Source organism: Arachis hypogaea, chromosome 4, assembly GCF_003086295.3.
Source record: "Arachis hypogaea cultivar Tifrunner chromosome 4, arahy.Tifrunner.gnm2.J5K5, whole genome shotgun sequence".
Taxonomy (NCBI): domain Eukaryota; kingdom Viridiplantae; phylum Streptophyta; class Magnoliopsida; order Fabales; family Fabaceae; genus Arachis; species Arachis hypogaea.
The window spans coordinates 114,570,930-114,643,018 of record NC_092039.1 but is presented as its reverse complement, the minus strand read 5'-3'; the positions used below and the strand labels follow the sequence as shown (position 1 = coordinate 114,643,018).

The 72,089-nt window shown below is 30.4% G+C and overlaps 4 protein-coding genes and 1 long non-coding RNA gene across 15 annotated transcripts; 1 reads left to right on the top strand and 4 right to left on the bottom strand.

Annotated features, from left to right (window-relative positions):
* Window positions 1-1,034: 1,034 nt before the first annotated feature.
* Window positions 1,035-7,604, bottom strand: LOC112797392 (uncharacterized). Of its 8 annotated transcripts, none has more exons than XR_011881408.1 (12): window positions 6,489-6,973; window positions 6,003-6,068; window positions 5,737-5,869; window positions 5,555-5,655; window positions 5,299-5,468; window positions 4,649-4,742; window positions 3,793-3,842; window positions 3,607-3,655; window positions 3,071-3,203; window positions 2,690-2,861; window positions 1,672-1,800; window positions 1,035-1,251 (listed from the first exon to the last, which is right to left on the bottom strand). It is a non-coding gene; the product is annotated as an uncharacterized lncRNA (long non-coding RNA). The 8 variants fall into 8 exon arrangements; XR_011881407.1 differs by having other exon boundaries at window positions 3,931-4,742; window positions 5,329-5,468; XR_011881406.1 differs by having other exon boundaries at window positions 5,329-5,468.
* A 13,654-nt stretch (window positions 7,605-21,258) lies between these two features.
* On the bottom strand, window positions 21,259-27,122 carry LOC112797391 (uncharacterized). 2 transcript variants are annotated; one of them, XM_025840302.3, is made up of 14 exons: window positions 26,802-27,104; window positions 25,663-26,321; window positions 25,459-25,564; window positions 25,327-25,365; window positions 25,128-25,220; window positions 24,913-25,029; window positions 24,252-24,347; window positions 23,831-23,944; window positions 23,524-23,577; window positions 23,212-23,259; window positions 22,834-22,984; window positions 22,517-22,682; window positions 22,267-22,336; window positions 21,259-22,103 (listed from the first exon to the last, which is right to left on the bottom strand). In XM_025840302.3, exons 3-14 carry the CDS (start codon window positions 25,522-25,524, stop codon window positions 21,849-21,851), a joined length of 1,269 nt encoding a protein of 422 aa, XP_025696087.1. In that variant the 5' UTR covers window positions 25,525-25,564; window positions 25,663-26,321; window positions 26,802-27,104; the 3' UTR covers window positions 21,259-21,848. The 2 variants fall into 2 exon arrangements, with proteins under 2 accessions (XP_025696087.1, XP_025696086.1); XM_025840301.3 differs by lacking the exon at window positions 25,663-26,321 and having other exon boundaries at window positions 26,802-27,122.
* A 24,086-nt stretch (window positions 27,123-51,208) lies between these two features.
* LOC112797389 (protein-lysine N-methyltransferase EFM1) lies at window positions 51,209-56,739 on the top strand. Its single transcript, XM_025840297.3, has 16 exons — window positions 51,209-51,362; window positions 51,470-51,560; window positions 52,153-52,327; window positions 52,416-52,521; window positions 53,001-53,083; window positions 53,283-53,309; window positions 53,383-53,495; window positions 53,664-53,777; window positions 54,007-54,087; window positions 54,230-54,294; window positions 54,520-54,576; window positions 54,690-54,761; window positions 55,070-55,318; window positions 55,490-55,605; window positions 55,718-55,819; window positions 56,365-56,739. The coding sequence occupies exons 1-16, from the start codon at window positions 51,312-51,314 to the stop codon at window positions 56,531-56,533; spliced, it is 1,671 nt and encodes a 556-aa protein (XP_025696082.1). The 5' UTR covers window positions 51,209-51,311; the 3' UTR covers window positions 56,534-56,739.
* A 207-nt stretch (window positions 56,740-56,946) lies between these two features.
* LOC112797390 (uncharacterized) lies at window positions 56,947-61,038 on the bottom strand. Of its 2 annotated transcripts, none has more exons than XM_025840298.3 (3): window positions 60,776-61,038; window positions 58,154-58,365; window positions 56,947-57,543 (listed from the first exon to the last, which is right to left on the bottom strand). In XM_025840298.3, exons 1-3 carry the CDS (start codon window positions 60,966-60,968, stop codon window positions 57,157-57,159), a joined length of 792 nt encoding a protein of 263 aa, XP_025696083.1. In that variant the 5' UTR covers window positions 60,969-61,038; the 3' UTR covers window positions 56,947-57,156. The 2 variants fall into 2 exon arrangements, with proteins under 2 accessions (XP_025696083.1, XP_025696085.1); XM_025840300.3 differs by having other exon boundaries at window positions 56,947-57,540.
* A 1,179-nt stretch (window positions 61,039-62,217) lies between these two features.
* On the bottom strand, window positions 62,218-66,138 carry LOC112797388 (UDP-galactose/UDP-glucose transporter 2). 2 transcript variants are annotated; one of them, XM_072236006.1, is made up of 8 exons: window positions 66,100-66,138; window positions 65,609-65,828; window positions 65,158-65,186; window positions 64,864-65,065; window positions 64,299-64,541; window positions 63,818-63,919; window positions 63,591-63,698; window positions 62,218-62,680 (listed from the first exon to the last, which is right to left on the bottom strand). In XM_072236006.1, the coding sequence occupies exons 2-8, from the start codon at window positions 65,732-65,734 to the stop codon at window positions 62,390-62,392; spliced, it is 1,101 nt and encodes a 366-aa protein (XP_072092107.1). In that variant the 5' UTR covers window positions 65,735-65,828; window positions 66,100-66,138; the 3' UTR covers window positions 62,218-62,389. The 2 variants fall into 2 exon arrangements, with proteins under 2 accessions (XP_072092107.1, XP_025696081.1); XM_025840296.3 differs by having other exon boundaries at window positions 65,609-66,135.
* Window positions 66,139-72,089: the final 5,951 nt, after the last annotated feature.

Genomic DNA, 72,089 nt, shown 5'->3' with positions numbered 1-72,089 from the left:
ATTGTTTTTATTTTTTCGAACATAAAATTTTATCAATTTTTTCTTCATTAGATGGTTCTTACTTTATGCCATTGATATGATGAAAGTAAAAAAAATCATGAGATAATGTTGGTTAATTTTTGTTTAGGCATTACAATAGGCTTTAAAAATGGCTGAATCTGTAACTCTAAGTAATCTATTGGCCAATTCTATTTCTTTAAATAGAGAAGAAATTAATCGGTCAATACCAACAATACCAACAACAGATACTGGCCAATTCTATTATTTTATATTTTATAATTTTAAAAATTAAATTATATCTTAAATTTAATTATTATTAAAAAAATAGGTCTATTGACAGACTTCAGGCCAAGCCATATTTAACAATAGGCCAGGTTCAATACTCATTAAAAAGCCTATACACTACAAAAAATTTGGGTAGAAATGGCGGTTTTTTTGGGTAATTACGGCGGTTTGAACCGCCATTATTACCAAGTACGGCGGTTTTGAAAAACGCCATAATTCAGACCGCCATTTTGGTTATTACAGTGGTTTTCTAAAAACCGCCACAATTTCCTGAGGTTAAAATGGCAGTTTTCTGCTAGGTTAAAATGGCGGTTCAAACCGCCATTATTTTCAGGTTAAAACGGCGGTTTTTTACTGGGTTAAAACGGCGGTTCAAACCGCCGTTATTTCTAGGTTAAAACGGCAGTTTAAGAGTTGGTTAAAATGACAGTTTAAACCGCCATTATTACCCTCACAGAATGACATTTTAGTCAGTTAAAATGGCATTTTTAAACTGCTGTTTTTACCCTAATAGTAACATTTCAATTGGTTAAAACGGCATTTTTAAACCGCCGTTTTTACCCTTACAGAGTGGCTTTTGATTGGTTAAAATGTCATTTTTGAACCGCCGTTTTAACCCTGACAATTACACTTTTTTATTGTTTAAAAATGCAATTTTTACCCTCGTTTTTTTCGTGTTAAACAAATAATATTTATTATTAGAAATCATAATCCATAAACAAAATATTATATAACTCAGAAACAAAGTATTAAACATAATATATGATTTTTTTGTATTAGAAATAAAAAATAATAACTCCTATACAAAGTATCAAACATAACATAATTTTTCAACTATAAATGTCATAACATGTAACTCTTAATACATAAAATCTCCATCATATTTTATGCTGCTCTATTGCTTGCTCCAGAAAACCTACTTTCTAACTATTTTGGCGATGAAATCTCACTCTCTTGATTCAATTCCTACAACAAAAATATAATTTGAAAACATAATAAACAAAATATTAAAGAGAAATAGTAAAGCCAATGGAAAAAGAAACACATAAACCAAGATAATAATATTATTATTTGTCAGGATTGTGCAGTAAAAAAGCATTACACAGCAGTTGATCTTTCCCTTCCACTTATGCATGCAATTTCAATTTTCATTCGTTTCTTAGCATTTTTAAAGTCACTTTTATGTAGCAATCATTTTTTTGGTACTTCTGCATTAACAGCTGTAAATGCTATGTACCCAAATAAGTTCATTGAATTATTTAGAACAAATGCCTATGATATAGCCGCTCCCACTTAATAGGACAATCTTAACTTTTTGTTTTTTATACTTTAAACTATGTGTTCCCTAAAGAAAACCAGCACTGAACCAGATATCTAAAACTGTACCTTTAGAGCAAGTTCCTCAAAGCACTGCTCCACATTTTCTCGAGTTTTAGCACTACTTTCGAGAAGCAAACACCCCAACTCTTTGGCGAGAGCTAAACCCTCTTCTCTGCTCACAGCCCTTTCAGACTCCTATAATAGAGAAAAAAAATCGAAGAAGTCAATGAATGAAATATGTCAATAGAAGATTCCTCAAAAAGAAATCTAGACTTCAAATTTCAAATGCAAATTTAATGTATGTGTCTAGAAATGAGGTTTAGGGTTAATGGCTTAGTTAGAAAGAATACGAGACATTCAATATCAGAAACTGCTTTCTGTCCCAATTTTCATCCCCTTATCTCACACTTCTTTCTCAGATGCAGCCAAAAAGTCATGCATTTATGGTCAAGATAATCACTCAACCATAGCCAAAAAGATAGAGATTGCTATTGCTATTGCTCTAGAGTGCTTCTAATTGGAAGAGAGACAAAAAATAATTAAAATAAACAAACAAACCAATAATTATTATAATAAAAGCTGAAACGCTAAGCATGAACTACTACTGCTTTAGGGTATTGAATCCAATGAGATAGTGACTGTTCCTCACACATTTTATTTTAATTATAAATAAATAAATTAATTAAATTAACCTGAATCAGAGAGTGGTGGATCTAAGTCTCAGTCTCACGGGAAAAAAATTGAGATTATTATTTATTTTTAATTAAAAAAAAATAGATGATGAAAACTACAATTCAAAGGAAACTAAGTAATTGGAATTTGAAACAAAGAGAAAGAGACACAAGTTCAGAGAAAACACTGCTCAAAGAAATTAGGAAAATGCGGTTCTTCTCATTACTAGAAATTACAATGACATCACAAAGAACATGTGCTCTTGCTATTTGATAGTTAAGAGGTCTCATAAACCCCCAATATAACTTGCAGATCTTCAACACTAGCAGTATGCCCAACAAATGGAGTATTGTCAATATTCCATGTTTATAAAATGTAGCTAAACAGAGAAAAAGAAATAACCAAATGTTACCAGATACAAGCCTTCTGGCTCCGGGAACAAGAAGACTCCAGTCTATAGCATAGCCTTCATATTTGTGTTTATGTTTATAAAGCGGGGCCTGATTAAAAACCGCAGCAGCTCCTTGGACACCCTCTGTTTCTGACTCTGCTAGAGTATTCAGATGAGAGCTTAAGTCCCTAACCTACAAATCAACAAGTATATTATTGTCACAACAAAATGGTCAATGACTTCAGAAAATAACAACAAAATGGAAAGTTTATGAGGACTGGACGTGTCCTTGGAATTGCTATGATAAATGTTTTTTAGTGAAGGGAATATATCAGAAATGTTTCTCATTTTATGAACTGCTATATTCTTTAAAACTTATGGGGATTACTATTGAAGTAATACCTTATCATGTCACATCTCAATACTTCAACACAGATCATGTAAGGCGCCTTCTCCCTAGAATTCAAGAGAACAGCTTCATCTTCAGGAATATAAAGCACACGGTACATGCCCTTTCCCAAAGAAAAACAAACTCCTAGGAATAAGGAAATCAAGATTCATAGATAAATAAGAACCAAGTGAACCCATAAATAAAAGAATGCATACACACAAATTACACACAAAAAATGTGAGTTTAAAAGCAAAGAACTAACAATAGCCAACAATTCCTTGAGTGCACAAATGAAAAGTTGATTAACAGTACCACTAAAAAAATGGCCCCCAAAATAAACATCAGAATGGAAGTTTCTAAACATGCAAAGCAAGGCAACTAAAGAAGTATGGAAATTGGTGCCATTGCCACAAGGAGAATTTCTCAGACTAGATTTTGGGAACAAAATGCCATCTGATTCTGTTCGGACGAAACACATGACAAATAGTAAATCCTTTCAGCATCAAAGAACAATATTAACATCATATCATTCACAGTTAAGAAGTACCTCCAGTATTCTGTGCCTCTGTCAAATGTAAATTGATCTCTGCTAGAGACTTAAAAGTTAAAACACAGAAACAGCAACAAATAGATGTCAGAAGCCAATGATGGAACAGGTTCAAATAAGTAAATATATACATACATATTATCATTAAAAATATAATAAATAAGTACAATCAAATTAGCAATGAACCTCTTAGGAAGATAATGATCTAGAATCACAATAACCAATAAACCTGGAATCTGCATTAAAAATAAATAAATAAATAAATAAATAACCAAAGTTGAAGAAATGTATATATAGAAGTTAAAGAAAGAGATTAATTATTACCTAATAAGAGAGAAAGAAGAAGAGATTGACATGTGTTGAAGAACTGAAAACATTTTAAGTCTTCTTGTGATGTAATCAATGAAAGAGAGGCATTTTGGTGGATTCATCTTCCACTCAAGAGTTGAAAGTACCAAATTTAAAAATTATTTAGAAGATTCATTCATCTAATTTATAGTATAAGCATACTTCAATATCTATAGTACTTAATACAACTTTTTCTGAAACCTGCTAAATTGATATAATTAAACTAACATATTATAAACAAAAGATCACATTATAAAATGGAGTGTAAACTCTCATTTGTTATATAATCCACGTTTTATCTTATCCCTTATGATCATTTTATCACGAGTAGCATTAAGAAAAAGTAAAATTAATTAAAATGCATTATATAGATTTCTATATATAACTTCTCCTAATACAATAACTCATTTTTCCTTGGGAATAATAATAAGAACGATGAGAGGCACAAATTAAAGCCATATATACGACCATAGCAAGAAGCTAAGAAAGTTTTCATTGGACTAATATAGGGTGGCTAAGAAGATTACATGGTAGAAGTAAATTGGCGAAATTAAAAGAACTCATATTCATATAACCCTAATGCTAATACTTAAACACAAAGTAGACAAGTAATAAGTAGATAATTAATTAAAGATATATCTTTTATAATATAATAGTAGGAAAGTGATAGAAGAAACTCTAAACTCAAACATACAACGCCATAGATAGATCTAAATCCCCTCCATCGATCCTATATATAGTAGATGCTTAAAAGTCCTTTCCTTCAACACTTGTCTACCTTGCTAAATCTGCAAAAGAGACAAACACAAAAAAAAAAAATGAAAAGTGTGAGTAATAAGTAATCAAGGTAAGTGATGAGAAATGGGAATGAAGGAAAATGAGGCGTGATTTGTTACTAATAAGGTGAGTGAGGGAGGGTATGTAGAAGCAGATAATAAGAAGCGCCATGGTGGAGAGAGTGGAGGGTAAGACCTCATTAGTTAGTTAGAAGAGGTTGACCAGTGATGGCGTTAATGAGGACTGCATCCTCCCCAAATGCCAACAACTCTTCAATGCTCTATCTCTCATAATTTTCTTTTTCTTTTTTCTTTCTCTCTCTCTTTCTCTATGAGCATCACACTAGTACAAGGTTGTATTCTTCAAACACATTAACAGAATGAGAACTAAGCAAAAGGATAATGACTGGTCAAAGTTTGATAAGTGTTTAGGTTAATTGTGTGATATGTCCAGTATTCAGAATCAGAACAAAATGTGTTGGTGTCTTGTACTTAAGATATATCTAACATGGAAACAGAGAAAGCATTATCATGTGTAAGAAATACATATAAATTAAATGTTTAGCACCATAATATTTGAAAGTGCAACGCGCTTAACTAAGGTCTTATAGCTGTCTGAGGAAACATGATACTTTGCATCCCTCTGATGCACCAGATCTGGCCTCACCAGCCTAGGCTTCACCCCTTGTGGTTGTGGTGATATCATTAGTGCTGGTGCACCCAGTGGAACCCTATCTCCTGCACCAATAATAACACACAAAACTAAGCTTAATTAAACTCCTACAATATAATAACACAAAGATTGTTAACCTCTGTCGGCCTACCAAGTACACCAGAATTTTCCATAGGATTTAGCAAGGTTTTCAAGCTCAGGCATGGCAATCATCTCTGGAACTCTTGGGCTTATTAATAGACCCAACTTGACCTGCACCATCCAAATCAGTCTAAGATAAAATATTTATGACACAGGGAAATAAAATAAAAACAGAGAATGAAAGTGAAAAACCTCATAAGCATAAGAGTGCCAAAGCTTCTTCTCCTCGTCAGGCAGATCTTCAAAGATCCTATCAGAAATGATGTACTCCACACCTGGCACACCTTTGTTGCTCTGTCATGGTTTTAATCCTAGGGACCAGAATCTGCAATCAAAACGGTTTTTTTTTTAATTATTAATAATTCATCATATCACCAGTTACATGCAAATCTGGTGCTCTCATTCACAATGAGGAAGCTTTCTCAACATCTTTTATTTAACTAGATAGTAAACATCACCTTTAGAATTTCTGAGGGGCAAAAGTCTCCAATCCAGAAGAAAAATTGTTCAAACACCTTTATGATCTTTTATATACCTCTCCATCAGCAAGAAAATTAAAAATTGAAAGCCAAAATACACACTTACATCATTCAAACATTAACACAACATTCATGGAACAGATTAGCGGTGCTTTGTGTCTCTTCATTATTGCATTTAACCATCATTCAAACACTTACATCAGAAAATACACACATGCCATGTTTTGTACTAATTTCGGACAAATGATGCAGAGTAATCAGTTCAATACAACATATTCGGTCTCAAACTAAATAAAATCAGAAGCAAAAAACAACAACGCAACAGAAAATGCAGCAATAACAAGCTAACAACAACAACATCACAAAAGATCAATGAAAGTTAAAAACACAATAATAAAAACAGAACCAGCATTCTTTGTTTCTTCCTACTAGAGCATGAAGTAGATCTAAAGAACGAAGAGTTACCTATTAGAAGTGATAGAGATCGCGAAACCAAACTGTAGAAGCTTGCTGAAGGCAGCAACAACGGCGTTGCTTGCCACGTCGAGGAGATGAGCCAGATTGAAAACGGTGTTGCTTGCGATGGCGCAGAGATGAATGACGGCGATGAGATGAGCGGCAATCTTCATATCAAATCCAAATCATAGAAGCTCGCTGAAGGAGGAGAACGCGCCGCCAGAGGAGATCGTCACTGGAGACAGCATTTCAGTTCACAACACACAATCTCGTCGGAGGAGAACGCCGAGAAAATCGTCGCCGGAGCATTCGCTGGAGCAGATCGTTGCCGGAGCAGTCGCTGGTGCAGAACGTTGCCGGAGCAGAGCACAGATCGTCGTTTTTGGATTTGACGGTGGTGGCAACGCGTGTTAGGGTTTTCGTTGTTGGGGAACACATTCAATTTAACATATTTGGGTTTTCCTTGCTTTTCGACGTTTGGGCCTTTTTTTTAACAATGTGTTTGTCTGTTTGATAATGGCGGTTTTTTAACTGCCAAAATTACTAAAAATTACTATTTTGTTCAAATTAATTATGGCAACATCATAAAATGCCATTTTAAACTTCATTTTTTGTAGTGATATCAGGCTACAAGTCAGGTTAAGGCCAGTATACTCTATTACAGGCCTGGCCTGTTAAGAGTAAAGCCTGGTCTGACCTGACCTGTTTTCACCCCTAGGTATAGTACAAGGAACCTGGGATGGATTTGAAGTCAGGTCTTAGAGAGATGAAGTCTGATGGGGAGACGATGAGGAAGGGGTCGAGGGCGGGCTGCACCTATGACTGCACCACCATCTCAGCCTCCAAGTACCCCTGCACCACCATCACAGCCTCCAAACATCCCTGCACCACCGTCACAACCTTCAAACACCCATGCACCACCATCACAGCCGGCCACCTTGCCTACACCAGCATCACTGTCCACCGCCTTGCCTACACCAGTATCACTACTCACTGCACCAGCATCTCAACCTTTGTCAAAGACCAAAGTCTTTGGTGTGAGAAGAAGTGGAAGACTTAAGATAGGAGTAAGGAAGGCAACAAGTCAGCCACCTGAACATGTTGACCTCACACTTGATTGAGGCCGAAGACTCTTTAGGGTTTTCTTTTGATATGTATTGTGTTATGTAGGATTTTTAGTGTTCACCTGTGACTCTACTTTCTTTATGGTTTGGACCACTTTTATTTTGTAGTGTGGACCACTTTTGTTGTGTGGGTAAAAAATTGTTATAAGTGGGTGAAACATTTATTTTGTGGATATCTAGGTGTCCTGCAATATATAATGCAAAAAATAATTGTGACTAGTATAATTCAATGCATCTTTTGTTTTAGCTATTTTTTTCTCTGTATCATATTTCTATGCATATTAAATAGCAAAGGAACAACTTTCATTTAGAGAACTTATACAACATTTCATATATATTTATTGCACTCAAAACAAACAGTACACTTTTGACTTATATAGACTATTACATTATCATCACAGCCATAGTTTCTACATCTTTACATATAACACTGCAACAATCAAAACACCAAATATCAAAATCAGTATAATTAGCATCTTGCTTTATTTTTTCATAGTATTTTCCATTTGAGCAAATTGCTCTTCGACTGAACTTAGCTCACCACACAACCTTTCTACACAAGCATCTATTTCTCCAACCTCTGTAATTAATCTCTCTAGTTCCATACTTAATCTATCTATCTTCCTTTCGTGTGCCTCCAATTCTCTAACCCTTCCAAATTCTTGCTGTGAATCGATTACTGCATCTTTCTAGACAATTTTTTTTCTTTTCTATCAACCCACTCAAAAAACTTGCATCTCCTATTAGGGCAAGAAATGAACTTTCTGTTTGAATTTTTTGATGTATTTGAACTCTGAAGAATCAGAGTGTCTCCACAAAAGCAATGAACCCTCCTTTCCTTTTGCTTCAACCATCCACTCTTCTCATCTTCTTCATCATCAATCTACTCGAAGAACTTGCATTTTGGCATTTTTCCACAACCAACATACCTTCTTCCATGGCTTGCTACCGCCGAAGAAGACATCATAGCACCTGCCTCACCACAAAAACAAAGATGTCTCTTCTGGATGAGGGTTTTCGAACTAGAGACTTCTGAAGATAAGTGACTTTGATCCATAAGTATTCACAAAGTAAGAGAAGCAAATGAAGGAGGAAAAGTTTGAGGAAGAGGTGAAGAGAGTGAGAATTCAGAACCCTACTGATTCTCCATGATTTGTAAGGGATAGACGAAGGGTATAAAGGTCAAATTACCCATTCTTAACGTTTTTTGTAACGTTTACTGTCAATAAGGATCTAATTGAAAAAAAATGATGTAGGGATCCAATTAAAAGAGAAAAAGTATAGGGATCTAATTGAAAATTTTGCAAAACTATAGGAACCAACAGAGTAATTAAACATTTTTTTAAGTAGTTAATTTTTACGTGAAAGAATAAAAAGAAATATAGTGTTAACGTGATCCATTCGAACATTTCTTTATCCCGGTGATGCAAAATGTCAAAGATAGATAATTGAATTCGAAATGAACAAATTTTGGTAAATTTAAGGGAGCTGATGAGTGGGGAAAGCTATATATTTGATTGGACAAGATGATAATACCAAAAAATAAAGAAGGGAGCAGGTAAATCTTTGCACTCAACATAGCATGATATTTTTAAGATCAATCATTTCAATATGTTAAAAACCTTCTTTTACCATTCATAATGGTCTATCTAACTGTCATTTATGTTCTTTAGTCAATGACATAAAAATGTTCTTTGATAAATTATAACTCACACTACCAAGTTATCTCTCTGTAAATTATGATACAAGCTAAACTACTTGCAATGTCACAGATCATATGTAACAGTATAAGCAAAGGTAGATACTTGCAAATATAGCATTAAACTATGCTTCAATTTACAATTTTAATCTTCTTTATAATCAATTTTTTGTAAACAAAGGCAGAAAAACTTACAAATATAACACTAAACTTGAGTATAATCAAACTCAATAAACATGATAATTAAACTCAATAGTAAAAAACAAAAACAAATATGATGTCAAAAAATTGTTGACTGATCTTTGTATCAATAAATTTGATCCTATTAAACTTTTCACTACATCATTCTAATTGATCTTTTCTCAATCTTTCTAGTTCACTACCCTAGAAATCAATCTTAAATAAAATTTTTACAATCAATTCCTTCTTCCTCGATGTGTCCCAAAATTTTCTCGAACTTTCCTTCCTTCATCTCCAATTATTTTTTCCAAGGTTGCCGTCCCGACATTTGCATACATATGAACTTGGGAAGCTCCTAGTTTTCTTTGTCTTGGTGCTTTTGCCTCCTTCGTGGTATCCAAGCCTTTCTTTTCTTTTTTTTTTCTTTCTTTCCTTTTTATCGACAATTTTTGGGGCTTTTTATGTTGTTTTTCCATTGTTTTTCCCCTTTCATTTTTTCATAGATTTTGTATTCCTTTGCTAGCTCCAAAATCTTAGTTCGACAATCATTTTGTAGGTATAGGAGTATTTATAATTTTGCATGATATTCTTTCTTAATTTGTGGCAATCCTCCTATTATTTAAATCAAACCACACACTAAACTAATTTCATCAACTAAGATTTAGTCACTTCTTCAAGCTACAAACTAAGTTCAGCAACCAAAATCAAACTTCAACAACTATAATAATCAAATACATTACTTTTAAAAAAGCTAAAACTCATGCTATAATCAAACAAATTCTACAATCAAATTCAGTAACCAAAATCCAATGAAATTCACCAAACAATGCACACATTTTAGAAAAAAAATTATATTAGTTCATTGTGACATGACTTTGGATGGTTCCCACAATTCTATCCATTTCATTACAAACAAACCACAATCATGCAGGTTTGGTTGTTTGGGCAAGTCCATATACGATATTACTAATTCATCAATTACCATTACCTATTACAATAACTACAACAATAACATCTTATTCCTGTGCAATCCATCACCAAACTGCACACTTCCAAGTGCTATGTTGTATATCTATCTAAGCTTAGAACACTTAGCTACATTGATAGCATATATTTTAGTTTCATCGTAAAATCAAATATCAAAACTTTTGAAATAGGTGACCCATTCAAGAATGTAACTGAAGAGCATGAGCCCATGCTTTCAGAATTCAGAAAAAAAAAACTCCAAACGCTTTGAGAGAAATCATGTTAAAAAATCCAAGGGGTCCCAGATTTAGGAGAGCATTCTTGTTGTATGCATTGGTAACATTTTTGTTGCCAATAAATATAACAATGACTCGAGATAAATTTTTTCATTTGTAATTGATGTTGATAATTCAATGAAGTACAATTGGATTAGATGCATTATTGATGGCCTTATTGATGGAGCTAACAACTTCAAACAAGGAGTGGTGTCAAGTTTGAATGGAAGCATATATGTGCTTCAGGTATTTTTTATTTAAACTAATTTTGTGTTTGATTATTATCTAAAGCATGTTTGATTATAATCTAACTTTAATTAATTGAATTCAGATTTTATACTTCTATACTTCTATAAGCAAAAATATAGACCCTTTGATTTTGAGAAAGAACCACAATCGCCTTGCCTTTTCCATTGGACAAAGGATAGAATTTTTTACCAATTAGCATTAGAAAGAAAAAGTCTATTGGTACTTATATTGTCCACTCTCCAAAATTTTATTTTCTATATATAAACTAATTACACACGTGTTATAGGGGCTGGTTAAGTCAAGGGAAGAGTAACATGTGCCTAAACGGCCAGTCCGACTAAAGAAAAAGGTAGTGAAAGAGGTTGCCAAAGTGGAAAAACAGCAAAGTGAGAAGAGAAAAATGGTAGACAGTCTTAACAATGACAAAAGAGACCCGAGACAAGAAATTCTACAAAATTAAAAAGAGAAAAGAAGCAAGAAGTAAACACAACCTCCAATAAAAAGTAAGTTAATTTGGTAAACAATACATGTTTTGTTTATTGACATCCTTTGTATTTGAAGTAGCAAATAATAGTAATTTATTTTGTATGTCAATGTGATAATTTGTTGGTTGTTGAATATGTTTTTAGTTTGATTACATCTTTTGATTTTGGTTGCTGAATATGTTTCTAGTTTGATTACATCCTTTGATGAACCTGCTTGTTAAAAGATCCAAACTATAATCAAAATTTTCAATTCTATTATTCTCTTTTATTTTTTACATTATAGAAGCTGTTATTTTATCATTCTCATAGTTCTGCAGGTATTTTCTCAATTGTTCTGAATTTTCGTTTTTAGATTTTTTTTTCTTTTAGTTTTGTTCTGATTTTGGTTCTGGGTGGATTCTTTTGTGTGGTTTTGATATAAGTAATGTTCATCTTATCTGGGTCAATGTTTAAGTTTGTGATGAAGATGCAATGTTACATTATTTATTGTTGTTTATTTTTTAATATTATGTTATTTATTTAGTTTCAAATGTAAAATTTTCACATAAAAAAGTTAACTTGATATACAAAAGAATGAAAAATAAATTAAACTATTTACTTAAACTCACGATTTTAGTTGCTGAATATATTTTTAGTTTGATTACCTCCTCTTTTTTTTGCATTATCCACTGCCGGAATATTGAAACTGAAAAGGAAACAAGCTGTTCACTTAAGTAGAATGTTGAAAGTGAAAAGAAAACACGGCCACCATCAGTGCCTAGCTTGAGTTCAATTTCATCAAACACCTATGACCTTAGATTCAATTGATGTTCCAACCTAATAAGTGTTGGATTCAAAGACATCATCCCTAAATCAAACAATGGATGTGCCAATAGAGGTATTAGAACCAATTGTTGAGGAATTAGAGTTGGATTCTGATATGACTGAAAAATTATACGATTGGGTGATGGACAAAAAGAATGATAGAGAGGAAATTGTCACAATATTTAGTGGGCAGTGCAATGTCTTCCTTAAAAGGACTAATGCACAAACAATGAAGCCACGAAATCAAATAGATAATTAGGTTAGTAATAAAAAATATTTTGTTTAGTATAAAGTATTTATTTTATTCTTGAATTTGATTATTTGGTTACTAATTGTTTGCTTTGCTTGTATCAAGGTGGTCAACTATTATTCATGCATGCTTAATGAGTTACAACAAACAAAATTCAAGAATGATATATATTGCTTGAATATAGACCCAATGCTAAAAAATCTTATTATGTATCTCTTTTTTTTTATTTGACAGATTTTGTTCTATTCTAATTTATGACCAATTTGATATTAATTGTAATTGTTTGAGTTTTTATAAAGATAGGCAGGGTGAGAAGAGCTATACATCACTTGAGATAGAATGTGTTTCTATAATTCCAAATTTTGACAAAATTAGGATGCGAGGAAGAAAACTTATTTTTTTTTACCTTTTTGTTATAATCGTCATTGGTGGTTATATGCATTAGATGTTTTTAATAAGTTTTATGTTCTATACGCTTTGTTCACATCTAAGACTGTTGAACGGCAAGAAATAAATCAATATGTTGTAAGTTTGTTTTGTTATAACAACTTTTATTTAGGTATGAATATTTGATTATCATTTAAGTTTGACAATTTTATGGCTTTTTTAATAGGTAAGTTATCTTGACAACATAATAGTAATTGCGAATCCTGGATATGTTCATACTTCCTCAACTCTAACAATTGAATATATGGATTTTCCCAAACAACCAAACCTGCATGATTCCCTTTCATTTTTTCATGGATTTTATAATCATTTGCTAACTCTAAAATCTTAGTTTGGCAATCATTTTGTGCGCATAAGAGCATTTGCATGATGATATTCTTCCTTGATCTATGGCAATTCTTCTATTATTCAAATCAAACCACAATCATGCAGGTTTGGTTGTTTGGGCAAGTCCATATATTCAATTGTTGGAGTTGAGGGAGTTTGAATATATCAAAGATCCAAAATTATTATCATGTTGTCAAGATAACTTACCTATTAAAAAAAGTCATGAAATTGTCAAAATTAAATGATAATCAAATATCCAGACAAATAAAAGTTGTTATAACAAAACAAACTTACAACATATTGATTATTTCTTACCGTTCAGCAGTTTTAGATGTGAACAAAGGATTTAGGACATAAACCTTGTTATTACAAACATCTAATGCATATGACCACCAAAATTTGGGATTTTAGACGGACATCCTATGCCAACTTATGTATAGCCCTTTCTACCCTACTCATCTTTATAAAAACTCAACAACTGTAGTTAAAATCAAATTGTGCATAAATTAGAATAGAACAAAATTTTTCAAATAAAAAAAGAATAGATACATAGTAAGATTTCTTACTAGTAGGTATGAATTCATGTAATATATATCATTCTCGAATATTATTTGTTGTGACTCATTAAGCATGCATAAATAATAGTTGACTATCTTAATACAAGCAAAACAAACAATTAGTAATCAAAAAATCAAATTCAAGAATAAAATAAATACTTTATACGAAACAATATTTTGTATTACTAACCCAATTATCTATTGATTTCGTGTCTTCATTGTTTGCGCATTAATCCTTTCAAGGAAGACATTGGCTGCCCACTAAATGTTGCCACAATTTTCTCTCCATCTTGCTATTCGTCCATCACCCAGTCGTATAATTTTTCAGTCATATCAGAATCCAACTCTAATTCCTTAACAATTGGTTCTAACACCTCTATTGGCACATCCGTTGTTTGATTTAGGGATAATGCCTTTGAACTCAACACTTGTTGGGTTGGAATATCAATTAAATCCAAGGTCATAGGTGTTGGAGGTGTTGAAGAAAATTCAACTTTAAGGTCGAAGCTAGGCACTGATGGTGAGTGTGTTTTCTTTTCATTTTCAACATTTTGCCTTGGTGAGCAGCCTGTTTCCTTTTCAATTTCAACATTCTAGCGGTGAATAATGCAAGAAAAACCAATGATATAATCAAACTAGAAACATATTCAGTAACTAATATCATGAGTTTAAGTAGATAGTTTAATTTATTTTTCATTTTTTTGTATATCTAGTTATTTTTTGTGAAAATTTTGCATCTGAAATTAAATAGATAACATAACATTGAAAAATAAACAACAATAGATAACATAATATTGGATCTTCATCACAAACTTAAACATTAACCCAGATAAGATGAATATCAATTATATCAAAACCACACAAAAGAATCCATGCAGAACCAAAATCAGAACAAAACCAAAAGAAAAAAAAATTTGAAAACAGAAATTTAGAACAATTGAAAAAATACCTACAGAACTATGAGAATGACAAGCAATGACTTATCAAATTCAGAGGCTGAATTATGCACAAGATTGGTGTCTATAAAATAAAAAACAGAAAAGAATAATAGAATTAAAAATTTTGATTATGGTTTGGATCCTTTAACAAGCAAGTTCATCAAAGGATGTAATCAAACTAGAAACATATTTAGCAACCAAAATCAAAGGATATAATCAAACTAAAAACATATTCAGCAACCAAGAAATTATCACATTTACACACAAAACAAATTCCTATTATTTGCTACTTTAAATACAAAGGATGTCAATAAACAAAACATGTATTATTTACCAAATTAACTTACTTTTTATTGAAAGTTGTGTTTGTTTCTTGCTTCTTTTCTCTCTTTAATTTTGTAGAATCTTCTTGCCTCATATCTTTTTTGTCTTTGTTAGGATTGTCTACTACTTTCTTCTTCCGATTTTGTTGTTTTTTCACATTGGCAGCCTCTTTTACAACCTTTTTCTTTGGTCGGACTGGCCGTTTAGGCACAAGTTGCTGCTCCTTTGACTTAATTAGCCCCTGTAACACATGCGTAATTAGTTTATAGATAGAAAATAAAATTTTAGAGAGTGGACAATGTAAGTACCGATGGACTTTTTCTTTCTGATGCTAATTTGTCAGAAATTCTATCCTTTGTCTAATGAAAAAGTTAAGGCAGTTGTGGTTCTTTCTCAAAATTAAAAGGTCCATATTTTTGCTTGTAGAAATATAAAACTTAAATTCGATCACTTAAAGTTAAATTATAATCAAACATGCTTTAGTTAATAATCAAACACAAAATTAGTTTAAATAAAAAAATACCTGAAGCACATATATACAACCATTCAAACTTGACACCACTCCTTGTTTGAAGTTGTTAGCTCCATCAATAAGGTCATTAATAATGTATCTAATCTAATTACTTCATTGGATTATCAACATCAATTACAAATGAAAAAATTTTATCCCGAGTTATTGTTGTATTTATTGACAACAAAAATATTACCAATGCATGCAACAAGAATGCTCTTCTAAATCTGGGACTCCTTGTTGAATTTTTCAACATGATTTCTCTCAAAGAGTTTGGAGTTTTTTTTCTCTAAATTCTGAAAGCATGGGCTCATGCTCTTTAATTACCTTTTTGGATGGGTCACCTATTTTAAAAAAAAAATAAGAGAAATACGATTATAATCAAATATGCTGCAATAACATGTTTTAAAACATCAAACTCATCAATATGACAATCAAACTCAGCATAGCACGATATTTTTAAGATTAATAACTTCAATATGTAAAAAGTTCAGCAACTAAGTCATCAGTAATGTAAGATTCAGATTCAATATATAGTTATACTCCTATACCAATCAAGTGATATTAAAAATAAAATTTTTACGGTCAATTCTCACTAATAAAACTAAAGGATTTTAAAGAAATTTTAATTATTACCGTATGAACACAATCCCAAGACAGCTGCCAGTGATTCTCAAGTAACATTTACTTTTCCTATTGGAGTGAGAAGATGAAACTTGGAGGGATTATAGGCGTTGGCAAGGGACAAAATCAAATCATGGTTCAAATTCCCCTTGAGAATACCCAAGAGGGATCCAAAACTCATTGCTCGGACCTCGTTGCGTTGTGCATCATTCAAATAGTCGGAAAAAAGTGTCACTAACAAGTTTGGTGCGCATCTCATGTCAACATAACACTACATTAATAAAAATAAACTTTGTCAACATAGAAAACAAGATAATCAAAATATAGACGTTAAATAAATAACAAAAAACTAAAGACAATATTTTTCTCCACTCCATCTCCTTCGAAACTTCTTTGAATATATTTTTTCCTTTCTTTTCTTTAATGTCCTAGTTTTCTGGTTTTCTTTCTACTCGTTTTGGTGCAGTCTTCTTTTGCATTTTTCAAAACTAGAAAATTAAACAATCAAAATCCAATTAAATTCAAAAAGTAAAAACAAAAGTTAAAATTCATGCAATAATCAAATATCAGGTATGCTATAATAAAAAATGCTATAATATCATGTTTTAAAATTTGAGCATAATCAAACAGATTTCAAATCATATCACAAAAATTCAGTTATAATCAAATATGCTGTAATATCATGTTTTAAAAATTAAGCATAATCAAACTCATTTAATATAATAATCAAACAGACTTCAATTCATATCACAAAAATCTACTTATATTCAATTAAAAGCAAATTTTAAAAAATAAGACTCCAACTCATATCACAAACAGACTCCAACTCATTTTTTCCTCTTATGAAAATTAAAAATAAAAATAAATTCTTTCTTTTCTTTCTCTTATTTAAGAGTGATCCATAGTTCAAAGATGGTTAATGTATAAGGCCCTCCTGGTAAGGCCTGATTTGAGTTAACCCTATAACTTCAGAAGTTTTATTAATCTCACAAAAGAATGAACTATACAGATGGATAGCATTTATAGGTAGATATACATATACGATACTACTAATTTACCAATTACCATTACCTATTACAATAACTATAATATAACATCTTATTCCTGTGCAATCCATCATCAAATTACACATTTCTAAGTGCTATGTTGTATATTTATCTAAACTTAGAACACTTGACTACATTGACAGCATATATTTCAGTTTCATCATAAAATCAAATGTCAAAACCTCTTGAAAGACAACACAATGCAAATGTATGCAACAAAATCAATGATTTAATGACAATGCTATATATTTTTAACTCCACAATCATAAATATTTCGATTTAGATGTAAATTAAAGCTAGATAGTAGATACACATCTATTGAAAATGCCTGTGTAGACACCAATCTATGGAATCATATTCATGCAAAAACTCAAAAGAATAATCACCAATAAACTCATTCATGTACATAATTCAACCTTAAGGATTAGAATTATTTCTACCAAAATATACGTCCTATGTTTTCAGATTCCCAATAAATTCAGCTACTCAATAAGGTTAAACAAAACAAACTAAGTATCTACTTTGCACATAACACTGTACACAAAAAAAAAAACAAAACTAGATAGCTAACATCCATAGGTGACCATTAAATTTATCAAAACAACTATACTATCAATCAGCAATTGTGAAAATTAGCGTACTAACACTCCATTTCAAAACCCTTAACTTAAAAATCCAAGTAAAAAGGTATTTCAGCTAGAAACAGAAGTAAACGCCACATGCATTAAAAATTTTAGAGAATTAGAACACACAGAACTATCAGCTGAGTTGAAATTCCTCGAGTAGAATTTAAAAATCGAAAAAAATAAGATAATGCAAAAAATAAACTCCACATGCATTGAAAATGTCAAAGAAATAGAACAACAATATCCTCGAGTAGAATTCAAAAACCGAAAAAAATCAAGATTACGCTACAAATATTAATCATCCGTTCCTGCTCATTATTGTGTAATCAAGCTGAAGAAGCTTAAACGAAGAATCAAAAGCACAAGGAGTAAGTTTACCTTGCAGAGTCAAACAAGAAAAATGCAGTCTAAAAAGTTCTCGTCTGAGACAGAGAGCACCGTGTCTAAGAGAGAGGAAGGAGAATCGTAACCACATCTAAGAGACAGCAAAGGAGAATCGTGTCACTGAAGAGAAAGAAAAGGAGAGGAGAGAGGGAAGGAAAATCGTGCTTGAGAGTGAGAATGAGGAAGAAGGATCGTGCCTGAAAATGAGAGTGAGGGAAGGAGAAAGAGGGATGTAGGTTTTAGTGCAACGGGTAAAGAGTGAGAATGGGGTTTTTGTAAAGAGTGAAAGTAGGGCTTTGATTTTTAATTTTTTTAATTTTGTATTGGTATACGTATATAAATATAATAAGGAAAAGTATATGGAACTAAGAGGTTACCAGCCAAAAACTAAACAAAACTACATTAATTTATATTAATAATTAATTTTAAATTTTTTAAATTCAAAATTTAAAAAATTTAAAATTGATTAAGTAAACCTAATTAAAACCTATAAAAATCTTTCTCTTCTCTCTCACATTAACCTACCCACCTCCAACAATTACACACACTTCTTCCCTCTCACCATGAAAGAATTTACCTGCTTCCGACCACCGCTCCATGGAAGAAGAAGAAAGTAGGAGTAGCCCGTTACAAGGACAGCAGACACCTCAATCACACCCACTCACCATATTCTACGATGGCAAGATTTCCGTTTGTGACGTCACTCACTCTCAAGTACGTACATATATATTTTCTCCGATGATAAAATATTAATTGAATAATGTATTTACTAGGTAAATTAAATGATTCAATTTTATGCAGGCAAGATCCATCTTAATGCTTGCAAGAAAAGAATTGGAGGAAAGAGTGAAGACATCTGTTTATACGATGTTGCTCTCTATATTTTGGGATATTAGGTGCTGTTTTGATTATTAAAGAGATTGTAAATTATACAATTATATAAATATAAAAAAACATTCATTAATATGAAAAAAATATTCTAATACTTAACAAAAGAAATATCCAGTTATATTTTAACAAAAATAATTAAATATCTATAAAATTTTAAAAAAATATATAAAATTTTTAAAGAAATAGAGACATTCACATTTTCAATACAAAAAATTTGAAAAATTTATAAAAGAACATCCATTTAGTATGAAAAAGAAACATTCAGATACTTAGCAGGAGAAACATCCATATATATTAACTCGTAAAGATTTTGGATTCACTTAAAGGTATTTGGCTGATTTTTTGCTAATATCTTTTTAGTTTCCTAGCATTGTTCATATAATAACTAAAAATAATAACCAAAAAGTGGTGTGCATGTAGCATAATTGTTAATATAATTAAGTACAATTTTCAATCGGAAGATTTAGAGTCCGTTTGGCAAACAGCGAAAGCTACTTTTTTTTATTTTGAATTATAAAAAGTCACAATATAAGTGTTTGGCACTATTTAAAAAAAACTTTTAATTTTTCAAAGAGTTAATTCACAACTTTTTGAAAAAATAGAAATATATGACTTATTTCTCTCGATAAGTCATTCTATCATTTTTCTAAAAAAAATTAACTTTAAAATAAAAAAATCTACTTTTATTTTTGTTCTCTAAAATTGTTTTATGTTTCTACTGGAAATATTTTTCCTCTACTACCATTTTTACGCAAGGTTCCATCTGTTAGAAGCATTGACCTTTCACCATTATTTTCACTCAATGTTTTATCTGCTGGAAGTATTGGTCATCCACTACCATTTTCACGTAATGATTCATCTGGTGAAAGTATTGACCTTCCAACACCATTTTAAAACAATGTTCTATCTGAATCACTTACTTCATATATTTCTTTCAGTTATTTTTTATTATTTTACCATTCTATTTTTATTATTAAATTTGTATTTAACATTGTGTGTGATATAAAATTTAGTTTTAATTTTATTTTTTTCACATGTGATTTATTTTTATATAACTTATTATTATTTTATAGTTAGTTATAACAAGTTCTTGAGTTATTTATCCAAATGCTATAACTTTAAAATAAGTATTTTTATAACTAAAAATTTAAACACAAAATAACTTATTTATAAATTAATATTAATAAAAATTCTTATACGTTAAGTTCTTTTTTTTAAAAGAATTTATTTAAGTTGTTATTGGCTAGAAATTAATTTTGAAATGAGATTGATTTGGTGTAAACAAGTTCAGCACTATCTATATCTATCATGTGTCTCGATTGGTCTGTTTTTTGCGGATTCCGAAAAGGATGTGAAAAACAAAAAACTAAAAATAACAAAAAATTTTCTCTTAGATTACGAGAAATTTGAAATCTATATTCTCGTATTTCACTTACAAATCATATTTTGAACCGCAAAAAGGATTTTCATATATTACAAGAAAAAAAAATGAAAAAATCCCCTCCAAAATTAATAAGATGTATGTATAGGTCTTTAATTTTTTAATTTAGTCTCTTTTTAATTTTTATTTTTTTTTAATTTATATTTTTTATATTGGTCCTCCCAAAAAAATTTCTAGTTCTGCCCCTACTTCTCTTAGGTTGCGAGAAATTTGAAACATATATTTTCGTATTTCACTGGAGATCATATTTTGAGGCATTACACCAAATTTCGATCCATATCTAAAATTTTCAGCCATAATTTATACCTTTAGTAACGAGTTTAAATTTTTAGAAATGTAATTTTATTACATCTTTCCATAAAACATTAGAAATAGCTTTGCTATTCTTCACCAAATAGAATCTCTCTTGCTATTATACTTATATATGCCAAATTTAATAATAAATAGCACCAATCACCAAATGTAGGAAAAATTATGCTTCGCCAAATCTCATACATTATTTATAATTTTAAATTTTTAAGAGACTCATCAAACCACTTTGAATCATATAGAAACAAAAAAGAAGTGCTATTATTATGGCCAAACCAACTAGATAGATATGGAACAATGGACAAGGGGTAAACTAAGCAAATTTTGAGAAACATTAGCATTATTATTGCATGATGATGTATGCAAATCCATGCTGAGACAATTAAAACCCGCTTAATATTGTAGAAATTATGAAATTCAAAATAAATATCAAGTATACTAACTAGTTCCTCTTAGATGAATCAAGCAAACAAAGCTTTTGTGTACCCATTCTCTAGTTACAAAAATGCTAATCTAATTTAAACAAAAAAAAAATGGAAAGAATATACTATGTATATTTTTTTTTTCCTTTTTTTCTTAAAAAAAATAAATCATCATGTTCTTCAATCTCAAAGTAGACCTTGTTGCAGCTCTTGAATGTGCACTCAATTTCAAGCTTCCTCATCTTCAGTGAACTGCTAAAACTCATTTTCATTAGTAAACATCTTTGCATGCATTTCAGTTTCAACCAAGTGCTGCTTCATCAATGGAATGAGATATCTCTATTAATCTTACACTTACACATTCATGCATATATATGCATGAATAATCCCTCATGTTGGTATAAAGAATTGAATTAGAGCTGATGCTAATATATGAAGATGACATTGCCAAAATTTGGTTGGATGAATGTGTTTTTCTTAAATCATTTTTCTATACATCATGAATGTTAGTGGTGCCTAGCAACTTCTCGTCCTCTTTCTCGCTTTCGACGAGTTGAATGCCACCGGATCGTGTTGTCTTATTCACCTCCTTTTCAACTCTGAAGAAGATCCACTGGAACCGTCGGAACATCTCCAAAAGAGTGATTGCAAACACTGTCAGGTAGTTATGCCGGAGATGCGCAGATAGTTTGTACGTCCACGAGCCGCGCAGAATAAAGTTGCTTCCAATCATCCAAAAGTATATCTGCAACTCAGAAGTCAGATTTGTGAAATAAAAACGTGTTGTATCTTTCAAAGAATGATGCTTCTTGAACATATGCAAGTGCAAGGTGATGATACTTATGCTATGCAAGGCTAAACATGTTTGAACTATTCTCTTTGTAATAAGATGTATCGGCTTTTCTTACCCATTGTCGTCCGTGAAGCGCGTTCGAAACTGCACTTGGTCTGTTAAACTTGAAAATGCGTGAAAAGCCACTGAAGACAAGGAAAAAATTTCTCAATATAACACATACTTGGCATTAGAGGTAAGTTTCCACACCTATATGCTCATTTCAATCTATTTGTTTAACATCTTTATTAAGCTTAAGATATAAAGTGACTATGCAAATTTGTAATGTTTGTCACTATTAATTTGAAAGAAGGTAGATTTGGTACCTTAAATCCCAATCTCTGGTTATATCCCAGTAAAATGAATAGAGCGAATTAATTAAACTCGAGAATAGCCACAGTGGCCGATAAATAGTTGTCCATTTCTCAGGGAAGACGTGATACTTCAGCGCCGAGAGAAAAATCACTGGGAATGCTGTTGAATATTTTAGAGCTTGGATAGCAAGTAAGAAAGGAGTTAGAATACTATCAAATGTAAAAAATTCGACTTATATGTTGAATAAGCACAAAAGTGAAAAAATGATGTGACTTGGATGAAAGAGTGTGCCCGCAGTGGCAGGGTTAAAAACAAAAAGATCAATTACCATTGAAAAGGCAAGTTTTGTCTTTGGTATCTTTGTACTGACGAAGACATTGCAATAAACGCCACAAATAAGGAAGAACAAGAGCCATTGGGATTGCAACAGAGTGACTACCACAGACCGAATCGGCTTCAAGCCAAGCAATTGTGGCGACCTGCATATCATAGAAAGTTAAAATACTTTCAAATACTGTGTCGAAGAAGTTTTTATGTATTCAAGTAATAGACATCACCAAACAAACTAATATAGAGTGGGAAAAGAAAATCATGTACTGTGCGATTTAAGACACAAGAACAAAGTAGAGATTGACAAGTAAATAGAAGTAAAGAAACAGAAAAATTGGTATATTTTTTTTCATTTGATTTAAGAACCATACATTACCTGTTTGTTCACCATCCTACAAACTGATCGCTCCAAATCTGAAAAGACCTGTATGAAGTAAACAATTAAGAACAAAAATATACAAAGAGGAAGAGACTATTAACCCAAAAAGTATCGTAGACCACAGTGGTAAGTTTCTTTAACATTTACCATATGACCAAAGCAGTAAGGTGGCAATCTAGACAAATAAATACATGAATTTCTAAGCATTTCTAATGTGAATGCCCAACTAAGATATAAATTTACATTTAAGGTGACATGAAATAAAGGAAAAATGCAGAAAGAAGTTTACTGTTAGATCATTTGCCGTACCTTTGACATGGAGGTTAAAATATCAGCCACAAAGAAGTCAGGAAACGATATTGGCTGTATGAAGAGTAAAACCATTATTAGTGAGACAAGTTGATAAGCTATAGAAATGGCCGGTGAAACAAAATCAACTGAAAAACTTATGTACACTAGTAAAATCGTTGATTCAAACTAGTAGCCTCAGGCTAGAAAAGGCAAGGAAAAGAAGAAGAAAGAAAACCGGTTGGACCTCGCAGATTCTTATGAAATTAACCAAATGCAAGTATAACACAAAAAAGTTCATAGTTTTCATGGCAGTCAAGAAGCTTGCCTGCAAAGGAAAAGCTATCCGCCACAACGTCCTCAAAAAGAAGTACCGAGAGGACAAATAGAAAATATCAAAGGGAAAGATCATGATAACAGCGAACAGAATGTAGAGAAGAACCTGCAATATGAAGGGAACATGATCAGAACATAAGGTAGTAAAGATTCTCGCATGAGAAGATCACAGAAAGCAATTGATTTGCTCGAATCTAGAAAAAGTTATTTATTGCCTTTTAAAAAAAGTCATTTATGTCTACATAATATCATAACCAGAAAGCAGCCCATAACAAAGAGTGAAAGCATGTCATACATTTTATGTAACTCAAAAGATGACAAGGAATGTAAAAAATGCTTATGAATGTCATGTTTAAGCAATAAGTCAGATTCAACTTAAAAGCTAGAAGGAAATAACATAGGAGATACTTAACAGGTTGAGATGCAGCTAATGATACTTCCCCGTGAGAATAGAGATACAGATAGGCAGTCATGCTAGTAGGGACAAGAATCGTCATCCAAGTGCTACACTGAAAATAACACAAGTATGGTTAATAGACAGAAACTTAGACAAATTTTATCCAAATCAAACCACTGCAAAAACCTCTAAGAATAATGGGCAAAGCTGCTATGATCAATATCGCTAGATAGCACAAAGTAGATGGAGATTGACAGTCATTAAATTAAGGAGAAACTGAATGAAGGAATACTTTGCATAACCGTTGTTAGATCTGAAGATTAAGTTGCAAATGTCTTGACTTGAAGGTTTTGTTTGGTCATATATATATATATTCAAATATTAGAAAGATGGGCATGGGAGATATTCAGATATTGGCACCTCATATTATTATATTCATAGTTTATAGACTTCAGTTATTTTTAATTGTGACATTTACCTGATGATATAGTACTAGTATGCACTAACAGTGCCATATTGTCTAGCATATAATTCTCTCTAATTATATATGTAATTTTCTCAACTGTCAACAACCCATATAAGGCATTGCAAAAAACAAGAATCAAGTAAATCATCAAACAATTTTCCCTGAGTAAAAAAATGTTTGTTTCCAAAAGTATGCAAAAGAATCCAACTACCTTCCATATCTCTCTGTGAGTGAGGTGGTTTTGATCAATTTCAAAAATCTTCGGATAATTTATACTTGATTGTAGGAATACCCACAAATTGACTCCCCAAAGCCAGACCATCATAGTCTGAATCAATGATAATAAAATTATCAGGAAAAGTTCCACACAAAAAATTGTGTTCAATGTATGATATATACATATAAAAGAATCCATGTATAACTCACCACAAGAAGGAGAGGGTTATAATACAAAAATGCCTCGTATAAAAACAGATCTCGCAAATTCGCATCCATTCTCATGACAGAGTCCCAACCAACCTGGTGCAAGGACAGGAAAAAAGTGAGAGGTGTGAAATAGGTAAAGAAATTCACTGGTACAAGGGAAGAATATAGATGTTAGAAAAGAGAAAAGATAGGTTCTGACCTTGCAGCAAGTAAGTCCCCACATCAGAAAGAGTACCATCTGCAAAAACAAATGAGCAAGACAGACCACTTAAGGCCTAAGGGAGTAGTATTTAGAACTCAATCGTAATTTATAGATGATATTTTAACAGACCTTGAATCTCCACAGAAAAGTGGGAGAAGGCAAAGCCTTTTCCATAGGTGCCACTATGTTCTTCATTGTATCAGCACTATTCAATTATAGGACCTTCAGGATTCAGCTGAAAAAAATTATAAAAATTAGCAATCAAAATGAGGATGTAAACATAAAACGAAAAGAAAACAAAGCTTTTGGGATAAGGTTAGGGGAGGGAGTTACCAAACAGAAACAAAATTGAATCTAAGTGCATCAACGATGGTCTGCACTTGCAAACACAGCATAAATCCTAGCATCTTTTTCACCACTAGCGGAGCTCACACTTTTAACAGAATTCTGATTCGTGTCTAGTTGTCCATGACAAGCATTTAGAAATGCATGCTCTACTAAAGATGATAACGAAAAGCCACTGTAACTAGTAACTCCATTGTTTTCGGAGTTTTGTCTAAATTGCTTTATATTTGCTTCAAAAGTTTAATTAGTTATTATCGGTTATTAAGCTTCTACTCCTAACATTATGGTCAGAATATATAGAAAATTGGTCGATGTCTGCCGCTAACGAGGTGTCTTTAAATCTTCACATACAACACAACTACCATAGTCACACCTACTATACATACCAATGATTCAGTACTAGTCAATAAAATAGTAGCAGCATTATCCAGGTAAAACACTACGATGTTGTTTGATTCATATGGGCAACCTCAATCAACATGAAAATTGCTAGTTATGGCTACCGTTGTATTATCCAACCAGAACTCCAAATTCCTTGGAGTAATCAATTATCAACTATGGACACTTGAAACAGGGTGTTCAACTATTCATCATATCCAACCAGAATTCATGGAAATGGAGTTCCAAGCTGCTGAAGAGAATGCCCCCTACATTATATCATACAAAGTCCAATTTCAATCCCAAACCCCCACTCAAATCATCCTACTTTCCATATCAAAAATCAATGTAGAGAGCTCACAAATTTGGCATGCACTATAATATAATTCCAATTATTCAGTACACACCACAATCAACAAGAACCAAAAGTCCACAACTATAATAACAAGAGCTCATGAATTTAGCTAGCACTTCAACATCAGTCAAATCCATTTTCGCAATCCTCCAACAAATCTTAAAGCTAGCAACAAACAGAATCCCAACACATCTCCAAGTAGCACTATCCAGCCACATCATGTCACACAGAGTGCAAAATAACAGAGCAAGGGATAAAAAACAAAAACCCCAGGTCATGGGAGGCAGCAAAATCAAAACTTGGCAGCAACCCATCATTCAGAATCCCATATTACATCTGAAATTCAAATAATAATAATAACAAAAAGAAGATGGGATTGAATCAGATCAGTTACCTGTTGCTGTTGCTATGGTCAGAGAGGGGGAGAGTCAGATCTGAGAGCAGAATTGTGGGGAACTTTTGAGGCGCAAATCACGCTAAACATGACAGAATGGAATGAATAAATGAATGAATAATTGCAATTGGGATGATGATGAAGAAGATGGTTGCGTCGATTTCAAAGCAGGTTGCTTGCTTGCATTGTTGGCAAATGAAGATTTGGAGAAGAAAAAACCAAAAAAAAAAAAACAAAACAAAAAACAGAGAAACCGTGGCAGTGGCAGAGTTGTTATTAATAATATAATTATACCCCCCACTCTTTCTTCGTCACTGTAATGAAAGGATTTATACCATGAGTTTAAAATTTCAAAGTGACTGCACTTTGTGTGCCCAAAAAAGTAAACAAAAAAAAAGTTGTAAGCATTTATATTATTTTTTCAATTTAGAAAAATATTTTTACTGATATGTTATCAATATGTATGTATTTTTATACTCTATTATTTATTTCGTTTAAAAATAAAATAGGTATATAAATATCTCATTTACAAATAGAATTTAAAAAAAAATTGTTTAATTACTCTGTTGATCCTGTAATTTTATGAAATTTTTGATTAAGTCTCTATACCTTTTTTTTTAATTGGATCCCTGCACTAAATTTTTTTTTTCAATTAAGTCCCTCTTGATAGTAATTGGCTTAATTTTATGAGAATCCAACTAAAAAAAAAAAGAATTGGTATAGGGACCTAAATAAAAGGAAAAAAAGTATAGAGACTTAATTAAAAAAAAATTGGTGCAAAGACTCAATTAAAAGAAAAAAAAAGTATAGAGACCTAATTAAAAATTTTGCGAAAAGGATCAACAGAGTAATTAAACAAAAAAATCATGTTTACACATATCTCTTTTGTAATGACAAGATCAAAACAACTATAAAAAAATGATATTTACTAGATTTTTCATCAATAATTTAGATTTTTTATATAATTTCTTATGATTTGAATGGTATCAGTTTAGTTTTATTTTTCGATATAATACAATTTTATTTAAATAATTAAAAAATTTATATTGTATCAATTTGAATTTTTTTAAATTTATCTAATTCAAACTACTCCAATTTAATTTGATCAACTTATTTGATTTTTAAAAAAATGCAAAATTTGGATTAGATATAATTTAAATTACAAAATTTTTAAAATTTAAATTATACCTAGGTGTTTTTACCCGTAATATAACATTACGCGAATATAAATCTTTTAAAATTTTGTAGTTTTGTCTTGATATTATAGATTATGACACAAAATTTATAGCATTAAATTATTTTTATAAAAAAAATTAGGGTAAAATACACAATTAAACCAAATCTAACTCAATATTACACAATTCACCCAAATGAAGAAATATTACATGGATCTCTCCAATCACTTCTCTATGTATATCGAATGAGGCAGATTAGATTTAGCTCTCTATGTAAATCTAATCAGCCTGTTTCGATTTATGCATGCATGCTGTCCTAGTAAATCTAATCACCATGTTTCGATTTATGCATGCATACATGCTGTTCTAGTAAATCTAATCACCCTGTTTCGATTCGGGTCATCTGGTATCAGAGCCTGATGGGGAAGTAGGAATATTATTATCATTAAACTATTTCTGAGGTTCGTGGATCTGGGAATTTTATTTTCTATTCATGTTCTTTATTTCTGTACATATGAAACAATACTATGTTTTAAATCTAGAAGTACAAGCAGTTTAATCTTATCACTTAAAGGGACTGTAGCAGTAAGATCCTTGTGGTGGGCAGTAAGGCTAATTTGACGATGTTCTTGAAGGTGATAAGATCCGAACGTAAGAACTCCTGGTGGCTATGGATAAAAAAAAGAGTTATAAACCCCAGATTCAAAAATTTGAGTGATAGTTTAGTGATAATATAAATATTCTGTCTGAACTAAAGGAAGGCAATGATATCAGATATTATTTTTATTATGTCTAACCTCTTCCGTTCACTCTCTAGACGTCTCTCCATTAGGGGATCTTCTCCGTCTTCTTCCTCCACCTCTTCACCCCACTCTTCTTCCAATCCTCTTACAGAGAAAGTAACTCGGCTCGAGGAACTTTCTCCCAAACACAATATCTTCGAAGAAGAAGTTTGTTTCGAAGATATCAATCAAGCCATAGACAATTGGGAAATACCCAAAATCCCTCAAGATGAGTTACATGTTCCTGATGACAACAAAAGAAAATCAGACTATATTATCAAAACCGCTGAAAACAATATTCCTTTAAGACCAGACTCTGGCGAGGAATTCCATCTTTTAACCAAGCAATATGTCAGAGAACATGCCCATCACTACAAATATCTTCACATAGGATGTGTCCAGGTAGCTGTGAAACCTCTCATCAGAGAAGGTCTTAATGCTTCCATCCTCATGTGTCTTAGAGATATTAGGCACAATGATTTCCAAGATTCCTTAATCGGAACAGTAGAAACAAGTCTAGGACACGGTCCGGTTTATTTCAACTGTTTTCCAAACAAAACAGTCAGTTTGTTAGATATCAACATCCTTGACTTTCTTTTTCTAAACATCCAAATTCATGGTCTTAACATGAAGAAAGGATCTATCCCAGCCGCTTTAATCTCTAGGATTCAATACAAGGTCATGAACACTTGTAATTCTAGAGTCCTTCTTAAATCTCAAGATCGTGAAACTACTTTGTTTGTCACCGACATGACAAAGGTCAACGTCACAATCCCAAGGCTCATAAAGTGGGATGAAATTGACCTTCCCCAGTCATGGTCAATTGAACGAGCCATTCCAACGCAACCTAGACAAGCACCTCTCTTACGAGAAATAAAACAGGATGAGTCAGGAAGAGTAGAGATTTTCTTTGACAGATGAAACTCTTTTTCCTCTAGATCTAAAGTAGGAACATCTAATAATTTTGCTTCAGCAAAAAGATCTTTTTCTGTGACTTCACAATTTCAGTTTTCAACTAAAATTTCTAGATCCGCAAATCCTGGAATTAATATTTCAGGGGTACAAAATAATTCAAACATTTCTCAACTATTTTATCAAACTGATGACGATGTTGATTTACAATCTATTCAATCTCCAACATACTCTTCTATGAATGATGATGCCCATGAGTAGCACATAATTTGTTATAAATAAAGAAGCCTTACGTAAAAATCTTTACTCTAAGGAGTATGATCTCCATAGAGAATGGTATTTACGTACATATACAGCTGCCCAAATCTCATTATTTAAAGAAAAGTACTACAGTTTTCTCAATGATGTCAGAATGCATATTTCTTTCTTTGAATGCTTTCATGCTTATTCCATCAAAAACAATATTGATTATCCTTTTAAAAATAAAAAAATTTCATCATCAGCAAATGTTATTTCAACCTGGAAAGTTAAAGATGGAAATTTAATCAGATCTGAGTTTCCTCCAAAATGATCTTTTGTTATTTCAAATACGGAAGAACATAACCCAGTTATGGCCTCTCCATTTAAAATAAAAAATGTAGATGAAGTTGTCGTCCCAAAAGATATTAAAAATCTCATTGAGCAATCAAATTACACTAATAGATTTTTACAATGTTTGGGTGACAACCTTTCATCTTCAGGATCTTTTTTGTCTTTGAAAAATGTCCCTGAAGTCTCTACTTCTAAAACTGTTGAAAACCCCCTTTTTAAACCTTTCAAAATGAGTAGCAAGGCTAAACAAAGTCTTAAAACTTCTACTCTAAATCAAGAATATAATGATTCTGAAGTCATGCAAAGGATTGACCAACTTTTAAACCGTCTTAGTACTGTCCCTGAAACTCCTACAAACTCTGGTGAATCCACATCTCGTATACAAACTTGCTCGTCGAAGGCCATTAATGCCCTTGACCAAGACTCTAATGAGTCTTCTTCGGACCAAAGTGATGATTCGACAAATCATCTCTCAAGCTAGCCCAATCATGACTAATTCTATGACTAAGTGGAAGGGTTTAACCAAACCCTCTGCATATAGTATAATCGAGTATTTGCCCCTGATCTAGCTCTCGAAGAAAGAGAACTAGGTTTTGTCAACTTCAATGCCAATAATGTATGAACGAAATATAGATGGCAAAACCGAATACAACATCATGAGTATGCTTCAGCATATGACCATGGTAGGCACAGCCTATCAAGCTGCTCATAAAACCTCTGAGGAAGCAATAGCCAATGTTATTGTTTCTGGGTTCTCTGGTCAACTCAAAGGTTAGTGGGATAACTACCTTTTAGATGACCAAAAACAATCAATCTTTTCTACTATAAAGGTTAATAATCAAAACGAACCCATCATTGGAGATGATGGGGAACCTATCCCTAATGCTGTTAACACCTTAATCTTTACTATAGAAAGCCACTTCATAGGTGACTCATCTCTTTGGAAAGATCGTTCTACTGAATTACTTTCCAATCTCAGATGCAAAACTTTGTCTGACTTTGGATGGTACAAGGACACCTTTCTTACTAAGGTCTATACCAGAGAAGATAGTCAACAACCTTTCTGGAAGGAAAAATTCCTAGCCAGACTTTTCAAATCCCTGGGAGATAAAGTAAGGGACAAAATTTGTAGCTTAAATCCAGATGGAATAATTCCCTATGATGCGTTAAGTTTTGGTCAAATTATCTCTTTCATCCAAAACGTTGCTTTAATGATCTGTCAGGATGATAAGATCCAACGGCAACTTGCTCATAAGAAAACACAAAATCGTATTGATTTGGAAATTTTCTGTGAACAATTTAGTCTTCCTTCTTGTCATCCAAAGAATCTAAAAGACCATCCAATCGAAAAAATTTTAAACCTAATCCTGAAAGGAATTTCAGAAGATCTAGAAAAAGTTTTCAAAAACCTAAGAATGAAAAAAGTTTCCAATAGAATTTCCAAAAGTATCCCCAGAAAAACCCTATTATTTGCTATACAGGTAAAAAATCTGGGCATGTTAGCAAATACTGCAGGTTAAAAGGAAAGATTAATAATCTGAACCTTGATCCTGAAATTGAGGAACAGATTAGCAATCTTTTAATTGAAAGTTCAGACGATGACTCTGGACCAGAATCCTCGGATAATATCAATAATATCCAAGTTGATGATATTGGATCATCCTCTGATTCTGAGGTAAAGGAAATTAATGTTTTATCCAAAAATCAAGATCTCTTATTTGATGCCATGGAAGCTATTGGTGATCCAGAACAAAAGAAAGACTTTCTTTTTAAATTAAAAAAATCTTTACAAAAAGAAAAGAAGCCCAAAAATCTTGTCCTTAGCAATAAATATGATGTCAAACCCATTCTCAAAAAATTAGAAAAACAAGTTACTTGTCCCATAACCGTGTAGGATCTCCATACTGAGGTTAATAACCTTAAGAAGAAAATCCGAGAAGTGAAAAGAAATCAAGACAATCATCAACTCATTCTCTCACAATTAATGCAAGGTGAAGAGTCTGATGATGGAGAACTTGACTTTCTTAACCAACCTGAGTCTTCTGAAAAACGGGAAAATGAAATTTCTAATGACAATGATGGAAAAGAAATCTTGAGATTAATAAATATATTCTCTTTTATGAAATGTCGTGTTAATATCCGAATTGTCGTTAAAGATTTCGTTCTCGAAACTATTGCACTCCTTGACACAGGTGCAGATTCAAATTGTATTAAAGAAGGTCTGATCCCCACAAAGTATTTTGAAAAAACTATTGAACGTCTTAGCTCGATAACGGGTGAAAGACTAAAAATCAATTTCAAATTATCCAATGCTTTTGTGGAAAAGGATAATCTTAGGATTCTAACTAATTTCATCATAGCAAAAGATATCAAGAATGATGTAGTCTTGGGGACACCTTTTATAATCCTTTTGTTTCCATACTTAACAGATTTTCCTGGAATTATCTCTTATGTGGGTGGACAGAAAACTTTCTTTGAATTTCTAGACTCACCAACCCAGAAAGCTCTAAACCAAATTGAATCCAAAATCAAACAGATTTATTTTTTGAAAGAAGAAATCTCCTTCAAAACCCTTGAATCCCAACTTTTCCAACCAAGGATTTAAGATAAAATCAAAAATCTTTTAAACCAAATTGAAAAGTCTATCTGTTCTGATTTGCCTCATGCCTTCTGAAAAAGGAAAGAACACATTGTTGATCTTTCCTATGAAAAAGATTTCAAAGAATCACAAATTCCTACAAAAGCCCAACCCATTCAAATGAATGAGCAGCTTTTGCAGCATTGTCAAAAGGAGATTAAAGATCTTTTGGACAAAGGATTAATTCGTCCAAGTAAAAGTCCTTGGTCTTGCTCAGTTTTTTATGTCAATAAGCAAGCTGAAATAGAACGAGGAACTCCCAGGCTTGTCATCAATTATAAACCTTTGAATTAAGCTTTACAATGCATTTGTTATCCTGTCCCAAACAAAAATGATTTGCTCAATAGGCTAAACTCAGCAAATATCTTTTCAAAATTTGATATGAAATCTGGTTTTTGACAAATCCAAATCAAAGAATCTGACAAATATAAAACTGTATTCACAGTTCCATTCGGTCAATATGAATGGAATGTAATGCCTTTCGGTCTAAAAAATACCTCTTTTGAATTTCAAAAAATCATGAACGACATTTTCAACCCATATTCAAACTTTGCAATCGTTTATATAGATGATGTCTTAATCTTTTCTCAAACTTTAGAAGAACACTTTAAACATGTTAAAACTTTTATGTACATCATCCAGAAAAACGGACTTGCTGTTTCCAAATAAAAAATTATCCTTTTTCAAACAAAAATCCGTTTTCTTGGTAATATGATTTCCAAAGGAACAATAACCCCAATCGAACAATCAATTTGTTTGCAGAAAAGTTTCCAGACTATATCCTTGACAAACCTCAGCTCCAGAGGTTCCTAGGATGTCTTAATTATGTCTCGAATTTTATTCCAAATCTTAGTAATCTTATTAAGCTCATTCATGATAGGCTTAAGAAAAATCCTCCATCATGGATGGATAAACATTCTGAAATCATCAGATTTCTTAAAACTAAAGTTCGCAATCTTCCTTGTCTTTATTTACCTGTTCCTCATGCATTCAAAATCATTGAAACAGATGCATCTGATTTAGGATATGGTGGTATCTTAAAACAAAAATTGTATAATAAAGAATGTATTGCATTTACATCAAAACCTTGGAATAGTACTCAACAAATCTATTCCACAATCAAAAAAGAAATTCTAGCCATAGTTTTGTGCATCACAAAATTTCAATCTGGTTTACTCAACCAAAAATTTTTAGTCCGAGTTGACTGCAAATTAGCTAAAGAGGTCTTACAAAAAGATGTTAAAAAATCTTGCATCAAAACAAATTTTTGCCAGATGGCAAGCTATCTTAAGTGTTTTTTATTTTGAAATTGAGCACATCAAGGAAAACTCAAACTCTCTCCCTGACTTTCTCACACGTGAATATTTGCAGGGAGTCAAGCAAGGTCAGGATGCCTAAAAAGGCAATTATTGCCTCTTCAAGAGGCAGAGGCAAAGGCATTCGCTTAGCCCTTTCAGGGCCATCCAGGCAATCTCAATCTGATCATGAATATGGGTCTTTTACCCAACAACCCTCCAAAAAATCAATCCAACAATCTATTGAACCAGCTACTAATCAAGCCAAATAAACAAAGGCAGATTACGCCTTTCCAATCCAAACCCTTTTGGCCTTACAAGACCAGGGTGTCACCAAAATCAACAAAAAATTTTGGACCGATTTATGCAGTGAATCAGATGAAGAAGTTAACCTAACCCAGCTTATATCTCAAGCAGCCAAACAAAAAACAATCGCGCACAAACCAAAAGAAAAATCCATAGCTTTAAATCCCTACTAGGACAGCATGCATGCATAAATCGTGAAAAAATTAAATAAATTTCATTAATAATTTAAGTTCAACTAGAATTTATTTTTGGAAAAAAAATTCAAATTTATTTCGAGCCCATAATGAATATCTACAAGTTTCACACGCTATTGCTCGTAGCTGGTATTCACACAATAGTAGCATCATCTTCAACCTTTGGATGAGGGATTAGATTCGATTTGTGATTCAACCATTGAGAAAGGGCCCAACAACTATATCTCTTTTATTCGTCTATGATTTTTCATGTTCTTGGTGACTATAGATTTATCTCTCACTCTACAAAACTCATATACTATTCAAATATATTTCTCGGCAAAAAATATTTAAATTTTTCTTAGTAAGAATAACAAGATACAAGTTCCACCATTGAAGCTTAAGTTTTCATTGTAATAAAGGTTAAACAAATATTTTAGAATGAAATAATTTCTCCAACAAATTCATTCTGATCTACATTCAAATAAACAAAATCTCTGCCTAAAAAAAACAAAAAATGCAATCAAACAAAGACAAAGGATGAGCAATGGTAGAAAAATCGACGTCCAAAAGGATTAAAGTTGTTATATTTATTTCTCTCATTAGAATAAAATTCTTTTTCAGTTTTAACTAAAAAAAATTAAAATAACAAAACACATAAATCGAAATAATTAAAATAATAAAACATATCACTAAATATAATCAGCCTTTTTCGATTTATGCATGTATGCATGCTATCCTAATAAATCTAGTCATCCTGTTTCGATTTATGCATGCATGCATGCAATCCTAGTAAATCTAATCACTCTGTTTCAATTTACTAGGACATCATGCATGCTTGCATAAATCGAAACAGGGTGATTAGATTTACTAATACAGCATGCAATGATGCATAAATTGAAATAGGTTGATTAGATTTACATAGAGAGCAAAATCTAATATGCCTCATTTGATTTACATAGAGAGGTGATTGAGGAGATTTATATAACATTTTTTCATTTGGGTGAATTGTATAATATTGAGTTGGGTTTGGTTTAATTGTGTGCTTTACCCAAAAATTATAGGAGACAAAAGTTTTCATTGGCTAAGAAGACAAAGGTCTCTATAGATAAAAAAATCATGTGAAAGAGTTTAAAATTAACTCAACATCAACTTTTTTTTTAAAACAATTGAATCTTGATTTTAATTATTAATCACAACATTAATATTCTCTCCAAATCATATGTAATAAATATTTAAATGAAGAGAAATCGAAATATAAATTAAACAAATAAGCGATAAAAATTTGAAACTAAATAAAAAAACTAAAAAATATGCATATAATAATAATAATATATTTTTTATGTGAATAATATTACAAATTTATTTTTAATTATATTTAAGTATAATTTAATATAATTTTTTATAATTTTATGAACTTATTTGAATTATATTATTTTATTAATTTTATTTTTTGCAGAACAGAAAAGTAAACAAAAGAGATAGAATAAGAGAAAAAAAAGAGATAAAGATAACTAAAACAGAGAGAAGAAGTTTGTTAATTTTAGAAAAAAAGATTTTATTTTAATTGTAATAAAAATATCTCATGACACATTTTGGTTTGTCAAATTAGTAATATAAAATATAAATTATAAGTTATATATAGATTGGGAAGGATAAAGAGAAGTAGATAAAGAGAGAAAGGTATATAAGAGGACAGGAACAGAGAGTTTTTATTAATTTCGGAGAAAAATATTTCATCTCAATTTTAATGAGAGAGTATGATGTGCAGGAACGGATGTAATTGTAATGGTGTGGGGGCAAGTGCCCCATTGAATTTTAGAAAATTCTCGGATAATACTTAGTAGTAAATTTTATTTGCTCCCACTATATAAATAAATTTGACCCCATAGCTCAACACTTGAGAAAATTATCAGTATAGCGATTGATTCTGGTAATCGCTAAAATCTTGGTCGCTAAATTTGAAATAACAATCGATGTTGCTCGTTAATCATTAGTGACTGATTTAGTGATCGATTTTCAACCAAGACTATCAAACCCTTACCAAACAAAATTGGTCACTAACTAAATTGGCTACTAAATGTTTACCAAAGTTTCTGTCACTAAATCGGTCGTTGAAGATATCATACGCTAACTAGCAACCAATATATCGGTCGCTAAATCGATCACTAATTAGCGATCAAGCATTGGTGACCAAATTTTCTGTCGCTGATAACAACCAGACTTTTTGATAACTAAATTGATCGCTATTCCTAATTTTTTAATAACCTATTTTTTTAAATTAAATTTTACATCTATTATTTTTAAATCCTAATTTTTATATATAATTATAATTTAACAAAATATAAAACTCATCAAACATAGATTTATAAAAGTATTGCTTTTTTTGTGACTATAAAAGTATTGCTTTTAAAACTAATTACTAGTGACACAATTATATATAATTCAACAAAATATAAAAATCATCAAACATAGATTTATAAAAGTATTGCTTTTAAAACTAATTATATCATTTTAATGTCTTCAATTAATAATCACATCATTTAAAATCTTTAACTATTAACTAGAATTATAACTACAATAAAATAATCACTTTTTAGAGGTACGTTTATTATTTTTATCCTCTCTTATATTTGTTTTTCTACCTTCTAGTTGAAAATTGAAATTTTAAAATTAAACTTTTTCATCATTTGTTGAAGCAAACGGTTATTAAGTTCAAATTTTATTTCTGTTTTCTCTAATCTAAATAATTATCAACTCATCATTTTTCTCTTGTATTTTCTTAATTATTTTTTTATATTATGACTTTCGCAACCAATCAGATGACTAAGAATTAGAATTACGATAACTAGACAGTTTCTCAACTATAGTGGATTCTATTCCAAATCCATAAAATCTTTTTTCTTTTAACTCCAGTTATTTCACATCACACACATCTATTTTATTTAGTGTATTACTTTCTTTTTCAAACGCTTTTTATGTAGCCTATTACATAGTATTCTTAAATTTATCATGTCAATATTAAAATTAGATCAATTAATTAAGTCAGCATATATCCAATATTGTCACCAAAGATTAACATTTAAGAAACAATTCACAAATTTTTGGATAGTATTAAATCTTTAATTTCATCATTTTATTTAATGTCCTAGTAAAATGACTATTATGACTACCGCAAAATAAAATGCATGAATTTTCAGCCTCAAACTCATCCTAATAAAAAATGCCAACAATTTTTGAAACTCATATTTTGCCACATGAGACACATCAATTATAACAAATCTATAAAAACCATTAATAAATAACAACCTTTTTATTTTGGTTACTATGTTCATGCCAAACTCAAACCAAGGTCACTACTATACTAGCTAGCACCCTCAACACTACAATCTTTTAACATATTTTGCTCGTGCTAGATAACACAATATTTTTACTCTGAATCTTCATTTTTAATTTTCATCACTTTGTGAAAGAAAAAAAAAGGATGCAATTGATACTGAAATTATTACGACAAGAAGAAAGAAGAAGAAAAAGAAAAAATGGCTGCATTTTAAGAATTGTTTTTCGTGTGGCTAGATTTGTAATGAAGCTTAAATACATTGGATCACATGAAAGGCAAAAAGGAGATATATGTAGATTGTACTTTGTATGAGACAAATTAAACTATTGCAGTATAAAAAAATAGAACATTTATAACAAATTCTTTGTATCAAATTTTAAAATTATTACAAATTGTTATTTTTTTGTAAGCAAGAATTAGTTATTGTTACAAAATAAAGATCTTTTGTAACAACAAGATAATTTGTTACAAAAGTTTTGTTTTAAAAGTTTAATATGTTTTATAACGTAAAGTTGTTTTATCTCAAATTCAATATGTTTTGTAATGAAAATGTGTCTTGTCATAAAAATTCAACATATTTTGGTTTGAGTTTAATTTTGATACACTAATAGTGTAAAATATTTTACATAGTTGTATAATTACATCCGTTTTTTTAGATGATCATTTACGCGGTCAATATAAAAAGTAGTTATTTAATGTAGTCAAACAAAATATTATTAATTTGATATTTATCTTAATCGAATTAAATAAATAATTAATTATAACATTTTTAAAAATAATTAACCAAATTTCGTAAGACAAAATTTTAATGCAAATTAAAATAAAATTAATTTATTTATTTCAGTCAAATTAAATAATTAATATAATTAATTAGTTATAGTTAATGTAGTCAAACATAATTTAAATAATTCAATATTTATCTTAATTAAATCAAATAAATAAATAATATTTAAATAGATTAAATAAAAAATACTTCAAAAAATATGCCATATTAGTTATACTATTAATTGATAAAATTTGATTTTAATAATATATAATAGATAGACATCTTTAAGAAACATAAATTTTGGTAATAAATTAATACTCAACAAAATCATTAAATATGAAAATATTAAATTATGATTGGTTTGCAAAATCAAAATTGTGACACGAAGGGTAAATAAATAGGTCAAACTAAAAAATTATATAAAATAATATATTATTTAAAACTAATACAAAATTATAACTTCCTAAAAAAGTTTATAACATTTTATTTATCATTAAGTACCTATAAATATTTAAGGACCAATCTTTTATAAAGCATAACCATTAAAAGCACGACGAAAATAAAATTTTCATACGAAATTAAACATTATGAAAATCTTTTTTTATTTCTCCATCCTCTTCCTTGTTCTTTCCATTGGTTTTGGTATATATCAAATCCATAAAATTCAATATATATTGTTTTCAATAATTGTCTTATGATGATTCTAATTTCTTGGCTAATAATAGTTTATGTCCGAATATTTGTAGGAAATAATCGATTGCAAGAAGTAACACAAGCAAGCAAATATTGCACTATACTAATAGGCAGCAGCTATTGTCTTCCACCCTCAAAACCAGATGCATGCTATAAATGGTGCATATATTTTCTTGGTAAATTATCGGCCACAGGAGCATGTAATAAATTAACAAAAGAATGCACTTGTATCTATGCACCACCATGTAACGAGTGACAGGAGTATGCGATTGAGTAATACAATTATGCACGTACTTGAACTTATCCACAACCAAGTAATCAATGTTATAAATTGATGTCACATACATAATTCACCTTTTTCTTTGTGGGGGTATATGTATTCACCTTCTACTGAGTAAAATAATGGTGAACCAAATAACACATCAAACAAAAAACAAAGTGCGTGATTGTACTATTAATTTTCATTTATCAAATAATAATAAAGTAGTGGTTCTATATTGTTTATCAATTACTCTTGGCCCTTTCTTTCAAATAAAAATCTATGTTTTATGTTTGTTGACCTTTTTATTAATAGAGTATTTTTTTTATATTAAAAATAAAAATATATGGCTCTAACTATATATATGTTACTGTTAATAGATGCAAAATGCTGCGAATTGTGCTGATTAATTATTTATATCTAAGGTCATATTTAGATTTCGTTTGACATGTAACACATTATTGTTAAGTAAATTTATTAATAGGAATAGGCATCGTTGGTTATTATATTTTGGGATAAAAATTAAAACTGTCTTAACATTTTTTTAAAATCAATTTTAATATTAAATTTAGCATTTTAAAATTATTTTTTTAATTTTTGGATAAAATTATTTTTCTGATTGTTACTAATAGTCATAGAATTTAAAATAAGACAAAAACTCATATGCAATTATATTTATGTGAAGTTGATTGTTGAGAACCATTATACAATTTGACATATTTACATAAATTATCATCTAACGCCCGGTTCTCAACTATCAACATCACATGTCTCTTCACGTGAAGTTATTATTTGAGAATCGTTAGATTATTTGACAAGTTTGATTAAATGTTCATCTGACGATTCTCAACTATTCACTTCACATGAAGACATCCACATGTGAGTAGTCACTAACAAACAAATAAATAAGTAAATGGCATCATCATTATCTTCTTCCCCTTTTGTCCTCATCGACTAACACATCGATCAGCACGAGCAACAATAATACTTTCTCATCACATTTCACAACACAACAAGGGTGTACTAAACGAAATCCTAATTGTCTCTTCTTTGCATTATTGTTTTTCCTTTTTATGCGGCTTTAATAATATTTGTTTCTATTATCACAACCTTGAGTACAGATAGGTTGTATATACTATGAAGAGAAAAAAAGAATCTGTCTTGTTATATACTCAGTTCTAATAATAATAATAATAAAGAAGGTGAGAGACAGCAATGGAGCTCGACAAGATGGCATAAGAGCCAACGATGAAGAAGGTGAGAGATAGTGAGCCAACGACGAAGAAGGTTCAAGGCTTCAGGTAGACGACGACGACGGCGCAAATGGAAAGGGTGTTGTGTTGTGCAATGCTTCTAATGGTGGTCACATTAGGGTTAGTGAGAAGTGTGAGGATGGTGTGGCTGTGTTAGGGTTAGTGAGGATAACTCAGTGTATTTAAATCAGAAATCGATTTAACAACCGATTATTATTTTATAACATTATTTTCATATTTCTGTCGTTGAATATGTCGTTAAATTTAGAAATAACGACCAATTTAGCACCAACATCTTTAAAACAGCATTTTATAATTGATTGCTAAAATCGATTATTAACTTAACGTAGCGACCGAATTAGCGATAAACTGTTTTTAGCCTATTTCTCTATTGGTTGCTAATCGGTTGCTAAATTAAAAATAGCGACCCATTTTGTGACCAAAAGAAACAAAGACTAGCTTTTCTGTTTTGGTTGCTAAATTGGTCGCTAAATTAAAAAATAGTGACCAATTTTATCAACCAACTTCATTCTAGTCAAAGAAAAATATTATCGGTCATCAAATTTGTTGCTATTAGTGACCATTTTCGTTGGTCGCTAAAAGTGATCGCTGAATGAAACTTAGCGACTGATTTAGCGACCAACTTTTTTTTGTCCTAAAAATCTTATATCGGTCGCTAAAATCGGTTGCTATTCTGGTAATTTCTTATAGTCCATATCCACAAGGACATAATGTTATTGAACTTTTCACAACTACAAACCCACAATGTTATTGAATTACCTTGTCATATTTGATTTTAATCATTTATAAATATATAAAATTTTATTTTAAATATTTAATAGAAAATATTAAATAATAATATATTCATTAATAAATTAATTTAGGTTTATAAATTTATTTTGTTAGTATTATTGAAATATTTAAAAGAATATCACCATTACATATCATGAATTTATTTTTTTTTTAATTAGTAATGATATCAGTCGACTTCTAATCGTATGAGAGATAAATTTTAAATAATTTTTTAGTGATATATAGAGAAAAAAAGTATTTGATTATATTGACAATGAAAATATTATCCAAGTTTTTTCAAAATATGAAACCTAAAAAATATAATTTGAAGTTATATGTTATTATTTTAGTATTTTAATTTATTAATTAGATAATTTTAAGATTAATTATGGTTAATTATAAAAATTATTGTTATATTATGTATACTTTGCCTCCACAGACAAAATTTTTTAGATTCGTCGCTAATCATGTGACACATTTTGGTTGTTAAATTAGTAATAATATAACTATATTTTAATTTTAATTTTAATTTAATTTTAATTATAATTAGAGAATGTCATATTGCACATTTTGATTGTCAAATTTATAATTAGTCATTGATAATAATATGTAAGGAAGATAGAGTAGGTGAAAGAATGAAAGAAATAAAAAAAAAGAAAGGAAGAAAGAATTCTTTAATTTTAAAGAAAAATATTTAATTTCAATTGTAAAGAGAAAATAATGACATGTGGCATATTTAATTTTAGTTATGAATTTAGTAATATATAATAGATATAATAAATTTTTTAAATTTAAAATTTGAGTTGAACATAATTTGATTTAAAAAAATAATAATTAAATTTTTTAAATTATAAAATTTAAATATTGGATAGGATATAAACATATTATGAAGGATAATTGTCAAGTCAAAATAGATTCTATTAGTATGGATAATTGTAGCTGAAATTCTATTGTTTGGTTATTGGTAGTTATATTAGTTAATAAGTGTTAGGCTAGTTTTTGGTTTTGACTCTGTATTATAAATGTGTACTTGGCAGAGTGTATAATATAATTTTTATTTTCTTATTCAACTAACAGTCAAAATATATTTCATTGTTCACATTCATAGTTTGGTACACTATTTACATGACATCAAGAGCTCTGATTTAAAGATTCATGAGAGCAACTTTAATCATTGATTCTTTTATAATCCAATTGGTGATAATTTGAGTGAGAAGTGAGAACAACAATCACACTTGGAAACAATAAGCTCTACTTGCATCCATTGTCACCGCCAAAAATGAATTATGATCGGTGTTCAGAGAAATAGTTCCTAGTAAGCCTATTAGACTTAAATATAAATTAAAAGAAAAATTTAGGGGTCAGCAACTTTTTAAAAGGTTAATCAGTATTTAATCATTAAAAGAAAATTAAATGATTCCATACTATTAAATTTAATCTCCACACCATTAAAAATACTATTAATGGCCAATTGATGGTTACAAAACACAAAAGTTGCTGACCCCTAATACTCCTCTAAATTAAATAAGAAAGTTATAAAGATTTTGAATAATTTACAAGTTCTAAAATAAATAGTTATACATTTTTAACAAAAATTAAAATAATTAAGAATGGTTGAATCCTGCCTGTGACATATGGAGCATATAACGTCTAGAAACTCAACAAGGAACAGATACCCATTGCGGATCAAATTCTTGAATAGAAGGGCTCACATATTCAAGTATTTATTCCTAAAAAATATTTTTAGAACAATGGAATGAGTTTTGCAACTCATTGACTAGACAATACATCTATAATTTACATGAGACCATATAAATATTATTATAAAAATAATTTTAGTTAGAAAATAATAATTTATATGAATGAGTGAATCAATAAGTGAGTTCTCATACAGAAATCAAATCAAATAGTCCACACTTGGGCGGCTCCACCTTTAAGGGTAGCCCTTTCCTCTTGTGTGTCCGTACGGAATAATAGATCCAACGTGTGGCCTACACGTTAGGCTAGCAATGCCCTTGCTAGCTGAAGTCTGAACCAGATGCATCTAGGTTAACGTCATAACCGCCGTTAACTACAGTTTTCTAATACGAGCCTCTCAAACCAATTCAAAACATATAATTTCAAATATAACAAATTCTTCGGTCTTCAAACATATAATGCATCAAATCAAATCAAATCAAATAATACTTTTTCATCTAAATCCTTTTCAACCATATTTTCTTAATCTTAAGACATTTCAAACATATTTCACAATTTTAAAATAAGTGAGTAACAATAAATATTTCAATGATTCAAAAGATACATATTAAAAAAAATCAAATATTTTAAAATAATATAAAACTTCATCAAAGCCTCATAAAAATATATAGTCTCATGTGCATATTAAAATGAACTTTACAAAGATAAATATTTAGTTCTAATAAATTGATTATTCAATCTAATTTAAAATCCTTTGGTAATAATATTTGTAAGTCTAATTATAAGTTCAAAGCAACGTATATTAAAATAATTATAGATGCAAAGTCAACCAATTATAAATGTAAAGCCTACTCACAAGTTGGTCCTAAGGAACCGAACACCAAACTTGAAGTGTCGAATTAAAATGTGAGAAAGGTTGTAATAGAATGGAATAAAAGAACGCAGAATTTGGACCGAACCAATGGCAGCAACTTCAATTCAAACAGCAGCAACGACTACGTCACGGATGTAATTTCAACAACAGCAGCAGCATCGCTACCACTTCTAGCCCATAACAAACAACAGCAAAAGCAAATTAATCAAGAAAAATGACACAAAAATGGAGCAAGACAGTAAGATAGATAAAAACGGAACAGGAATTGAAAGAAATGTCAAGTACAAGTAGAATGGGGTTTGTTTTACCAAGGTAAAGGTATAACCGTGGTGGTTCTTGGCGGCAACAATTCCGACGACTCCGGCAGCAACATTCATGGGCTTATAGACTCCGACAACCAAAGAAAAACTAAAAGCAGAAGCAGAACATGACAATCCCTTCTTTGGTGACCTCTTCCACCTGCAACGAAGGCAACCACAATGCCAGTGGAAGTACAGAAGGCTGGCTCTGTGTCGCGGTGGTGGAAGGCAGCAGCATTTTGGCGACGACTTCTAACAGAGCTCCCCTTTCTCTCTCCCGTTCGTGCCCTCATTCTCTTCCCTGTTCGATGACGACAATGACCTCAACCAGAACGGCGACGGTCTCGATCAACGGCAGCGGCAGCGACGGGCACAACGACGACAACAGGACTCCCTCCTTCCTCTTCTCTGTCACGTGCTTTCCTCTTTCTCCATGGATGGTCTGCAATCTCACTCTCATCTCTCTCGTGCGTCTCTTTTTTCTCTGAGACGGCAACATCGACACCCAGCCTCGCCGGCGTCATCTCTTTCCTCTTCTCCATTTCTTCTTCTTCTTCCTTTCTTCTTCAATCGCTCCCCTTATGGTTTCCGTTCTCCTCCCTTTCTCTCTTTCTTTCTTCTGTTTGTGGGTGTATGTGTTGTAATAAAATTATGGCAAAATTGGAGATTTTAGATTAGGGTTAAGGTTGGAAAAAGAGGAGTAAGGATAGCTTAGGAATTTTGATAAAATTAAAGGGTAGGGTAGTAATAAAAAAAAATTGGGATGTTACATCTATTCTAAGGCAGGATTTTAAGGACCATTTTTATTTAGGGGTGGCAAAATTTTTCGGGATACAAAAATTTTGTTGGGTATTATTTTAATTAGAGATTTAATGATAGAGAATTTTTTTTGCAAAAACAGAAATAAAAAGAGAAATTATCCAGAGACAACTGTGGAGATCCAAATATAAATTCCAATTTCGTCCCTATAATTTTGTAATAATACAAATTTATTTAATTATCTTAAATATTTTAGATATTATTATAGGTATTTTAGTAATAATCTCATGTATTATATATTATTTTTTGTGTTAAGACTTATTTTATGTTTATATTATGTTATGTTATTTTATTTTATTTTTTTAGATTTGGATGTTATACTTTAATTAATTTATTATTTTAAATTTTTTAAAAAAGTGTATTTGTGTGTGTGTGTGTATATATATATATATATATATATATATATAATTTTTTATTTTTAAAAAGTTTTTTATTAGGAATTTTTATAAGAATATGGGGACAGAAAATAAAAAATTTTTATGGAAAATTTTATTATTTTTCTATAGTTTATACGTAAATGTATTATTTTATTATTTTTGATTCAACCTCAGATGAATTTTAGTTGAACCTTTAAACTTTTAAATCTTTAATTCTGCTAATTCGATTATTGGTTCGGTTTTTAAAACCGTGTTTACCATACATTTATTCTACTAATTCTTGTTCTTATTCTTTCGAAATATGTGAAAACTATATTATGTTTTCTTTGATATCTGATTATTTTAGGATTGTTAAAAAATAAATAAATTAAATTATATATTTACACGTATATGTCGTTATGTAATTAGATGTATGCAGAGTTAAGCCCCACTTTGGTTTTTGAGATTGGCGAATTGCATTGATTTAGTCTTCGAGATCCCAATTGCACTAAATTAATTTTTCAGATTCGAAAAAATGCACCACGTTAGTCCTTCTCCCATTTTCCGTCACCGGAGCATTGACGCTGTCAGTGACGTGGCCAGTTCTTGCACGCTGGACAGAATGAAACGGCATCATTTGGAATTTGGCGCTAAACACCCCTTTGAACGACATCGTTTGTATGTGATGGGAAATAAAACATTAGCATCCCTATTTTGTCTCCACTCTTCGTCTTCTACTTCTCCATGAGTGACGCAGAGAAAAAAAAGTTTTTCTTCCATGAGTGACCCAAGATAGCAACTGCTAGTTGTAATAGGATTTCTGGAGACCATTGAAGCACAACGTTCACTGTATAGTTGTCTGAAGAGTTCGTTTGCCACTACAGGGACCTTCTGTTTTGTCACCGAGGTTAGTGAGGATAAAAAAAAATAATTTTTTCAAATTTAAAGTAATGCCTTGATGATTGTTGATCATGGTTAATTATTTTGTATATTGTCAATCCACAAGTTTTGAAGCTGATTTTGTGCTAGGGTTTTGTAGGACTGTATTTAGGGGTTTCTTTTTATACTTTGTTCCGATGGTGGAATAATATGTACTTTCGCATGAGTGATCATTTTTTTTTAAAGAATTTTCTATGGCTTTTATGAATGTTATTGATGAAAATTGTCTTAAAGTGACCAGTGTGTGTTACTGTTGATGAAAATAAATTCTTTTGAACCATGCAGATGGATGTGCAGTTAGATATTATGTTCCACTATGGAAAAAAGTTTTAGAAATATGAGAATGGGATAACTATTCATTCCCCTGATAAGAAGGCATGCGTTGGTGACATTGATCAAGATACTTTGGATGTATTTTGGGTGAGGAATTATTATAAAGAACTAGGATATGATAAGATAGAAGAATGTTAGTGGCATGTTCCTAGGAGGAGTTTAGACAGTGGTTTAAGAGCTCTGAATTCTGATGATGAATTAAGAGAGATGTGTTTCATGGCTCAAGAGAATGATGGACTAGTTGATATTTACTTTGAGCATGCAGTGTTATCACCAGAAATTCTAGAGGTGGAGGAGATTGTTGTTTATGTTGATGATGAGCATGATGAGCTTAGAGTGGTTGGTGAGCTCAGTGCTGATATGGAAAACGAAACCAACACTTACTCACCCATGCCAGATAGCCCTGCCGCGAGAAAGATGTAACAATGTCTGGCAATGAACCCCTAGCAAGCAAGATCCCAACCAAGCTAACTACCCCTTGTCTGACAACAATGAACCCAGAACCACAGCCAATTCTAATCCCAATGAAGGTAATAAGTCTACTGCCCCTGCTGATAACACTTCGCCACCCAACAATATAGCACCAATAAATCCTGGTGCTAATAACCCAATTTTTCACAACAATGAACCCACTACCACATCCAATACTAAGCCTAACCAAGCTATTACTGTGAAGCCTAATAGCAAGACACCTCCAACTTGCCCAAAGACTAAACCCAAGGCAAAGGCCATCTCAAAGCCAAAACCCAACAGTACATCTTCTTCCAAGCCCAAGTCTAACTCCAAATGTGTGTCCAAGCCCAAAAGAAACTCGAAGCCCAATTCCAACACTAAATTCTATTGCACAATGTCTACTTCAAGAATGAGGCAGGTCCTGCAAGCACACAAGAAAAAACAAGTTCTGATATTGTCTTCTTCTGAAGATGAACACACCACAGAGAAGAATTCATATGAAACCTAGGAGAGACGATAGCTCAAGTGGTGATGACATAGTTGAAAAAATTGATAAAGCCAAGAGAAAAGACTTTAAGTTGAGGCATGCACCTGCAGAGGCTTTTGCAAAGTCTAAAAGAAAGTTAATTAATGATGATGATGCATTGGTGGTGGATGATGAGGAGTGTGAGGTAGACTTAAGTTTCTTATGAGTCACTGTAACAGGAGATGAAGATCTGGACAACGCTTTGGACCCAGGAGCAGAGTCTGATGGGACCAACTCCTGGCACTCTGAGGAGTTAAAGACTCCTCCCCCTTCAGAAGATGAATTTTCAGAAGAAGAGTCTGATGATGTTTTCTCAGTATTTAGAGATGGAATTCGATTTGGTGATTTGAAACTTAAGGTGGCCTCGGAATGAAGTTTAATACAAAGTATGAATTCAGGGAGGCAATGAGGGAGTTTACAATTCAAGAAGGTAGATGGATTCAGTTTCTTAAAAATGATGCTGTCAGATGTAGGGCTATGTGCAAGGTTGAGGAGTGCAATTGGGTGGTTTATACCTCAAGGGATCATGAAAAAACATGTTGGCAGGTTAAAACTGAAGCCCTTCACTTGCAGATACTACCTACAAAAGGGGCACATAAAGAGAGGTTATCCAAAGAAGAGAGCAGTTGATGTTGCCATTGCTCTTGTTGCTACAGCTACAGCTGCCGATGCTGTTAAGACTAAATCCAATGCACAAGAAAATGTAGCACCAGGATCAACTGTTAATCCAAACACTATCACACCCAGAAGCTATACATGTTCCTCCACCTAGTACAAATCAAGTTGCACCCCATGTCAAGCTCCTCCAGATCCTGCACTTTAACCCGTTGATGTTCAGGAAGTTGAGATCGACCTTTCTCAACCCAACTTTTCAGATGCACCAGAGTCTCAAGAGATAAATCATTTCGTTTAACAAATCACATTTAAATTTTAGTTTACAATCAGTCTAAAATTAGGTATTATTTAATTGGACTAGGTACCACCTCCGAGGCCATCCAAGTTGCAGACGAGAAGGAAGTCCTCACCACCATCAAAATTGATCACTATGGATCCACTGCAAGGAACAAGCTCAGCTACGACTTTTAGACTGGCCAGCTTTTTGAAAATTTTTCCAACGTCGGGATTCAAGCCTCTAAGGAAGAAGAAATGAAGATGTAGTTGACTTAAAAATCTTTTTGTGAATCATATTTTTATTTTTTTAGTTTTAGTACATGATAGTAAACCAATTGTTATAGTTGGATACATTGTATGGTTTGATGGTACTCTCTATCCTTATTATTGATGTATTTTAAATTTAGAACTAGCTTTTAATATTTTTGTGAGAGAATTGTCACTGTTATGACAGATGTTATAAACTTGTTAAAACTCATGGTTACTTTTTTGAAAACTTATTGTTATGGTAATATCTTATTATTATGACAAATTGTTCTACCTTTAATTATACTACTATAGGTTCTTTTTTGCAATATTTTTTTTATTATTTTGTTAGATGACAAAAACAGAGTTTTTGGTTTATGTTTATAACAAAACTAGCAACTTCATCAGTTCATAATGACACTTTTTCCTTCTTCTACTTTACAATAACCTAAATCATATTAAAACATAATCATCCTCAAACCTTAAATACCAATATGAAACCAACAACAAATATTATAAACAGAGCCAACAATAACATGTACAATTTTTGGGTCCTAACTTCAATTTCTAACTTTCCAATTCTCCAAGCCAAATTAACCCTTAGTTCATCAACATCCTTAGTAGAAATTACCCATACTACTTATGTCTTCTTCTCCAATGTCAGCTCGGACAAACAATCCACACCACCTCTTTTCGCTGACATTGTAGTTAGGACACCTAAAGAATGGTTTATTAGGGTTAGCCTTAGTTGTGGACCACCGGAGAATAGGGTGGCAGCCACACCCACACCACTCTGGGATATTCGATGTTCTACTGATTCCTCTGGAGATCCTTCTGTTTGACCGCATAGAATTCTGGCTCCCATTTGCACTCATGATCCTAAAACCAGAAAGGTGCACAGCAAAAAAGAAGACGAAGAATCAAAGAAAAATGGGTAGAAGAAGAAAAGGAAGAAGATAGAGCATAAATTTAGGTTATAAAAGGGGACAAGGACCAAATTAAAGCTAATCAAATTTAATGCCATGTTATCTAAGTGTTACTCTGCTCAGTCCGCGTCAGTGCTCCGGTAACAGAAAATAGGAGAAGGACTAACGTGGTGTATTATTTTAAATTTGGGGGGACTACTTTAATGCAATTGGAATCTCGAGAACTAAATTGGTGCAATTTGCCAATTTTAAGGATCAAAGTGGAATTTAACTTGATGTATATGTAAAGTTATATTGGTAATATATTAAATTTTTTTTTAAACTTTTATGTGTAGATTATAAATTTAAAAATAGTTTCGATATATAATATAATTGGTGTTTTGATTTATCATAGTATTTCTCAATTTGATGGATAAATAAATAATATATATAAAAAGTAAATCATTTGATTTGGATTAATAATTTCGTGGTATGATTTATCTTAATAATTCTTTAAAAATAAACAATTATTCACTTTACAACCTTAAATGTCAGTTTAAAAAGATCTAAATTTTGTAAGTGGGCATAAAATTCTTTTACATTTTTCTGGTTAATTCTGCTACACTTTTTCTCTTTTTCGTAAATTAAATTTTTTAACATCCATCAAAATTATTTATTTATTTATTTATTATTTTTTTTATAACTTACTTTTAAGGTTATTGTTTCTATTAAGCAAACAATATTAATAATAAACCCTTAGGTAGCGTTTGGTGGAGAGACAGAGATGGAAAGACTGAGAGACAGAGATATAAATTTCAGTATTCTGTTTGGTGTAAAATGAGTGACAGGAATTGAAACAAGAATGAAACTCTAATTTAATTTGTACAAAGAGTGAAATTGGAATTAATTAATTGAAATGAAAGTATTTTAGGTATAAAATATTATTAAAGTTTCAGTTTCCATCTCTAAAAATTTCAGTCCCTTGTGTCCCTATTTTTTGGAGGTATTGAAATACTGAAATTTTAGAGACAGAGACAAAAATTTTAATACCAGTCTCTGAACTAACAAACACGATACTGAGTCTCAGTCTCTCAGTCTCTGTCTCAGTGACTCAAAACAAACGCTACCGTAAAACTTCAATACTGTGTCTCTATGTACCTAAAGAACAACTCAATTCAGTAGCTAGCTTGCTAGCTATGGCGACTCCAGAAGAGGCAAAGCTCGAAACTTTCTTTCAGTGGTTACAGGTTCGTTAACTTTCTCTACAATTGGTCATCAATTTACCTATCATAATTGAGCTCTGAAGCGTGAAATGATTCTATTCTATCATGAACATTTCAATCCTTGAATTCAGGCAAATGGGGTGGAGCTACGAGGCTGCAAGATCAAGTACTGTGATTCCAGAAAAGGGTTTGGCATATTTTCCGATAAAGATGTCTCTGATGGTAATATGAGTCTTCCTAAAACTTCAGAAGTTGTATAAAATAAACAGAGAGAGCAAAAGTTTCGGTTTTTATTTCATTGTTCTCTAATGGCTTTGGAAGTGTGGAACTTGGATGGAGTGGAACTTAATAGTTTGAGTTATTGCTTTCTAGCATATAGCATCTTTGGTGTTTGGAAATTATGTCTTTATTATGCCAAAATGATGTTGATTTGAAGTTCAAACTATAGTGAATCTTATTTTTGCTAATTTGTCCACCATTGATTAATATTTTTAACATGTATATTTAGATTATGTTTTGAATGAATGATGGATATGTGTTCATATATAGGTTCACTATGAACTCTCAGTAACATCACTGATCTTGCTATTTCCCGTTGTTGCCATCTTGGAATACCGAAAATAAATGTTTTCCCTTTGAAGCGAAAAATGGGGATTCTTATGAAACAGAAAGCTTTGAGATGATAAGTGCTCAAGCTTGTCATGTAGTAGTTTTTTGCACAGAATATTGATTTATTTCTCAGTTGCTTGATATTTTGAAAAGATAGAAAGAAAGTTTTTTAATTTTTTTTTTTAATCACGGTGCTTCAAAACAGGTGTTTTGTTGGTTGTTCCGCTTGACTTAGCAATTACTCCCATGAGGGTGATGCAAGATCCTCTTCTAGGGCCAGCATGTAGATCCATGTTTGAAGAAGGACATGTGGATGACAGGTTGCTAATGATGCTCTTGCTGACTGTGGAGCGATTGCGCAAGAATTCTCTGTGGAAACCGTATGTATATGGTTGCTTGTATTTGTGATTCAGCATTGTCTTACTGTGTGTGTAAATTTCACTCATGGAGTTGTCAAATTTAATACAGGTACCTCGATATGCTCCCAACCACTTTTCACAATCCACTTTGGTTTAGCGATGACGAACTTCAAGCACTAAGAGGAACAACTTTATACCGTGCAACTGAGTTGCAGGTAAGTTATCTTTGCACTCATCTTTTGATACCATTCACATCTTGCGAATTCAATGACACGACATGATAAAAGGTTAGAATAGTAACCGCTGTGGATGCATGATCTATGTTGTTTGTTTCTCGAAATTTAAGGAAGCAGTGATGAGATCACTCCATTTAAAATGCCACATCTATGTTCCTTTAGTAACATTTCAATTTGAACTAGTTTTTCTATAGCTTATCTTTAGGGATTGGGTGTTAATTACTTGAGTTACATACGCGAAGCATGTACTAGATATGATTTTTCTATATGATCTTTGTGATATGATGGATACATCTTACTCTTTTTTAGGCTAGTGAACATGTTTATTTATTTATTTTTTAAGCAATTTGAGAAAGAACCAGATTTTGATTCGGTATTAATTTCTGTCCATCTTATATTTAATATAAATAAAACTTTTTCCATCTTACTTGATATGCGACATTCGTTTTATCATGCAGAAGAAAAGCCTGGTATCTTTATATGAAACTAAAGTGAAGGATTTGGTGAAGAAGCTTTTGACTCTTGATGGAGCTTCAGAGATGTACGTGTTGAGTGAAATTAGTTTTTGCATCCAAAGTGATTTATAATTTAACTTGCTTAATGTATGAATTATGTGAATGCTGCTAATTTTGTTTTGAGAATGAAGATCACATTTCCAAACATCCATTTCTTAGATCAATATACAATTAACATTACTTAATTTCTCCTGGCCTTTTTTTTTTCTTTTTTTTTTCCAACAGTGAGGTGCGCTATGAAGATTTCCTTTGGTACGTTCTACTAGTGAACTGTATAACTCCAATAATCCCTTGGAGGTTTAAATGAGACTTACCTTCATGCTAGGGCCAATTCAGTATTCTGGAGCCGTGCTTTGAACATTCCGATGCCTCGTTCTTATGTATTTCCAGAAATGCAAGAAGCTCGAGAAAGTTGCATTCCAGAAGGTGATGGAAAAGGTGAGTCCATGATGTTTTCCTTTCTCACTCACCTTTTTTTAAAACTATTTTCCGAGTAAGAATTCCGCATTCTGTTTAATTCCAATCCAGATGCCATCATTTGTATTTCTCCAAGTTTCTAGTTAAACATGATATTTAAAATAAGGAAGTTTTATAATTTTATTTCAGGGAGTCAGGTTAAACAATCCGAAAATCTAACGAAGGAAATGATGTGTACCACGACTCAAGGAGACACTGTTTGGGTAGAGGGTCTTGTCCCTGGCATTGACTTTTGCAACCATGGTAATTGTTGCTTGAAGCTTGCATTTCACTTCATCATATGTGTTTGTCTCGCCTTTGATTGAGCTCCGGACTTCTTATAAATTTTGATCAATTCATTTTGACATGATATCAAAACCTCGATGATCATATAAAAGCCAATGCTAATTGGTTCTTTTTTTTATCACTCTCAAATTATCTGATACGTTACTCGATATTTATTTGATTTGCCATAAATACATGGCCGAATCAGATCTGAAGCCGATAGCAACATGGGAAGTTGATGGAACTGGTTCAACAACAGGGGCTCCTTGCTGCATGTACCTTCAATCTGGTAACATTCTTTTTATGCTTTCTCAGTTTCCATTTACATCCTAATAGTTGTTTTCCTTGTATGTGTCTCTGCAGTTCTAGCAGTTCTTTTAAATTTCTAACTGGATTTTATTCTCTGTTTAATTCTTTTCTTGATTGCAAAGCTTCTCCAAGTCCCTTGCGGATTGATCAAGAAATTTCCATCAGTTATGGCAACAAAGGAAATGAGGTACTTCGCATTCACCTGTGGTTGAAAAATGATTGTGAAAAAGAAAAGTAACCATTTCAAAGCATCAATCTAAAGTGAAAGGGGGAAAGAAAAAAATTAAAAAAGAAAGAAAGATTTCATTATGAACTTATATACTCACTTATAGAGCTTCTGTTTGGTGTATAATTTCACTTTGAAGCACATTTCAAGTTTTACATAGTTTCCTTATTGCTTCACTTGATGCAGGAACTTCTATATCTGTATGGTTTTGTCATTGATGATAACACAGATGACTATCTCATGGTATCACTCATAATTAAAAGAAGCATTACCATGAACTTATATATATTTTGCTTTCTATCATGAGCTTTCTAATTCAAATGATTACATCACAGCTATTACATTGGATCTTTCAGGTTCACTATCCAGCAGAAGCACTCAATACTATTTCTTTTTCGGAGTCCAAAAGCCAGCTGCTCGAAGTGCAGGTATGTTATAGTCGGTTTAAAGAAGTTTTTGGTCCCAGTAAAATTCATTAGTCTGTCTCTATCAAATGCTGACATGGCTGACAAATTATGGTACGCCACACGACTGAGTTGAATTTCTGTCTGCCATGCTAGCATTTGACAGAGGCACACTGGTGGTAGGGACCAAAACATTCTAGATTTTTCTGGTTGAAAAAAAAAAGAGGGACTAAAACATAAAATCATGAATTTACTAGGACCAAAAAGATATTTTACCCTTAATAATTTATCTTCAAGTAGGTGAATTATTTGTTGTTGGTTTATGTTTACAGAAGGCTGAAATGAGATGTCTTTTACCTAAAGCTTTGCTGGAACAAGGATTTTTTCCATTAGGCACCCAAAATAAAGGAGAAAACAACAATGGCAAGGTTGATCAAGTCGCCAACTATAGTTGGAGTGGTCAGCGTAAGACGCCATCGTATGTAAACAAGCTGGTTTTTCCTGAAAAATTTATGACTACTTTGAGGACCATAGCCATGCAAGAAGATGAACTTTACAAGGTTTCCTCAATGCTTGAAGAGGTGCTGTTTCAATGTCCCATTTTACTTTTCATATTTTCTTTGTGATGACGAGTTTCACGAAATCTCAAGTGAGGGCAATGCAACTTGCCCTTGTATTAAATTGAGTTGTTTATTTTCAACTTGTTCTGTATTCGACGTTGATATACGATTTCCATGGCTGTAACAATAAAGCTTGTAGGACCTGAAGGGGAGAGAGAACTATCTGATACAGATGTGCAAGCAGCAATATGGGAGGTTTGTGGTGATTCCGGAGCTTTCCAAATTCTTGTTGATCTTCTTCGTGTGAAGTGAGTCACAGAAATTATTTGCATTGCATATTATCTTCTATTCTGCATGCTTCTGCTTGCAGCTTGATTTCTGCAAATGATGATGATGAATGTTTCAATTCATTGCACCAAGGTTGATGGATCTTGAAGAGGGTTCTGGAACAGAAGAAAGTGACCTTGATTTGCTCAAGAAGGCTCTTATTATTGATAGCCACGAAAATAACAAACATCCAAGGTAGAAACCAAAAACTAATCTATTGTGTATTTTCTTTATTAGAATTTAATTTTGATACACTGTCAGTGTTGACAGTTTTATACGTACATCCAATTATGTAATGCCGAGTCAACAAAAATAACGTTTTACATTGACCGTGTGAATGGTCATCCAAGAGAACGGATATGATTGGATGACTGTTTAGAACATTTTACATTGTCAGTGCATTAAAATTAAACTCTTATCATACCCCAAAAATTATTTATTTAGAAAAATAAGTTACACGAAAAATGCAACATAATTGTTACTTTGATATCAACCCTATGCATTCCACTTTCTGAATTATAATAATTATGATGCCAACATAATCTTTTTTCAAACATGCCTTTAATCTTGCTTTGGAATAATGAGTTTTGCATTTCTGACTTAAGGAATGTTTGGTTGGAGAGTAAAAAATGTGGTGAAAATTCGGGCATAACCAAACATACCCTTATCTATAATTTGCCTCCTCCATATTGGTAATAACTTTTCTACTACTTTGTTGTGGTTTTTTTCCAACACTCCAGCAAAATGGAAAATGAGTCAGAAGAACAAGAACGCATTGTGATGAGTAGAAACAAGTGGTCTTCAATTGTATATAGGCGTGGCCAAAAGCAGCTAACAAGGTTATTCTTGAAAGAAGCAGAACATGCTCTTCAGTTATCACAAAATGAACAAGACTTTACTGTTCCTTAAATACTATGTCATTCTTAATGTCTGGTCTTTTTTCTTGTTCAATTCCCTATTACTTAATCAATGGTTGATTTGGTTGAGGTTTGAGGCATAGTTTGCTAGATCTCTCTCTCTCTGTAAAGTCAAATTTGAAATTTGTTCTCATTTGCTCTTGCAATCCAAAATTAGACTCTGATAAATTTTGAGTTTAGAGTAAATACTGTTACTTATATGCACCATCTTTTATGTACACTGCTTTTATACATATTTCATTTTTAGTATTATAAGTGATTGATATTAAGTGAAAGGAGATAAAATGTGTCTTTTATACCATAAAAAAAAGTGTACAAAGAAGTGAATAGAAAAAATGGTTCAAAATATCATTTTTCTCGTTTACAATTGCATATTTGCATTACCTTAGCTGAGATGAAAATTGATGAGTATGCAAAATTCAGTTGCATCAACATGGAAAATTGATGAGTGTGGCCTTATTACAATGATAGTAGGTTCTAGTGCATTTATAACCTAACCAAATGGTTAGACATTCTACACATAATTAAGTTGGACAGATTATCAACCTACATATTTCATTGAAAAAAAAGAGTTCTAAGAAATGATACTAATCATTCCCTCTAGTTAATTATTTTTCAACCTTCTAACCCTGCTACATGTTTAAGTGACCAGCCTACAAAATAAGCAGTAGCACCAGCCATGGCACCACTGAAGAGTGTCATAGCAATGGAGAACATGTATCTCTCACCTGAAATCCTTGCCTTGGCTACACCAAGTAAAGCAAGTGCAATTGCAGAAACAATGCAAGCACCAATGAACTTGAAAGTGTCATTGTTTGTGAAGGGTATGAGGATGATGAAGGAGAGCAATGGAGTTGATCCAAACAACATGAAGGATGTGAAGGTTACAAGCCCATTCTTCCATGGTGTTACTTCTTCATCTGCTGGTAGCATTCCTTTGTCTGCTACCATTCTTTGGTCTACCATGATGTCCTTGTATTTTTTGAATATGTTCACAACCTTCTTGTAACAATGTAACAAATTTTTGTTAGTTTTGAACTTGGAAGTAATGCTAAGTAAAAATGAAACATTTAAAATAAAATAGCATAAAATTCTCGAATTCTTTCAATAAGGCTGCATTTGGTTACTGTCTCTAAATACAAAATATATGAACTCGGTAGGACAGAGACTGTTTTCAAGATACGAAATTTCAGTCCCTTCAATATCTCCCGAAAGTGGGGACACAGAGAACTGAAATTTTTAGAGACGGAGACGGAAATTTTAATAACATTTTTTTTTTCAAAAATACTTTCATTTAAATTTTCAAATTTCAAATCTATCCCTCATTTTTCATATTTATCCTATGCTAAACATAATATTGAAACAACTCATTTCAGTATATTTTACACCAAACATAATATAGAGACTTAATTTAATTTTTATCTCTCGGGTCTATGTCTCTTAGTTTTAGTCTCGTTTTCAAACACAGTCTAAGGTACTAATATGTTCAATGCTATGTACTTTTCTTGAACAAGTTTGGGGTTATTCAACAAAGTAATATTGATTAAGTGGAACAAATAGGCTCCAATGAATATCCAAATGGTGTGTGTGTATCTTATTTTCTAATACCTACCAAGGTTGCATCATTGTAGTCCATACCAAGTGCTTGAAAGTGTGTGAGTAACTGTGATTGCTCAGTGTCTATATGATTGATGACATCCCATTCTGTCACTCTCCTCTCCTTAATGATCACATCTTGCTCTGTTCTTGCAGACACATAGTCTCCAAGCCCCATTGATATTGCATCTGCCACTAGGTTTGCAAAACCGAGAACCAATACAGTCACTGCGTTCAAAAGTTACACTTGAATTCTTCAACAATCAATGGCATCACAATCATTATTTCACATAAAAATGACTTCTCTCTTTTTTCTTTTTTCTTACAAGACAATTAAATATTCATTGTGATTTATGATATTTTTGCTATCTTAGTCTTTCACATGTTAACTATAATAAAGGACACTGACATGGACATGACACGTCACGTGGACAAAATATTTAAAACTTTCTAAAAATAATAATATTAACATCTGTCTTTAGGCTACATGTTAGCTAAACCCTTTAAAATTTGTATAAGACACGGGAACATTATATATATATATAATATCTAAAATATTTTTTGTTTTAATAATTAATAATATATATTATTTCTAAACTCGTTTCAAGAATACATGTTAAGAATAATGGTATTTAGGTGTGTCCAAGCGTGTCGGAAGAAGAATTTTTTATTTTTTTATCAAGACACGCGTGTTGAACGAGTATTAATGAGTATCGTGTCCGAAATGTATCCAACAAGCAAACACGACAACTTAGAGCATGTTATGTTAACATTAACAATTAAGAAATTTTTTTATAAAAAAAAGATACAAGATTTAATTTCCTGTGTATTTATTAAAATAAAAGTTTGAAAATTTGTATTATTAATAATCTTAACATGTGCTCTAAGAAGATGCGTTAGGTAAAACCTAATAACTAATCTATAATAGTAAAGTTTTATTGTTTATTGTGCTTAGCCTTGTGTGTTCATGGGAGAAACACTCAAGTGGGTTAGGTAGAGCACTAAACATGAATTAAGTTACCTTTGATAAATTAATTATCCTTTTGTGAAAAATTCTTGTATCCTCCCAAAAGCAATAATGGTATTCTCTTCCATTCGCTTCAACTACTCATCATCTATTGCATTAAAATTCTAGTTGAAAATAAAATAAAAAATGTGGAGAGGCTACAAATTGAGGTGCTATAAGAATTTAATAATACATATACATATTGACATGTGGTTTTGTCTTCGTAACACCTAAAAAATTCTCATTCTTTTCATACCATTCTCCTAGTTCCTTGATTAGCCTAGTGCCTATTAAGAGAAGTCAAAGAATTAATTTCCCTAAGAAAATATTCTCCAACCATAGGGTAGGCAGGGTCTACAGTCAAGAAGGAAGTAGTTCATAATTATCCATAAATACTAACTCAAGCAAAGCCCTTATTCTTCTTTGAACTAGATAGAAAGGCATTAAGTTGGTCCCATATATGTCCCATCTTTAAAGAAAAATGTTTATATACATGAAACTGTTGTACTGATTCACATTTCAATATTTCATTTATAATTGAATAAGATGCAATAGATGATAAATAAAGTGAGCTGGTCATGTACCTCATAGAATGCAATGTGTATATAACAAGGTTCTGAAAACCGAACTAATCATGACACTCGTGAAGTTGGAGATTCAAAAATTTAAAAGTTCCATTGAAGTTCAATAGGGATTGAACTATATGTAATAAAATATACATTTATGTACAAAATATATATTTTTCAAAATAATTATATTTTATTATTTTAAACCAGTTAATTACTAAAAAGTTGGATCGGTTAATTCGACTTACTAATTTTTCCAATTTGCTCACAACTGATTTTTTTTTTTTGTTATGAACCGAACCAATTTAGTGGCAAATTCTCGGTTAAACCGGTTGAACCGCCAATCCAACTCAGTTTTATGATATGTTTACCTTGCACAACTCTTGAATCATAATGGTTTCCTATTATGCTATGAATTGAATGGTAAGAAAGCTAAAGAATCACCATCATTCTACCATTCCAATATGGATCAAACTTTTGTAAGCCACACATCACAAAACTACAAATTATTGTTTGGCTGTGAAAAGGACAGAGGCTGCAAATACTTGTCATGGTGGAGAAAGAAAAAGCTTATACCCTCCAAAAATGGACTTTTCTTATGTTAAACTATTTAATATTTTTTATATGTACAGATAAACCAAACTTAAAAAATAAATAATTAATATCAATATCACTTGTAATTACTAACTAAAAACAAACAACTACACAGGAAAAAAAGAGTTACACTAATCACTATATATGAGTATATGTTGAAAAATAACTCCCTAACTAGTCCCTATCTACCTATAAAATTTTTTTTTTCTATTATGCTATTCATATCTTGTAAGAAAAAATTATTTTATTGGATAGCAAGAATCTAATTCTAGACCTCATGCTCATAGAAATTCATTATTATTGCTATGAACTATATCTATCTTAAATTGATAAGCAGAAAGAGACACCTAACTGATTTTATATCTAAATATTTTTTAGTAGAAAAAAATGCAAGTTAGGCAATGTCATTTTAAGAAGTAACCGTTTGATTGAATAATTAATAGTAATTAAAACAGAATATTAATATTATTACCAGAGGAAGAAGTGGAAGCAGAGATAGAAGAAATGAGAGAGAAGCAAGTGATAATAGCATCAAGCCCTCCATACACTATGCTCTTCACATATTCTCCTTTCCATGGCTCCTTTGGTCTCTCACCACTACCACCCTCCTCCTCCACTTCACGGAGGAGCCTTATGCTGCTGCTGCCACCACCTATGTCACTCATTACCACTTAATTATTATTATATATATTATTATTTTTAATATTGCTAATATAATTATTTTCACAGTGTGTATTTATTTGTTTGGTTTTTACCTTTTATCTTTGATAGTTGTGTGGGTATGTGTATGTGTCAAGTTGCATGAGATTGAAGAAACACGTAGCCAATGAGTGAAGTGTTTTCTTCACTCTTTCTTCATTGACACGTTTCCAATTCCATGCCCACCATACATGTAGCCCTTCCAAAACTACTCTCTACTTTCACTCTATTCTTATTCTTATTATATATATATACACATTGTGTCACATTATTGATGTTAATTTTATTATGTTATATGTTCACATTCTCGTTTTGGTTTCACCTTAAAAATATGTTTCATTTATTTACTTAAAAAAAAATTGGATGAAAAATAATATTTCAAATACTTTGACCTTGTTCGAATGAATTTTTAAAAGGAAAAAAATTTTGAGTTATTTTTTAAAAGATTTTATAAAAAAATAAAAAATAATTTTATGTTTAAATATTTATTAATTATGTTGAATATAATAATATAAAATATTTTTTTATTATGTAAAAGTTATTTTTTTAATATTTTTATTTTTATTATTAAAAATTTATTAAATATGCAAAAAAATAAAAAAATTAATAAAAATTTTTTTTTGTTATCAACTGAATTACGCATAAACAAGCACTTTATTTTTTTGTGTTTTACATCAAATAATTAAATACTTTGTCTATGTAGTTTGACCATTTTCATTTACTCTTATATAAATTAAATGTTGTAATACATATTTGTATCAAGATTCAATTCATGAGATTAGTGATTCATGCATTATGTTAGATTGAGAAGAAGTTTATCAAAGAAATAAACATTTGAAAAAATTTCTTTTTCTTAGCTTTAGCTTACTAAAAATATTTTAGATATAATCCAGTTGATTTTTTAATTTTATTTTCTAATTTTATTTTTATTATTTTTATTGTTCTTTCTTTTTCTTATAAAATTTTGGAAATAAAATAAACTAAAAATTAAAAAAAATACTAAAAATAAAAAGAAAAAATAAACGTAAACCAAGCACCCCATTAAAATTTTTTCATTAAAAATATTAAATTTTGTTCTATTTTTTCATTTCTCCATCTCTTTATATTTCCTTCTGAAATCATGAAAGGGAGTTTAAAGTTCAACTGCATGCGTTTATATTTTATATAAACACTTAGACAGAAATACACAAAAAAAAAGAAAAAAAAAAAGAGGGATTGAAATGTGAAAAGAACTATATATATCATAAAAATTATTAATTGGGCATCAATTTATTTTCTCTATTACCTATGGCATTAGACGAAAATGCTAAGACATAAAAAAAATAAAAATAAAAATCGTATTGTGAACAAATTAAATTTGAGCCATATATTTATAGCTAGTTAGTAGTTACACCAATGGCCTCTTTTCTTCATCATACTCTCCCTCAGAACCTGCCATGACTCCCAACTCTTCATCAGCATCTGATTTTACACTAATGCCATTGGAAGAAGAAGAAGAAGAAGGGGTTAAAGCCTTCTTCTTAATTGGTTTGTTGTTATTACTATTATTATCAGGCAACATTTTCAATGTGATTCCCATAGCTATGAGTAAGAGTCCACTTCCATGTTGTTCTGTTAATGGCTTTGTAAATATCAAATATGAGAGTAGCAATGTCACTGCCTTTCTTGCTGTTGTTATCTGTCACATAAAATTTCAATGGAGGATAGTAAGTAAATTATTATTATTATTATTAATTAATTAATAAAGTTGGGACCACATCCCCAGGATAATCACAATCATAATATAACCAAAATTGATATTTTGGTGGGTTTTTTCTTGTTTGGGGACTAAAATTGAAATATTGTACAATATTTATATTTTCTTTTGTCACAAAGTGAATCCTTATCTTACAAGGAATTCTATGAAGGGAAATAAGTTGGGACCACATAAATATAATGGTTGAAATATTATGCAAGCAATTTTATCTTTATTTTTTTAATATGCTGCCTGAAAAATAATAAAATTTCCATGATGCTAATTATGTGTTGATGACTTGGTATTTTAGCAAAATTGTTGAACTTTTGAGTAATCATATATCTTAATTATTTTGAAAGCTTTCAAAAAAAAATTCAAAATTTTCTTTTTTGAGAAATGAAGAGAATATGTAGTGATGATTAGAGTCCTAATTATCCTCCTGATACTTAAATGGGTAAAAATTTAAATATATATGTTATTTTTTAAGAATATCAAAAAGATAAAAAAAAATCAAAACTTTCTTTATTTAGAAATTAAAAAGATAAGATAGAACTCCTAATCATTTTTCCATAAATTTGGGCAACAAAGTTTTCCAGTTCCAAATCATAGTACTATTCAATTGAGTAACAAAACCAAGTTTCAATTAAAAGTCAAACTTGGTATTGAAAAAGGTGAAATCTTTGGCCATTTATTAGTAGCATTAAAGAACCTTACCTTATGGTGCTCTCTGCATTTTCCACATATGAGAGTTATTAATGTTATAGGAGCGGTATAGTAATAATGGTACAAACTAGACATAATTGGAAAAAGGAAAAGCTTGTGAGAGAGAGAAAGATTTCATATTTACACTTACCATGGCTGTGGTGGCAGCACCAAAAATGGCAATGAGGGAAAGGACAGAGACTTGGCCTATGAATGTGGCCATTGCTTCAAAAACCAACACACCATAAACATAGGGATGCTGAAAGGACAAGAAAAGAGTGATTCTTTTAATAAATTAAAAGTAATGTGTATAGTAAGTGTTGTTAAGTGTTTGTGGGGAAACAAAAGGAGATTGTTTTATTCCAAATTTTTTTTAACCTGTGAGCATGAAGTCCATGCTTTGAATAATTCTCCTGTCAAAAGCATGGGAGGGATTAAGAAAGGCAAACCCACCACTGTAGAGCAGAATAGCATCTCCATCTGTGTTAGCAGTGAAAATGATCAAGTAAAGAATGTTACTTATATTTAATCATAAAGTTTATTTTGATTCAAAACTGAAAGAAAGTTTAACTATTGATGTGGCGGTATCTTTTAAAGTGAGAAAGTTAGTAAAGTGAAATCGTAAGTATCTAATCACTTTTAAATTACGATAGTGAGACTCACAAATAATAGAAATTATAAATTCAATAGTGATTAATCCCCTCGCTTTATCACTGAGGATCCTTTTCCATGAAAGTTCGTCTCGATATTTCAACTTTTACAACGACATTCAATCGTGTATTATGATGTCAAATGAAAGGACTTAATGCAGTAATATATGAAAGTTTAATCTCAATTTTGGCATGTAAAATTGATTCACCTGTGTGGTCTCAGGGTTCATAGTGAAGATTGCTTCTTGGAGATTTCCCAGAAAAGAATCCATGACCAAAGCACCAGATATCATAACAACACCAATGACACTGAAATTTGGTGATGTCTGAGCATCTGCTAGTGTGAATAGGATCAATCCAACAACCAGAAGTATTGCAGATATATATTCATGCAATGGATATTTTCTTCTTAGACCCGGTATGAATGCTCCCATTATCATCACTGGCAGCACCTATTGTACCAATTCAAAATCATTGGACATGTTTAATTAGCTATATGTAACAAGGTAGCACTGTTTGAGGAGCCAAAAGAAAATGTTAGGAGCAGTTCGGTTTGCGTTTTCATTTTGCGAATACAAAAAACAGAAAATGAAAACGCAACCAAACACAATCTTAGAATCTCTTGAACAAGTAACCTAATTTGGTTGCATTCAACTTTATGTCTGATAAATCCAACAAGTAACTAATAAGATGAAAATGCATTCAAGATATTTCACCAGCAAATAGGTTCGCTATAAGATTGAGAAAATGTAAGGATTAGTTTGATAAATTTACCTTTGTGGATTTGAACATGATTTGTGCAGGGTAGTTAAGGAAAGCCAGAGACCCCTTTGTTAGGCCATGAGAACCCATAAGAACAGCTGAAAGCTTCACATAAGTTTTCCATGGATTCACCATTTGCTTGCTTGTGAAGCCTTGAAGGTAAATCAGGAAAAGGTAAACAAACCCTTGAATAAATGTGAAGTACCAACCATAGCTGAAAATTAATAAACCACCAAATCATTAGTCACAAATTAATATCACTAACAAATAAAAATAGTACTAACAAGGGAATTGGACAAAATTTACCTGAAGTGGAGCCTATTATATACATATTCCTGGAAAATTATTCAAATGAGAGAAAAAAAAATTAGTGTCAAAACCAAATTACTAGTAAGATAATAATTTCACATAATAAAAATAGAGAAGAAAAAAAAAAGCTGAAGCTTGAGTCCTCATAGAGAAAACCAGAAGCAACCAAAAAGAAAGAAAAAGGAAAATTCTTTGACCAAATTCCTGGACTTGTGAGAAACTTTTCCCTGAAAAATTAATCTTTATAAGTTATTCTTAAAAACAAGATAGGATGAAATTGTTGAATTCCAAATCTAACAAAACACAAATTGATTAAATTAAACCCCTTTTCTACACACAGAAAGAAATAAAACACCAAAAATTCTGTTTTGCAGTTTTCTCCTCAAAGAACCATTGTAGTATAAGAAGAAAACAGAGGAGTGAGAGAATGATAATGATTTTAACTAACCTCACAGATGCCATTAACAAGGTATCCAAAGAAGAAGCCAGAAGAGCAAATGAGGAATTGCTGCCACCTTGGTCTGTCAGAGAGTGAGATTCCAAACAAACTACGAACCTGTTCTTCGTTCTTCATTGCTTCTCTTCAATTTCTTGTTCACTGAAAAAGACTCAACTCAACTCTCTGAAATAGCACCACCCCAGAATCCAATTCAGCAGAAAGATTGTATCTTTGAAAACAGAAGAACAAGCACCTCAATCATCAGCACCCTCAAAAATCTTGCATGTTGACTTTGCCAAAAAAAAAAGTGTGTTTGTGTGCTGGTTTTTTTTCTTTTCACAAATTAGAGGAAAAAACTTGGTTGATTAGTGTAAGCAAAGCGTGTGTGCAATTTCATATTTATGTGTAAAGAGAGGCATGGATTTTGTGCATGGAAAGTTAGAGAGAGAGAGAGAGAGTAAGGAGAGAGAGAGAGAAAGAAAGAGTGTGTTTTCTCTTACATGAACATGCCAATTGCCATACCAGGTGGAAGGTGTCTTGACTCTTATGTATGCTCTTTTATCTTTTAATTAATTTAATTAATTAAATTTAGGCAAGTAATTAATGGAGATTTAATAGGTAAAGATTTTTGTTGTTATCTCCAGTGTTTTTTTATAAGTCAAAGATTAATTGATTACACATCTAAACTTTATTTTAAGGTTTGTTATTAGTTAATAAATTCAAATTTTTAACACTTACTTAAATAAACGAATAATCTGATCATTTCTACCTATTTAAATTGATTCTTTTATATACAAAGATGAGACTGATTACGAAGAGAATTTTGCATGTAATGCTAATGCTATAATTAATTTCAATGAAAATATTGTTTATTATAGTCAATTATTCTTTTATGATTCATGATTTATTTACTACCTAAAATGGTCATTATTCCAATCATTTATGGAATGATGGTATAATATTTTTTGTCCATCTTTAGGATTAAGAGATATTGTTAATTATTATTTTATAACAATTTTAAATAATTTCATTTACAATTAGATAACCATTAGTTACATATGTTGACTTGTTTAAAAGAAATTTCTTTACTCATATAATTTTAAACTTTATAAAAAAAAGGTAAATTATTTCTATTTACATACATTTATTTTAAAAATAAAAAATAAGAAAGTAATTTTATTACTTGCAAAAGAAGAACGAGTGCTGTTAGCGGACAGTTGTATCATGCTGCCCTTGTGCACAAATTTGTTCATACATTCCTTAACTATTTTATTAATTTAATTATTTTGCACATATATAGTTTAATTAGTGTTACTGTTAACGGATTTTACAATTTTTTTTAAAAATGATTTTGTATATTTTTACTTTAAGTTAATAAATAATTGAGTGAAATATTTGTTTAATTTTGGTAAGGAATTATATATGTTTAAATATCCATGTGTATTTTTTTTTTTTTTTTAGTATGGAGATTAGGATATCTTCGTTGATAATTTGGAATGATTTAGGTAGGGTCTATTTTAATTAGTTTTATCTATTTATTTTTATAAGATTGTGAAAATTATTACTATATTATAAAATTTGGTGGTTTAATGTGCTAATTGTTAATGGTAGTACAATTATTAATACTATTTAATATTCTTTATTTGTGATATTTTAATATAACATGAATTTTTCATTTTAATAAATCATCATTTTGATAAAAATGATTCATCTTTATAAATGAGATTAATATTCTAAAATTAATGAAAAATATTTATTAAGACTGCTTATTAATTTAATAAATTTCAAAATACAAACATGCGTTGAATCTAGAATTGATATTTCACTTTAAAAAATTATTTGCAATAATACTACTATTTTATCCAATGATTTTAAAAATACAAAACCTAACGTAACGTTGACTCTTTTTTTCTTTTTTACACAACCATCAATTGCCTTGGCATCTAATATTCACTGTTCTATACTCATTTAAGTTGTGTCCAAATCATGATCATTTTAATAGAACTTTTTCTTTAGATGAAATATTATTTTAACAAAGAATTATAGATTCAACCTAACAAATTAAGTTTATCCAATAATAAGTATCATAAGTAGAGTATCATCTTAAAGCACACATACACAATAAAAATAATAATAAATGAACAATGAATTGAATTTTTAAGAATGTCCATTTAAATAATCCAATAAACAAATTGAGCTAAGTATATATTGGAACTAAGTGTGGAAGAAAGTGAATTATTGAAGTTTAGAGAGCATAATATAATAAGATATATATGGAAAACGGCCTTTTAGCTAACTCTATAAATTAATTGTAATTGTAATTTGATTATTCTTAGAGAAAGAAAGTCAAACCAAATGGCTCATAATTCTTGCATTTATTTAATCTTTGATTGAAAAGGTCGTTTTGTTCGCTAATTCCTAATCATTCACTAATAAACCGGGTCCTTCATATGGATCCATACAATTCCAATCGTAAAGTAACAAAAAGCTATACGTGATCACACGTTCCATTAACTTAAATCATAGTCTTATCAATTTTAATTATATATTTAATTTCAAAATAACTAAGACATTAGACGTCGTATATAATGTATTAATTACTTTAAAAAGACAAGCACATAATAATAATAATAAAAATTTAATTACTACTCTATTAGTTCTTATAATTTTATTAAATTTGCAATTAAGTCTTTATATTTTTTCTCTTTTAATTAAATTTCTACATTTCTTTTAATAATTTTATAATTAAGTTATTAACAGTATAAAAAATATTAGAATTAACGAAATATTTCTCTATAAATTAAAAGTATCTACAATTAAAAATTTAATTAGATCTTTAACCACATATTTTTTAAATGAATATTCCGTTAATTTTAACTTTTTGATAAAAAAATCAAATTACAAAATTAAAAACAGTATAAAAACTCAATTAAAAAATATATATAAAGACCTAACTATAAATTTAGTGAAACTAGTAAAATAATAATTAAACCTAATAATAATAATAATAATAATAATAATAATAATAATAATAATAATAATAATAATAATAATAATAAGGATACCAATTGGAATTGAATTTTCAAAAAGTATATTACAATGTCTTCTTTAAAAGTGAAATAGAATTGAAATTTAGTTATTTTTTAAAAATAAAACAATAATAAAAATAATTATAAAGGTTTTATGTATGGAATGATTAAAGGAAAACTCACTTGAAACGAATATAATAATTTGTTATTTTTGTAATGTAATGTCATGTCATATGTGTGTGTATATATATATATATATATATATATATATATAAGACTTTCAGAATACAAATAATACAATTCAATAATAATTAAATTCAGTCAGTCAAATAATTTTTCAAACAAATGAATAAATAAGGTCAGTCAAATAAATATGAAAGTTAATTAAGATATGAGAAATTTTGTTAATGCTTAAAATTAAAATTTATATGGTATTTTTTAAAGTGCCTTAATTTAAAGTATTTTAAAAAAAATTGACCAAATTTAATGCTTTTACTACATTTTTATTTGAATATTTTATAACTTTATAAAAAATAGGTTTAATTATTTTGTTGGTTTCTATAGTTTCACCAAATTTTTAATTAAGTCTATATACTTTTTTTTTCAATAAAATCTTTATATTAGTTTTAATTTTATAATTAAATCATTTTCATATTAAAAATATTAAAATTAATAGAATATTTCTCCCATAATATACATACGGTCAAAGATTTAGTTAAGTTTTTAATTATGAATATCTTTAATTTGTAAAAAAATATTCAATTTATTCTAATATTTTTTACACTAAAAATAATCTAATTATAAAATTAAAAATGGTATAAAGACCTAATTAAAAAATATAAAAACCTAATTAAAATTTTAATAGAATTATAAAAACTAAAAAATAATTAAACCTAAAAAATATTCTCACCGTCAAAATACATATCAATAATTAAGTTACTTAATATTTTATTTATTTCAATTTATTTTGTGTCATGTATCTCATTTATTTATTTTTCTTCAAAAGACAACTTAGAATCGAAATAGAGAAAATAAGATATATGGAATAATAGAAATTGTGTAATTTTAATCATTTTTAATATATGTGTGCTAACACAATGAAATTAAAAAAAATAAAACAAAGATAACTAACCAATAGAAATTAATCAAAGTTGTAAATATTTGAACATATTTTATTAGTTAATTTACATATTTTATGTATATTGTTCAATAGACATACAGGTCTGAGAATTTTATAGTAAAAAATATTTATAATAAGTAAATAGTCACTAACATAAAAAATAAGTCAACAATTAACTTATGAGTCAATTCGAGTTTAATTTATTAACAATTTAATAAGCAAAATTTATAAATTTATAAGATAAGTTTGAGTTTGAATTTAAACTCATATATTAAATAAGTCAAATTTTAAAATTAAATAAATTAAATTTATTGACTCATAAATTAATTCAACTATATATTACTTATTATAATTATTTATATTTATAATATATTATAAATTTTAATTTATAGTAATAAAATATAATTTTATATGATATAATTTTTATATATAATTATAATAAAAAATAAATTATATTCATATTATTTGAGTTGATTTATAAATTTAAACTAATTCGTAATTTTTTAATAAATTAAACTTAAATTTTATGAATAACTTCAATTATTATTAAGTCGAATTATATATAAATTAAACTTAATTTTCATGAATCAAATTTAAATTGATCTTTTTTGACTCAACTCGGCTCAGAAATATTTTCTGGACATAGATGGTGCACCAAAAGATAATAACCGAAGAAGTATACATGGTATTTATTCAGCGAAATGAGTATTGTTATCGAAAGAGAACAAAAACTCTAATTTGATGGGTGTTTATTAATTAGATTATGATATAGATGAATTATATGGTAAAAATGTAAATTTATAATTTTTTTTAATAAAATGAAAGAGAAATTAATAAAAATAGCATCTATATTTTAAATAATAATAAAATAATAAAAAATAACTATAAAAAAAATTATATTCTCTTTCTATACCAGAGTGTCCCTATGATATATCACTGTTACTTTTATTATTATGACTATTACTAACACCTCTCCTAGCTTCCATGCATGTGAGAGGAGCCAGGCACCGCCATTAAGATTTTCAGTGCATGCCACGTTGTTAACGTGCCTTTGACAAATGGCATTTTCTTCAAACCATGTGTAATGCCGTTTTGTTTGCATTGTTAATAAACAAACAAAAAACCAACAAATTGGTCCCTATTCTATTTATTATTTTTTTAACTTCTCTTCTTCATTTCCCTTAGCTTGTATGTAAAGAATCTTAGCTTCTTCACTTTGTTGTATATTATTCAGCTCTTAGCTTTAACGAACTCTATCTTAATTGGTTTGTTTCTTTTACAGAAATATATTTTGGCTATTTTTTTATTAGGATTTAATTTGTATAGATAATTGATAGTATAAAATAATTTTATATAAATATGTAATTGTGTATTATTACATCATTAAAAATGATTAATTTTTTAATTTTACTTAAAAGATTTGATTAAGAGTCATAATTAAACATAAATATTTAATTATAAAATTATCTCAACATATAAGTTAATTAACTAATTATATTAAACTTACTGTTAGGGTATCATGATTAAATTCTTATATATATGTTGATTATTGAACAATGTTATGTGATTCAATTGGCCACATAAATTGGCGTATATAAATTAAAGATCTTTTGGTTTCAAAGTCCGAGTATATCACATTAAATTAATCATATCGACTAAATAGTTAAATTAGTACTTAAAAAATTATTTATTTTTTAAATTAGTCTTCGAACTTTTTTTTAATTAAATTCGTCCTTTAAAAATTTTAAATTAGTCGTATTAGTTTTTCTGTCATTTTTATTGCTAACAATAACAAAATTTATTAATGTGGTACGTTAAATAACATCACAACACACACCTAATAACTCTAATTAACTATTAATATTATTAATTTAAAAAATTAAATCAAATCAACCTCAAATTGAAGAATTTCATCAATACTTCAAAGTCTTCTTTCAATTAGATTTTTATTTGATCTAATTTTATAAATTTATTATGTTAATAGTTAACTGAGACTTCTAGGATTAGAGTGTATTATAATATCACTTAATGTGTTACATTAACAAATTTTAATATCATCAACAATAAAAATAACAAAAAAATTAATATAACTAATTTAAAATTTTCAAAAGATGAATTTAATTAAAATAATCTTTCGATACCAAATTAAAAAACAAATGATCTTTCGAAAACCAATTTAATATTTTTACTCTAATCATATTCGTTCGGAAGGATGAAATGTTACTTGTGAGTAATATTACACTATATTAAAATCTAAATTTTAAATTTTAAATGTTATAAAAAAATAGAAAAATAATATGGATTGACTGCACACATACGACTAACCAAAAACCAGAAAATT

What these genes read in the sequence shown, in the direction of transcription:
- LOC112797391 (XM_025840301.3), bottom strand. Translation starts at nt 25,524, where the DNA reads ATGAAGAACATAGTGGCACCTATGGAAAAGGCTTTGCCTTCTCCCACT. An exon ending in TTTTAACCTCCATGTCAAAG is followed by an intron (nt 23,260 to 23,523) that starts GTACGGCAAATG and finishes TACTTCATACAG; the next exon opens with GTCTTTTCAGATTTGGAGCG. An exon ending in ACCAGAGATTGGGATTTAAG is followed by an intron (nt 22,337 to 22,516) that starts GTACCAAATCTA and finishes CCTTGTCTTCAG; the next exon opens with TGGCTTTTCACGCATTTTCA.
- LOC112797389 (XM_025840297.3), top strand. Translation starts at nt 51,312, where the DNA reads ATGGCGACTCCAGAAGAGGCAAAGCTCGAAACTTTCTTTCAGTGGTTA. An exon ending in CTTTCTTTCAGTGGTTACAG is followed by an intron (nt 51,363 to 51,469) that starts GTTCGTTAACTT and finishes CCTTGAATTCAG; the next exon opens with GCAAATGGGGTGGAGCTACG. An exon ending in ACCGTGCAACTGAGTTGCAG is followed by an intron (nt 52,522 to 53,000) that starts GTAAGTTATCTT and finishes TTTATCATGCAG; the next exon opens with AAGAAAAGCCTGGTATCTTT.
- LOC112797390 (XM_025840298.3), bottom strand. Translation starts at nt 60,968, where the DNA reads ATGAGTGACATAGGTGGTGGCAGCAGCAGCATAAGGCTCCTCCGTGAA. An exon ending in TGCTTCCACTTCTTCCTCTG is followed by an intron (nt 58,366 to 60,775) that starts GTAATAATATTA and finishes TTTTGAACGCAG; the next exon opens with TGACTGTATTGGTTCTCGGT. An exon ending in ACTACAATGATGCAACCTTG is followed by an intron (nt 57,544 to 58,153) that starts GTAGGTATTAGA and finishes CATTGTTACAAG; the next exon opens with AAGGTTGTGAACATATTCAA.
- LOC112797388 (XM_072236006.1), bottom strand. Translation starts at nt 65,734, where the DNA reads ATGAAGAACGAAGAACAGGTTCGTAGTTTGTTTGGAATCTCACTCTCT. An exon ending in TATAATAGGCTCCACTTCAG is followed by an intron (nt 65,066 to 65,157) that starts GTAAATTTTGTC and finishes ATTAATTTTCAG; the next exon opens with CTATGGTTGGTACTTCACAT. An exon ending in TCATGTTCAAATCCACAAAG is followed by an intron (nt 64,542 to 64,863) that starts GTAAATTTATCA and finishes TTGGTACAATAG; the next exon opens with GTGCTGCCAGTGATGATAAT.